Source organism: Pseudorasbora parva, chromosome 7 (genome assembly GCF_024679245.1).
Source record: "Pseudorasbora parva isolate DD20220531a chromosome 7, ASM2467924v1, whole genome shotgun sequence".
Taxonomy (NCBI): Eukaryota; Metazoa; Chordata; class Actinopteri; order Cypriniformes; family Gobionidae; genus Pseudorasbora; species Pseudorasbora parva.
The window spans coordinates 14,869,610-14,941,698 of NC_090178.1; the positions used below are offsets into that span (position 1 = coordinate 14,869,610).

Genomic DNA, 72,089 nt, shown 5'->3' on the forward strand with positions numbered 1-72,089 from the left:
GTGTGTGTGTGTGTGTGTGTGTGTGTGTGTGTGTGTGTGTGTGTGTGTGTGTGTGTGTGTGTGTGTGTGTGTGTGTGTGTGTGTGTGTGTGTGTGTGGTTTAATTTGCGGGCAAAGCTCAGCAACTCTTTTTATGTACAAGGCTTTTAATGTTCAAACGCAGCTCAAATTGAGTTTCTTTTCCTGCCGGCAACCAGTGTTACGAACAGGGTGGTGTTCAATAGAGACAAAAGCACCCAAAAACGTCCTTCTTGAGGGACTAAAAACACTTCATTAACTTGTATTTGCATGACTAACTCCTTTCATGTGTCGTCTGATTGTCACAAGGCCAACAGACTGTAGACCGTTCATTCCTCACAATTACTTCTCATATTGCCGCTGAGACATCAGAATGGAAGTTTTCTCAAGAAATGGCCTTTAAATTGGCAAGATTGCTTAAAATAACAGAAAATTATTTATGTAAAAACTGTCAAAAGCTTTTCAATTTAAAGAATATATGAAAAGTATGGCTCTTAGGAGATTAAAAGTGATCAAATAATAAATATCAATAATTGCATGACATAGCTTATTGATTATTCATATTAATCGCATACATCCCTTTGTACCTTTTATTGTTCAGAGACTTAATATTATTGTGGCATATGACTTATGAAAGTGATGAGTCGTGTCACCATGGGGACCTAAATATAAATCGATAGCTTATAAATCATACAGAATTTTTTTTTTTTTTTATGGAAATGTAAAAATGCATAACGTTTTCTGTGATGGGGTAGTGTGTGTGTGTGTGTGTGTGTGTGTGTGTGTGTGTGTGTGTGTGTGTGTGTGTGTGTGTGTGTGTGTGTGTGTGTGTGTGTGTGTGTGTGTGTGTGTGTGTGAGCCTGTTTATGTGGTTTATGAGGACACAAATTTGTGTAACTACATGGGTATTACACTGGTATTACTCTAAAAATGTGGTTTATGAGGACATATCAAATGTCCTCATAATTCAAATGGCCTTAAAAACATACTAAATGATGTTTTTTTGAGAAAGTAAAAATGCAGAATGTTTCCTGTGATGGGTAGGTTTAGGGGCAGGGGCAGTGTAAGGGGATAGAGAATACGGTTTGTACAGTATAAAGACCATTACGCCTATGGAGAGTCCCTGTAAACCACATAGACCAACGTGTGTGTGTGTGTGTGTGTGTGTGTGTGTGTGTGTGTGTGTGTGTGTGTGTGTGTGTGTGTGTGTGTGTGTGTGTGTGTGTGTGTGTGTGTGTGTGTGTGTGTGTGTGTGTGTGTGTGTGTGTGTGTGTGTGTGTGTGTGTGTTAAATATTCTGTGTTGGATTTATTTGCATATTGTTTTTTATATAACTGAAATTTTAATTTATTTTGCTAGAGGTTTTTTTTGGAAGCATTCGTTTTTCTTACATTTTGAGTTAAAAACTTAATTTGACCTAATTTGACTTAACAATAAGTGTTTTTATTTACACAAGACCCCCATGCGGACGACGCATTAAACACGACCTCTATGGAAGTTCTGCAACTAGTCAGTTCTTGCGTTTTGTAAACACGCCCACCTTTGGGACAGCCAATCAAGCCCCGCGGCTGGGGGCGGAGTTACCGGGTGAGCCATTTCTTCTGCAATCAGAGTCCTGTTTTCTCTTCCTCCACCAGCACCCCCATTCTGTTCATGTGTGAAATGAGCAAGGGTCTTATCTCTTAGAAACACACCACTGAGCCAGAGGAGACACAAGCGAGAGAGAGACAGCACGGGAGGGGTGAGGGCAGAGAGCGAGGGAAGGGAGCGTTTGAGAGTGTAGTTGCTCACGTGGGCTGCACACTAATAGGCCGCGTTTGGTATGCCACAGGCCACACGTTTATTTCCAACAGTGCTAATCCAGCCGAGTATGAGCTGAGCTCCATACCGCAGACGTGAGCCGAACGTACTGACACATTCGAGTGAAGTCCCAAGACACTGTTTTTTCACCCCAGTGCTGTTTTTGTGATCATTTTCATCCACTAGGTGGTAATTTTGATAGTTCAAGGGCTGGAAGTAATCGAAGAGGGCATTCTTTTGTACTTTCAGAGTGAAATACGTTCAATGGCAGAGTCTGCTGAGTGAAACGCAGAGAAGTAGAGGAGGGGGGAGGCAATAGGACATCTGTGTGAAAGAGAAAATCGAGTGAACTGTAAGGGTCTCTGAGTGGGACACGGTTTTTATTACCACAAATCTTTTCCGCCTCAACCACTGCTGTCCAGTGATGTCTGTCTGCAGTGTCTGGGCTAAGAAAATTGCTTCCTTTTTCATGACAAACTTGATTGCTCCTCAGGAAAAGGGCTTTCAGAAGTGTTACTACAGAAACAAAATGTAGGCCTACAAGTACTAAGAGCTTAAAAGTTGCACTGCAAAAAAAAATGCTTTTCTTACTTAGTATGTTTGTCTTGTTTCTGGCCCAAACATCTAAAAATTCTTAAAACAAGAAGTAAAAACTAGACATGCAAAAGTAATTGTCTTCTTTTGGGGGAAAAATACTCAAAATTAAGAGTTTTTATTTAAAATAAGCAAAATAATCTGCCAGCGGAGTAAACTAAATAATCTTAAAACAAGATTATTTTGCTTAATTTTGAGGTATTTTCCCCCAAAACAAGACAATCATTTTTACTTGTCTAGTAAATGTTACTTAATGTAAGAATTTTTAGAAATTTTGTCTAGAAACAAGACAAAAATACTAAGTAAGAAAAGCATTTTTTTTGCAGTGTGAAAACATTTAGTTACAGAACAACTGTAGTGATTATTAAATTTAACATAACTTTTGGAGAAATAAAGGGGCAAAATACAAGATCAGACTTTATTTATAACTGACGTGAATCTTCCAGGTTAGATTGTTTGCCGTTGTAAATGCCATGAAAACCAGTGCCAAACTGTGCTTCAGAAATCACAAAGTAAATGTCAACATACAGTGTGGTATTGATGCAAGACTTACCAATGTGCCTGAAAATAGAAATCTAACGTTTCAAAAGGCTAAATATAAAGCATACAGTATAGGCCTATGGCATTTCTGCCAAAAGCGAGTTAGGTTCTATTATTCCGGCACACTGTATTTAAGATATTTCATTTGAGTTTTTCAAGATACCAATTATCTTTTCCTCCGGGGTATTCTTAATGCAGGTGTTAGCGTTCAGCCAGCAGACGTCAGAGCTAACCTGGTTCTGCGTGGGAGAGGCAAACTTCTTCTAGTATCGTCATTATATGTGAGCATGGCATCAGAGCAGAACGCCCACACTGAAGTGAATTATGGAAACAGATAACTCATCCACAGATGGCCCATAAAATGACAAAAGGCTAAAATGATCTCTATAGAAAAACAAAGGAACTTTTCACTTTTAAGGGGTCTTTTGGCTCGTCGTTGATTCAATAGGCTACGCAGTCAGGTGTTGTAATGTGTCAAACATGCCAAGGTTTACTGTTTAATAAAGAAAATCAGTGATTCATTCAGTTTGTAATTGTATTGAAATGCTGTTGGATTTAAAGTCCTTCAAAGGTAAATACACTTAGTGAATAGAGGAAACCTCACTGCAGTCACGTATTCTCAGTATAAAGAATGCGTGATGCCACGCTTTTTGCTTACTTTATAAAGTGAGTCATAATGTTAACACAAAAGCCTTTATGGAGAGTTATTTTGGGCTAACACCGTGGGCAGTCTGGTCATTTTGATAATTGAGTCTGTCTCCAGTATAGCGTGGTAAAATGTGGAACGTGTTTGTTTCTTAAATGAAGATGTGCTGCCATCTGGTGGCCCAATTTTTTTTTTTTTTTTTTTTTTTTTTTATTGTGGGGGCATTCCGTAATGGATTATACACTGTACAAACTGTACATTTTATCCCCTTACTCTGCCTCTTCCCCTAAACCTAAACCATTCAATTGGTCCCTACAATGTAGGCCTAAGTAATACGCATAAGCCAGCTGCAAGACAACAACATATTTTCTGTACTCAGACGAGAAGTAATTGCATTTATGGCATAATAATCTGCAACCTAATGTTCACTTCAGTACTATTTTTTTATTGTTTTTAAATATTCCCACAACATATCATCAAAATCAGATTTTTTATTTGTTACTTTGTGTTTTATATATATATATATATATATATATATATATATATATATATATATATATATATATATATATATATATATATATATATATGAGAGAGAGAGAGAGAGAGAGAGAGAGAGAGAGAGAGAGAGAGAGAGAGAGAGAGAGAGGTTTAACAAGCACTTTATTACTCTATGAACCTTACATCATACTACAATCACTGACCATTATTTAAAAAAAGTTTAATAAATAACATAAAAACTTTACAAATTCACAATAAGCATATCATTTTGTACTATACATAGTACCTCATTAAAACACCATTCATCACAAAAGAAAACCACATTATTTGTAAGTCTATAATAAGCAAATTCAATTTTCAGTCTTCCCTCTACCAACCGTCTAAACATCATTTCAGGATCTATTGTAGCAAGTTGTAGGCCTTTGTTTTTTCTTGTTTTCCAAATTGCCAGTTTAGCCACTCCAATAAGATAATAAGTAAACATATTTTCCTCCTCATTGAAAAATTGTATTTCATTCCCCCAATAAAAACTTTATCAGAAAATTCCTCATTAAATCTTATGAACAAGGTCTCAAGTAAACTAAACAGATCTCGTAATCTACTACACCTTAAAAATAAATGTTCTAGGTCTTCCTCCAACCCACAAAATCGACATTCCCCTACTACTGCTGGGTCCAGGTGTGCCACATGTCGGTCTGTAGCTAGGCCCCGTGAATAATCCTCCACTGTAGATCCGCAGTGCGCTTCTCTACAGGGGGTTTATACAGGGTCCGCCACCTGTCCCGCACCAGAAAGTCTGGTTGTAAGAGTTCTGGCCATCTAGAGGCTTTTTGCTTCTTCAAAGAAACTCGGTGTGTGGTCTTAACTGTAGATAGTGCAGTAGATTGCTTTCTTAGATACATCTTTAAAAAAGTCCAGCTGAGGGGTCCTGAAAGGTAAAATCGAGTCTGCAACTTCACCTTCTTCATCTTCATTTATTACAGGTGAAATTTTTATTTCTGGAAAAAACTGCCCAGTTCTCATGTCCTCCGTTTGTCTCATTCCTATCCAAGTCCTGAAGCTGCTCGGTAGTGCATCACAGATTTCGTCTTTCAACTTTGAAACAAGACGCAAAGACTTTAACCCCGTCATCTCTTGAAGTGTCTCAATGGATTTCCAACCCCTCTCATCCAGAAGATGTCCAAGTTTCTGAACACCATTCCTCAGCAAACATCTCCTCACACTTATGGAGGACAGCAGTCTAGTCTGAATCATTGGGTTGTAAAACAAAGGTTCCTCTGGAGTCCACTGTCCTTGATCAGCCATGTCCCGCTCCACTCTAAAAACAGTTCTCCATGTCTGTATCATACACTTATGAAAGGGTGGAAGCTCTGACAGGCTTACTTCCCCAAGATTCATTAAAAACAAGTGTCTATCAAAACCAAGTCCTCCTGTCTTCTTCAAGAATGCACATGCAGTTTTGGCCCATACCACATCTTTGTTGTAAAGAAGTCTCTGCACAGCTTGTATCCTAAACGTCCGGATCCGACTCCTCACATCCACCAGGCCTTGACCGCCCTCTTGGACTGGTAAATAAAGTGCAGCTGCACGGATCCAGTGCTGACAATTCCAGAAAAAATTAACAAATGTCCTTTGAATCATAGAGATAAATTCCTCAGGAGGCTCCATAGTTATAGTCCTATGCCACAACATCGACGCAGCGAGATTATTGATAACCAGAGATCTCCCCCTATAGGACAATTGTGGCAATAGCCATTTCCATTTCGTATACAATACGTTTGATCATTGTGAACCAACAAGTCTAAAAAGTGTTTAAGTCTATTTGATAAACATTTGGAAAAAAAAATTGTAATCTGAGCATAACAAAGATACTGGTCTCCAGTTTTTGAGGAATCCCAAGTCCCCTTTCTTTGGAAGCAGCGATAAAACTGCTCTATGAAGGCTTATGGGAAGAGTTTCATTTCTTATACTGTCCAATAACACTTCATAAAAATCGTGTCCTATTATTTCCCAGAACTGTTGATAAAAATCTATATGTAGTCCATCAATTCCTGGGGAACGGCCAATATTCAACTGACGCATTGCTTCTGTAAGTTCTTTAAAAGTAATTAGATTGTCCATTGCCTTTTTCTGTTCATCTCCAAGCTGAGGTAAGTCCTTAAGCAAGTCATTAACACTTTCAGCATCACAGCTCTCAGCACTGTATAACTTCTTATAAAAGTCTCTTGATAAATTCCTCATTTCAACTGGGGTTACCAACCCATCCTGACGACGAAGGTGAGATTATTGATAACCAGAGCTCTCCCCCTATAGGACAATTGTGGCAATAGCCATTTCCATTTCGACAATTTAGCACACACCTTCTCCAGCAGACCCTCCCAATTTTTCTTTTGAAACTGATCATTCCCTAAAAAAACTCCTAGTGCTTTCAAGCCATCCTGTCTCCACAGCCTGCACAACAAAGGTTCAATAACCAAACTGTATAATTGACCGGAAAGTGGAAATCCTTGTCTAATGCCTCTCGACACAGTTATTAGTTCACTTAATCCACCGCCTGCTTTGACCAGAACAGAAACATTACAATATAATAACCAGATATAGGATATAAATCTGTCACCAAACCCAAAATATTTTAACACATTAAAAAGATACGCATGATCAACCCGATCAAAAGCCTTCTCTTGATCCAGAGATAAAACTTCCAGATCAACATGATAAAACTGATTAATATTAGTTATATCCCTTAATAGAAAAAGATTATCCATTATAGATCTTTCCAATACAATACGTATACGTTTGATCATTGTGAACCAACAAGTCTAAAAAGTGTTTAAGTCTATTTGATAAACATTTGGAAAAAAAAAATTGTAATCTGAGCATAACAAAGATACTGGTCTCCAGTTTTTGAGGAATCCCAAGTCCCCTTTCTTTGGAAGCAGCGATAAAACTGCTCTACGAAGGCTTATGGGAAGAGTTTCATTTCTTATACTGTCCAATAACACTTCATAAAAATCGTGTCCTATTATTTCCCAGAACTGTTGATAAAAATCTATATGTAGTCCATCAATTCCTGGGGAACGGCCAATATTCAACTGACGCATTGCTTCTGTAAGTTCTTTAAAAGTAATTAGATTGTCCATTGCCTTTTTCTGTTCATCTCCAAGCTGAGGTAAGTCCTTAAGCAAGTCATTAACACTTTCAGCATCACAGCTCTCAGCACTGTATAACTTCTTATAAAAGTCTCTTGATAAATTCCTCATTTCAACTGGGGTTACCAACCCATCCTGACGACGAGGGTGACACATTTGTTTTTGATTAACAGTTTTTCTTTCAAGATTAAAAAAGAAAGCACTTGGAGCATCCATATCTTTGATAGTGCAAAACTTTGCCCTTATCATTACTTCCTTGGCCTGCTCTTGTAAAAAAGAATTCAGTTCTTGTTTTTTTCCTTTCAACACATCACAATGTACACCATTATTATTTACAAGAGTATTTTCCAACAACTCAATATCCTTTTGTAAAGTTTTTTCTGTTGTTTTGATCATATTTGATGTATTAAAAGAATAGTTCTGACAAAATAATCTTATATTCGCCTTTCCCACATCCCACCATTGACAAAGAGTCTCAAACAAAGACTTTTTCAACTTCCAGTTACTCTAAAACACTTTAAAACTTTCACAGAAATAAACATCATGCAATAATTTAACATTTAAATGCCAATAATAATTAGCCCTCAGTGTCTTCTTTACATTTAAATCCAAAGTAACCATATGATGGTCTGAAAAACCATTAGGATAAATACAGGCATCCATTACTCTATTGTTCCTTATTTCTTTCACATAAAACCTATCCAATCTTGCACCACACATTCTGTTGAGAGAGAGAGAGAGAGAGAGAGAGAGAGAGAGAGAGAGAGCCATTCTCAAGCTCTTTAACATCATCCTGAGTTTAGGTATATTCCCCAACATTTGGAACAAAGGTCTTATAACCCCAATCCATAAAAACGGAGACAGATTTGACCCTAATAACTACCGTGGTATATGTGTAAACAGCAACCTAGGCAAACTTTTCTGCAACATCCTAAACGGCAGACTAGGCCATTTTCTCAGAGACAAAAATGTTCTGAGCAAATGTCAAATTGGCTTCCAACCAAAATATCGCACATCAGACCATATATACACCCTCCATACCTTAATTGACAAGCAAATCAACCAGAACAAAGGTAAAATTTTCTCATGTTTTGTTGATTTCAAAAAAGCTTTTGACTCCATTTGGCATGAAGGTCTTTTTCTTCAGTTAATCCAGTGCGGCATCGGAGGAAAAACCTATGACATCATCAAATCAATGTACACCAACAACAAATTTGCAGTTAAAATTGGAAACAAACACACAGAATTCCTCCCTCAGAGTCGTGGAGTGAGACAGGGCTGCAGCTTAAGTCCTGCGCTGTTCAATATCTACATAAATGGACTAGCACAGGCCCTGGATCAGTCTGCGGCACCTGGCCTTACTCTACTGGACACTGAAGTCAAATGCCTTCTGTTTGCTGATGATCTGGTGCTGCTGTCTCCCACTAAAGAGGGTCTACAGCAGCATCTAGACCTCCTAAACAACTTCTGTCAGTCATGGGCTCTATCAGTTAACCCCAAAAAGACTAAAATAATGATTTTCCAAAAGAGACCCAACCGCCAAGACCAACATCATAGTTTCAAATTAAACCACATGCCCCTCGAACACACACAGGATTACACTTACCTCGGCATAAATATTAGCAACACAGGGAATTTTAAAAAAGCTGTTAAGGACTTGAGAGAAAAGGCACGGAGAGCTTTTTATGCTATTAGGAGAAATATACAAATTGACATCCCAATCAGAATCTGGCTAAAAATAATGAAGACCGTAATAGAGCCCATCGCGCTGTACGGGAGTGAAGTCTGGGGTCCGCTCTCAGACCAAGAGTTCTCAACATGGGACAAACACCCAATAGAGACTCTGCAGACCGAGCTGTGCAAAATTTTGCTACGAGTTCAGCGCAAAACCCCAAATAATGCCTGTAGAGCAGAATTAGGACTATACCCCCTGGTAATAACCATTCAAAAAAGAGCCATTAAATTCCATGCCCACTTAAAAAGTAGCGATGAACAGACCCTCCATCACAAAGCCCTGACCTACCGAGAGCTGAAGCCAGAGAACAACGCCCTCGGCCGACTGGTCTTAGAGCTGACGTCACAAACTGACAATAAAAACATAGCCAGACCAAACCAAATCATTAAAACACAAAAAGAAAAATACCTCAAACATTGGACAGTTGCAACAGAGAAACAGAGTAAATTGGAATGCTATTTGGCCCTAAACAGAAAATATGAATTGGCAGGATACCTGAGTAAAGTGAGCGACCCTAAGCTGAGGAAAGTCCTGAGCATGTACAGACTCAGTGAACACAGTCTGAGCATAGAGACAGGCAGACACAGACAGACCTGGCTGCCGAAGGAAGAGCGACTGTGTCCTCACTGCACAGAGAAGCAGCTGGAAACAGAGCTACATTTCCTGACATTCTGCCCCAATTATAAAAACATTAGAGACACATTCTATCCCCTTTTCACAACCCATCAGAAAGACTTCCTTCAATTATCAAATATGGACAAACTCCCACTCCTGCTCGGAGAAAGCCCAGCGAACCCAAACCAGGCTGCCAGATACGTGAAGTCCTGTCACGACAAAAGAGCCTCCAGCAGGACAGAGCTAACCACTTTGTAAATATTAGAAGATTGGACATTTTTATTGCTATGTTTATTTTCATGTAATTTTATTTTATTTGTATTATTATTTATTTCGTATAGTGTTATGAATGCTTTGGCAATGTAAAGATTTCCTTCACCATGCCAATAAAGCTATTTGAATCTGAATCTGAATCTGAGAGAGAGAGAGAGAGAGAGAGAGAGAGAGAGAGAGAGAGAGAGAGAGAGAGAGAGAGAGAGAGAGAGAGAGAGAGAGAGAGAGATGATGCCATCATCATCAACAACATCACAAATACATTGATTTACTCCCCATTTGTATTTGAACATATCCATGCCATTAACCAATCTATAGTAAGTAAATTCTATTTTGATCCGTGATTTTAGTAAACCCTTAAAAATGGCCACTACATCAGTTGATCCATCACCTCTCAAAAGATTTTTCCGTGAAAGCCATGGCCAGTTTTGCTTGCCCAAATAGAAAATTAATTAAAACATGAACATCCCTCCCTTTTCTACTATATTTTGGGCCATAGATGAATAAAACTGGTGTAAACACTTCCCTCAGAGTGTTACACCACTCTTCCAAATTCTGAAAAAGTGGCTGAAGCCTTTCACACTCTAAAAACAGATGCAAAACGGTTTCCTGCTCTCCACATAAAGGTCTGGAAACACACATTTGTCCAGCTCTTCATCAAAAGATTCCAGTGCCCGTGTATAGTCTTGTGGCAGAGACTCTATAATCTGATTTAACACTTTCTGTGCCATTCAGATTGATTTTATTCCGAGAGAGAGAGAGAGAGAGATAGAGATTATATCTTAGGAGAAAAAGAGAAATGTATCCACTTGGCAGCACAGTATGTGTCCTCCTGCCATATCATGAGGGACAAAGGCTGAACCCTCTTTAGTCTCTTCACTGCTCTCTGTAACCATTTACCCTGTATCTTACAACCGATTGAGTTATGTCATAATATATTTACAATATAGCATGTATGTTTTTTTTTTTTTTTTTTTTTTTTTTTTTTCTTTAATTATATTTTGTATTTAGATATCTATACCTGTATAACTTGTTACATTTTTAATGCTTTGGCAACATTGTACTATCCGACAGTCATGCCAATAAAGCTGAATTGAATTGAATTGAATTGAATTGAATTGAATTGAATTGAGAGAGAGAGAGAGAGAGAGAGAGAGAGAGAGAGAGAGAGAGAGAGAGAGAGAGAGAGAGAGAGAGAGAGAGAGAGAGAGAGAGAGAGAGAGGGAGAGAGAGAGAGAGAGAGAGAGAGAGAGAGAGAGAGAGAGAGAGAGAGAGAGAGAAATATAGACATTTTTTTTTTTTTTTAGAAATATAGACATTTCCCACCCAACAGTCAATCACATTCAGTCAATGTCTTCGAAATATTTTTTTGCATGCAACGCGCAGGTTATTCCCCCACGGTTGTGGCAACCACAGTTCGAGGCTACGTCATGCATACGTCATCTTCAAGTGCCAAGTCGCCAACGAACACGCACGTAGTCAACAATCGCATAGCAAGAGGGTTTTTTTTCGAGCATTTCTAATGTGAAATGTGTGAAACAACTTTTTCGTTGGGTCTCCAGGAGCGCATGCAGCGTTTGCAGGAGCTCACAGACTTCACGGAGAGCTGTCAAGCCGAACTCAGGGATTTGTTTGACTCGCTGGGATGGAGTCAGGAATTAGATACACATGCAATTCAGGTAACGTTAGAGAAACAACAGCCAAACACAAAACTATAAAATGATAGACTTATTCATTAGTGAATGGATTGGTAGCCCGTGTGTTGAACCAGGATCGAGTATACCCGCCAAAAATACCACACACTATTGTCTTTTGTATTCCTGTAAATTATTAACTATTAGGAAATCACGTTTAATACTTAATACATTAACTTACTTCATATATATCTACAGGAGAGTATATTTAATATGGTAACTATGTAAGGGTAAATCTGTAATATGTTAAGCTTTACCTCTCTTGTGCTTTGAATGTTATTGTCTTTTTATTTGTCAGATGGAAGTGTGTCCATTTGATCCAAAGCACACTGTGCCGCAGGACAGGATGGAGAAACACAAAGCCGCCTGTCAGCTCAGTCAGCTGGGATACTCTAAAGAAGAGCAGGTGAATAATAAACCACATTAAGGACCGTCTGTGACAGCAAAAAGTCTTGTGATTTACTTAATCTCTTATCGGATTATATTTACAAGGTATTTTTTCTTTCTGTCATTTGTTTTTAGGCTGAAATGTTTGATCCTTCAGTGTACTATGAGAAAGCGAATGTTCCGTCCATTACCATGGGTAATTTTGTTTGACTTTGTGAAAGACCTTTCTCACATCCATTCAATTTTAAAAGCTCTGCAAGTCTGTGTGAAGTTGTGATGTTGACTGATATCACTTTCAGACATAGACACATTTCACCAAGTCATTCTGCAGACCCGGGAAAATGCTCCTCACTTGAGTTCAACAGGACTCCACACGCAAAGTAAGCATTTAGATAGCTAGTTCCTCTTTCTAGACTGGGATTGGGTTATATCACCACTTATCAGGATAACAAGCAATATGGCACATTTAAAATTGTGTGTGCCAGAATGTGTATCAAAGATATCCATGTCTTTATTTATTTATTTTCCAAATATTTTCATCATTTATCTGTGTTCTTTTTTTCTCTCCCAGTATCAGGGGTGAGTATTAAAGGATGTCTGGTCTAGACAATTTTCCACTCATACTTGCTGTATCCTTTGGCTCAATATCCTTTTAAAGGCTTGGTCCTTAATATTGCTTGATAGAATTTATTTCGCATGGCACACATTACACATTATTTCACATCTGGTACACATTAGTTAAATATTCATAAATTACACCAAGACCGAAACAATGCAGAAATCTGTTGGTCTATTTGTCCCATTACATAATGGGAGTGTGTATCTTACTTACTATTCTCCAATGGATTTACTTTTTGTAGACTGGTCATTTATAATGTAATTTGGAAAAACATTCCTGAGTCCCTGAGACTTCAGACTTCATTGTGTAAAATTTGATTTATTTTTGTAGGTGACGCATCTACAGATCTCCCTTACATACCTCAGAATCATAAGCGGACCTTATGTGACCTCACTGTGGCAGAACGAATGGCTGTCTATGAACATGTGATACAACAAGCCAATCAGCAGAGAGCAAAGAGAGAATCCAACAATGAGGATCTTTATGTAGATCTTGTTGCAAAGCTTAAAAAAGGTACTTAAATTCACACTCACAGACCCATTATATCACCACTGTTCATGGGGCAAATTATGGGATTTCTGTCCTCTCTTTAAAAAAGTCTGTTCACCCAAATCTTGTGAATAGATGCTTCAAGTGTAAAGCCCGTTCACTCCAAGGACGATAACAATAAAGATATAATTCAAAAAATGCTGCTATAACACCAGTGATGCCGGTAACGCGTTACTTAGTAATGCGTTACTCTAATATGACCACTTTTTCCAGTAACGAGTAATCTAACGTGTTACTATTTCCAAACCAGTAATCAGATTAAAGTAATTTATCCAAGTCACTGTGCGTTACTATTGTTTTTATTTTCATTAGTTAAAATATATATTTTTGCTTTCTTATTGTGTCTATACACTTGTTTTGTTTGGTAAAACCACTCCTTGCTGCTCTAATACTGTGGTTTAATATTCATAAAACACAAATAATTTAATAGTTACATTTATAAACAATGTAGATTACAAATGCAAATTTTGAACATGTCAGGTCAAGAAAGACTTTTTTTTATATATATATAAAAACAGGAAATAGTTTTTTATATATATATAAAAACAGGAAATAGTTTTTAAGTTCAACTTAAAAGTAACTTGTAACCTAAATTAGTTACTTTTAAAATCAAGTAATCTGTAAAGTAACTAAGTTACTTTTTAAAGGAGTAATTAGTAATCAAATTACTTTTTTAAAGTAACTGTGGCAACACTGTATAGTGCGAATCACTTTCAGAACGATTTTATCCAGCTGATGAATGATAAAAACTAGGGCTGTCAAAATAAACACGTTAATAACGCATTAACGCAAATTTATTTTAATGGCACTGATTTTATTAACGCAGCACACGTTTTCTGTTTGATCCATGGCCCGTAGTTGGAGAAATTTGAGATCAGCCATAGATGTAAAGGATGCAGCAGCAAACATTAATAGGGAAAGAAAAGGGTTAACAATAACATTCCTCTGAAACAAATGCAGTTATAGCCTACATAAGCTTCCATATTTTCTGCTTAACCTTTATTAGACTCTAGGTCGAAAAAAAAAAAAGTTAGTTTTTTAACTGAGCAGGTAAATCATTAACACCATCACTGCTTACAGTACGTGTGTTTTATTGGACTAAATACATTACAATCAGCTAAAATGAATACGCAGGTCACTTTTCTGAACAAGAGCGCTCCCGAGTCCGCGTTCTTCACACTATTCATTTAAATCAGTTCGGCACACACACAAAATACAGGTAGTTCAACAAGGAACGCGCATCTCTTAAAGGGGCCACACTATATTCCTACTCGTGGAATATGGACCTCCAACAGGTATGGTGTGGAACTGGTTCGCTCTTAGGTCCGCATGACAGCTTTCATATTACAAATTTTTCATACGAACTGCCGTATTCTGAATTAAACTCCCAGTGTAAAAACTCCCTTTATTAATATTCTTAAAATGAGAGAAATCACTGCTTATTCTGAATTTTTAAGCTTAGGCTTAAGAGACATGGTTCTTTGAAAAACATCTGTAACCTCTGAGTATGGTTTCACTAATAATGAAAGTTGATTAGAGTATTAAAAACGTAAAAAACATAAATTTAAGGTACATTAACAACTGATAAAAATGTGCAATTAAATTGTGATTAATCGCAAGTTAACTCATGACAATATGTGATTAATAGCGATGAAATGTTTTAGTTGGTTGACAGACCTCATAAAAACGTTGACAGACAATCAGAATCCATCTTGCTATAATGAGCTAGAGCATTTAAAGCAACAGACAAGTATGCACTTAGAATAAACAAAGTCATATTGTCTGCTGGTGTTGATGCTAATATAGTTATCCTTATTGTTATTATTCTTGGTTTGAACAGCTGTGAACACAAGAGTGTAAGCAAGTCATTTCTCAGTCTGAGTAATTATGACAGTTACCTATAAAAGGTCATGGAGTAATCTTGAGCTGGAAAAGGTTTTAAATACTTGGCTGGGGCTCACTAAACCCAGTGGCGGAGCTGCACCACAAGACCTACTCAGTCTTGAGTCAGAGCTACACGTGGAGCTACATCACAGGGCCCAACTATAGCTGATACACATCCAATACAGATTTGATACTCCAAACTGAGAAAATCTCACAAATGCCTCCACTTTTAAGTGCGTCAGTTCCAAGCCCATTTTTCACTTCCATTTTTTTTACCTCACATATATATATACTGAGTACCTATTACTTGATAATATTCGGTTGATATACTGTAAGTAAAGAAAAATGTTTTGTTTGTCCTATTCTATAGGAGAGCAACAGAGTGGGCCAAAGTCTCATCTGGAGGTCTTGGCTGAGATGAGGGACTACAGGAGGCGTAGACAGTCTTACAGAGCAAAAAACGTTCACATCACCAAGAAGTCTTACACGGAGGTCTGTGTTTTGTTTGTTTTTGCTCTTGTAGGATGTACTTACCCACAAAACACTATTTATATCTCATGTCACTATGCATGTTCTCACTTGCTATGTTTCCACCCACCTATTTTTATTTGCCTTTGCATAAAATATGAATAAATATGAAAAGGCCAAGATGTGCATACAATTTAAAAATGCACAAAAAAAGTATGCACTCATTTGAGCAGGATAAACTTTTTATCTGTTGAAACATGCGCATAAACTAGGGTTGCACGATTAATCATATTTTAATTGTGATGATAATAACTGCTCTTGTCGATTGATTTAAAATAATCGTCACAATACTGTCCTGCTCTTTATTTATCCTTAAAACTTGTTTTTTCTTTGGGGTTTGCCTAACTAGCCTCCACTAGCAGTCTTGCTTGTGGTTGCCAGATGCGAAGAGCTTAAATCCCCCAAATAGAGTTTTCTCCTTAAAAGGATATACTTTCTTGCCTGTGTTTTACTTAATCTCTGCAATCTGGTCACCCTGTCCATGCGCTTCCTCTAAATGTGGAAGGAGCACTTATCTGAAAACAAAGTTTAGCGATCTCCATAGCGAAATCCTGTCCCAATGAAAGTGTCATACGGCCAGTCTTTGTTTCTTCACAAGACACTTGTTCTATTTATATGACTAAATCTGCCATGATTAAACCTTCAGCGATGAATTTCAACAAATGCACGTACGGATCTCCAGCTTACTGTTTGCAGAATAAACGCACCTTTGCAAACGATGTGACAATTCAATCAGCAAAATAAACCTAATTTAGAATTATTGGAAATAATATTACGAGTTTTGCTGTTTTTTCTTTTAAAGTTCCTAAAGGTTTTCATAATGTGAATCAGTTTAAAATGATATCGCCACTGGGACGTTCTCCAACGCTTAACATGAAAATGTGAAAAAAGCTTAATGTGGCTTAATTAATGAAGACAGTGTTATTAACAAACCACACGTAGTGAACATCATACTAATAAAGCATATCATGTACAGAAAAGCAGATGAGCCCTTAATATTAACGCAACGCGTTTAGTTAAGCATAAAGAAATATTTAACCATAAAGAAAATGCTTAATGTAGGCTACAGTGACATTAAAAGACCAAACTTAGTAAACGTTACATACTAATAAAGCATACTATACAGAAAAATTGGTTTGTGCAGAATTTTCTCTTTTAATATCACTAGTAGGCTACATTAAGTGACGTTGAGCTTTTTCTAAATAACAGTTTTCTGTGGGAGGAAAACACAACATGTAATTAAACTGTGTTGTGTTCATATTCTAGGCTCAACTGTTTTGCTGTACAGTAGCCATGGGCTGCCAGTGCATTAAGCCACATTAAGCATTTTTCATGTTAAGTGTTTAGACTGTCCCTAGTCACGGATATAGATATATATATATATATATATATATATACCATTGTTCTTTGCTTTAAAAATCGAATGTGAATACAGATTACAAAGTGTTCACCAAAACCATGTGTTTTTTATTGATTTACCATCTAACGAAGTTATCATAGGTAAACAATGTGTAAAATAACTAAAACTACATTACACTTTTTTGACAGATTTATCGTGATTAATAATCATGATTATGATTTTGAGCAAAATAATCATGATTATCATTTTAACGCAGCCCTAGCATAAACTACAATGGAAACACATTTACTGAATAAATTCCTTAATGCGCATAAAATAAATTGTTACTTTGCAATGGAATGGCATAACTGAACTAACTAGTGGACCGAACTTTTTGCACAGCACCAGAATTGCGGTTTTGGTTGTTCTGAAATGACACTTGGTATTATTACCTTTCAGAACTGTTTTTTGCAGCTGCATTCCCAAACAGCAGGCATCTGCCTCCGAAAGCAAGATAATGCATTTATTGCGTTTCATTAGCGTGCTCTAAATCGCAAGTAGTTTATTATACAGTAGGGCAAAAAAAGTATTTAGTCAGCCACCGATTGTGCAAGATCTCCCACTTAAAAAGATGAGAGAGGCCTGTAATTTTCATCATAGGTACACTTCAACTACGAGAGACAGAATGAGAAAAATCCAGAAAATCATGTTTTACGAAACATGTTTTGTAAAGAATATATTTGCAAATTATGGTGGAAAATAAGTATTTGGTCAATAACAAAAGTTAATCTCAATACTTTGTTATATACCCTTTGTTGGCAATGACAGAGGTCAAATGTTTTCTGTAAGTCGCCATAAGGTTTTTACACACTGTTGCTGTTATTTTGGCCCATTCCTCCATGCAGATCTCCTCTAGAGCACTGATGTTTTGGGGCTGTCGCTGGGCTACACAGATTTTCAAGATTTTCTATGGGGTTGAGTTCTGGCCCCATTCATACTATCCTTTACACTGATCAGTCTTCCTGGTCCCTTTGCAGAAAAACAGACCCAAAGCATGATGTTTCCATCCCCATGCATCACAGTAGGTATGGTGCAACTCTTGGAGCATTCTTTCTCCTTGAATTTTTTCATCTCACCATACATTCTCCCAGTCCTCTTCTGGATCATCCAAATGCTCTCTAGCAAACTTCAGGCTGGCCCAACATGTACTAGCTTAAGCAGGGGGACACGTCTGGCACTGTAGGATTTGCGTAGTGTTTTACTGATGGTAGCCTTTGTTACTTTGGTCCCAGCTCTCTGCAGGCCATTCACAAGGTCCCCCGGTGTGGTTCTGGGGTTTTTGCTTACCGTTCTTGTGATCATTTTGACCCCATGAGGTGAGATCTTGCGTGGAGCCCCAGCTCGAGGGAGATTATCAGTGGTCTTGTATGTCTTCCATTTTCTAATTGTCTCCCACAGTTGATTTCTTCACACCAAGCTGCTTGCCTATTGCAGATTCAGTCTTCCCAGCCTGGTGCAGGTCTACAATTTTGTTTCTGGTGTCCTTTGACTGCTCTTTGGTCTTGGCCATAGTGGAGTTTGGAGTCTGAATGTTTGAGGTTGTGGACAGGTGTCTTTTATACTGATAACGAGTTCAAACAGGTGTCATTAATATAGGTAATGAGTGGAAAACAGAGGAGCCTCTTTAAGAAGTTGTTACAGGACTGTGAGAGCCATAAATCTTGCTTTTTTTGTAGGTGACCAAATACTTATTTTTCACCATAATTTGCAACAAATTCATTAAAATCAGACAACGTTATTTTCTGTATTATTTTTTCTCATTCCTTATCTCATAGTTGAAGTGTACCTATGATGAAATTTCCAGGCCTCACTCATCTTTTTAAGTGGGAGAACTTGCACAATTGGTGGCTGACTAGATACTTTTTGCCCCACTGTATATGAAAATTATTATATACAGTCAGTTTCTTCTGGTTTTGGTGATATCTAGTCCCAGTTTATTAAGAAGGGACGATTTTTTTTCTCTTTGACTCACACAGCTTTATTCACAAATGTTTTATGCAATATTAAAATTTTCCGATTCCGTTTTTGAACTGAATTGACATTTATTCACATGGTGGATCATTTGAGAGCCATAGAGAATGTTCTGCATAATTGTATTCCTTTTCATGCCTTTTTTAGGTGATTCGCGAGGTTATTGACATCCACTCTGGAGAACTAGGCAGGATGTGGCAGGAAGTGAAGGATGAGGAGTCCAAAGTATCTCAGGAGTCATGCCACAGGTCACATGTTTGATTTCAGTATAGCGTATCTCTTTCCTCCCTGACAGAAATAGCACAGATTGACTGATATTGATTTTATGTTGGTTTTTAGTTACAGAGGGGAATCTGAGAAAGGCCGCTCCGCATCCGTTGAGTCACGTGAGTCTCGAATCAGCTCCCGAGATGATCATGGGCATAAACGGCACCGCAAACGCAGCCGCAGTCGCAAGCGCAGCCGAGAGAGAAAACACAAGAGTAAGAGGTAAGGCCTACAGTATGTAACTAATAAGAACTTAATTTATCCATCCGTCCATCCATCATTCTTAAAGTCACCATGAAATCAAAATATATGAATATGTAAGCCTTATTGTTATCTATGAGCTAGTGTGCTCCAAAACAATAACAAAATGTAGAAGATATAAGCATTCAAATCTTATAGTCTCTCACTTCCGCCAATATGGATCAATGATTTTGATGACATCACGCTGCACTTCAGCTTCTCATCAGATTTTCTGTCCAGTCAAATGCTCTCTAGAATCTAAAGCATTCCTGCCCCTTACATTATACAAACCTGCTGAAGCTGCAGCTAAAATCGGCCACTTGTTCACACATTTACAATTTTCTACATGGTCAATTGCACATTGTACACTATATAGGGAATAGGGAACGATTCAGACTTCTATTGGGGCAAATTAAAACTGGTTTCATGTCAGTGTCACAGGAACAGCTGTAACAGAGAGCAGTCCAGACACGATAGCACAGAGAACTATAGCGCAAACCTGAAAACGTATGACCCATTTGAATTCTGCGCATAAGGCTATTTTCAAGTGATAATTGAGGATGTTAGGCGGAGAAACGGTTTGAGATTAGAAGTAAATTGTGGCTTTACCGAGCTTAATGGCTCTGGCCGAGCTATGGTTATAAACTAAATGCTATTGGCGTTTTTTTTTAAAGGGGAGGAGCTGTTCGATATGTCCCGCCCTGTTTTATTTCAAGGGAAATTGCGTTGAATAATGTTGTGTGTTTCTTTGTCATTTTGCTATTTTACACCCAAATGTTGTGATAGACTGAATATATTATTCTCTCCTTTTGTTTTGTCCTTAGAGATTCCCACTCTCCAGATGTGGAGAGACATCACAAGAAAAAGAAGAAGAAAAATAAGTCTTGAAATTTGAGATTTAACATATCACAAATGAATTGATTTTGAGCATGAGTTTTCTTTAGGTTTTTAAATTTTATTTATTTTTTAGTTTTGTTTTCTTAATTTTTTAGTTCGATGATATGCTACAATAATATGTGAATAAAAATGATTCAAATATTTGTTTGTACATTTCTTGTGTTTTCAACATCCATGCCATGATAGATATTAAAGGGGTGATGAATTGAGAAATTAAATTTCCCTTGACCCTGTAATATATAAGAGCTCATCATGATATACGAATATCTTGTAAGTTTCACGGCTGAAAACGTACTTGTTAGTCAAAGAAAAGCATTTATTGACACCAGGCGCAGAAAATGAGAGCTCAAATATATATTGATCAATGATGTAATAGAACAGGGAAACGCAGGCTCAACAGATAAATGATCTACGCCTGGTTCTGTAGCAAAGCGGTTTGCATTAAACAAGCCAAAGATAGTAATATATATTTATATTATAAAAATATATATATATTTTTTTTAAAATAATTTATTATACCTTTGATGACGACAGCCATTAATCTAGTCTTCAATGTTACCTCATCCTTCAGAAATTATTCTAATGTGCTGATTTGCGCAATAATATTTACTTAAAGGTGTCATGAACTGGCTTTTTTTTATTGTACTGTTTTTTAAATTATACTGTCTGAGGTCAACTAATGACATTCGTGTGGTTTTTACATTCTAAAACATCATAACTAATAAGTAATAGGTTATTTTCTACACTGGTTTTGAGGCTCTCCAATATGCTAGGTTTGATTGGTTTGCCGCATTGGAGATTATAGGATTGGATAAGATTTGCATATTTAATGAGCTTCAGCCCCCGTCATATCCATTTCCCTGTCAGGTCAGTTTACATGAGGGAGGGATTGTTTTGAAAGCGGCAACCAGAATGATTCAAGTACGTATTTATCAAACAAACACAATGATTTATTTCTCAACCCCCCACGATTGATTGGACTATTATTTTTGTATTACATAGCCCGCACGATCGTTTGATATAATCGCGAATCACGCACACACATACACGTGCATGAGTGCGTCCTTCAAATGTCAAGTTAAGAGAGAGAGAATAGCAGAACAAGAAAGGAATATTACGAGATTCATAGGCCTGCTGACGGGCTTCCGTTTTGGTAGCCCGTCTGGAAAACACATATGTTGGGCTTTGCGAGCCCTGGCCCATACATGTCTGAGTCCAGTGTGCTAAAGCTATGTTCTGTTAGACACAAACTAATAAGAAAAACTATCTATAACAATGCAATATTACATATAAAAACAATTTTACTCACATAAGTGTGTTGCACCATTCATCCTGTCAGATCCATTATAGAAGAATTGTATTGTAAGACTTGTTTACAAATGATCCTAATGTGAAATTAAGTGAACAGCATGTCTTCCCACGTGAGCTGGAACTTCATTAAAAATTAAGTCGAACCACACATTCCTAATATTATGATCTGAAGGAAGCTTATGCAGCGACTGTGTTCTTCCACAACCAGGAATAGCACAATATCTTGCTATATTCTTCGGCATGTTTATTGCTGCTGGCTAACGTGATCTGATGAATCGGTGAGCGGGGCTACTAAATTACACGTGCTTATTATTCTGTAGAGACGTGTTTCGTCAGTTGATGATTTCAAGATGCGAACACGGTCGTTTTCTGGGCCTGGTGTCTATGAAAGCTTTTCTGCTCTCTAAGAAAAATAAACAAACTCGCAAATAGCTATATGTTTGCATATTCCAGAGAATATTCACCCTTTAGTCTATTAAACACGTAAACCTTTTAAAACTGTAGTTTAAAAATAAATGCTTATATGTATGCTGCTTATAGTTATGGGGAGTTGATAGACTCAACTCTCAGTTATAGGAGAGCTCTTCTTTTTTATTAAGTTGGTGCACATAATCTTGCTTATTTTTTTTTCCGCCTGATTTCTATTCAGGCTTTAGCTGTTCATTGGATATTTCTTTCTGTTGCTAAGAGGTATGGATAGCCACCTGGTATGGATTTTGAGAAATCTGTTACATCAATGGCACATTTTTCCAAGGAGGTCAAAAAAGGTCATTGAAAATCGCAGCTTGCAATTCAGGTTTACACATTATAGCAGTAAACCATGTGTACTACATCAAAAAAGAAATGTAATAAATTCTAATTCATTAATGTCATACAGTAAAGAATAGTGATGCCTCTCTAATGGGAGTATTATTTTAACAGTGCCTTTACTCCTCACTACTCTCTGTGTAATGGAGTATGTTTGTTTGGGGAAGGCTCAGGTATTTCTCACCCAGATGAGGAGAGTTGGGAGCCTGGGAGATTCTGGTGAAGGACCAGGACGTCTGTTCGTCTGTCTCAGAACGGAGGGGACCAGCATCGCATGCAAGGAGGGAGAATGCTTTGAGGACCACTGCAGCTTCTCATTGAAACAGTGCTCTCTGTGTTCTCTAAAAGCCCCTTGACTGAGCTAATCCGAGGGGTCGGAGCTCTGTGTCTGTAAAGCACCTGAAAACCTGGGCAGGAGGCTGCTGGCCATGGAAGCCTCCAGGGTGAAGGTAAGATGCAGGATGGGTAACTAAAATGTAGGGGGAATTCAGAGTGGAATCACCTATGCTTTATTTATCCTTATTCAGTTGTTCAGATCATATGTTTGGTAATATACGGTAGTTTTGTTGTCTGGTTCATATTGGTTTGGTTTCAAGGACAGTCTTATAAAAAGCAAACAAAGTGTGGGTCGCTGAGGAGAATTCATTTTGGCGATGCTTTCCACCAATGGACTGTTAATTAGTCCATTTTAAGTTGTTTTGTATTAATCTGACTTTCAGGCATAGTGTGCTTATTTTTACAACTATCAAATGCATGGAGATATCACAGGCTACAGAAATAGTTTGACATGCTTTTATGGGTCTTTACAGAAGTATAGTTTTACATTCCTTAATGTATGCTATCAATAACCTATTATTTTGACCAGATATTAGACGAATAATGTTACATAATTTTTCTGATTTCAGTATTATTTACTAACTATATGAGGGACTAGTGAAAATGTGTGTGTCACTCATATAAAACACCTCAGTGTCCCAGAGGGCCTGTGGGTTGGTGGGGAACCCAATTCTTTGGCCCTATGAGTTAAGCTCTGCTGTTACTCATTCAGGTTGTGGCGAATTAGAAGAAATGCAAGCTGTATAAGTTATGACTTTCTTAGTGTTTCCTTGGTCTTTGCCTTCTTTCTATGTTTCAAGTGTTAAAAAAAATGTATTTAATGTCTTTTTCTTACATTTACAATTAACATCTTTCAATGTCAATGTATATATATCTTTTAAATTATGAGCCTTTTTCCCTCCTTTGCATTTCACTAAAATAGTTATGAAGTGTAATATTCATTCTCAAAATAATATTTAATTTAGTCCCTGGATTAATGTGAGGTCATTTGAACTGAATTTACACCATCAATATTTTAAATTGGAGCTCAATACATATATTTTATTATCAATGTTGAATACATGTGCTGTTCAATAATATGTTTTTTTTTTCTCTTCAGTATTCTTTGACATGGAAGGTTCAAATAAACAGCATTTATTAAAAAATGGAAATTGTAATATTATAAATATTTACTATCAATTTTGTCATTGCTGCATAAAAAATTAAAAATTATTTTTTTTAATAAAATAAAAACTAAAATACTTACTAAAATGATTAATTTCTGCTTAAAAAAAAGGCATTGCTTAATCCTGTTGGCTATCTGCCATTTAACAAGTGACCTGAAAAAAATGTCAGTTGACTACATAAGCATTTGGTATTTGTTGGAAAGGTCAGAGGTCACGTGATGTGTACTGTATGCCCTGAGATGGGCATGCAGTACTGCTTTGTAAGTGAATTGCTAAGAAGAAGAAAGGGCAAATCATTTTAAAAAGGTGCATTGACATTAAAAAAAATATAACCATGTTAAAAATGAAAGTACCAGAAACATATACAAAGACCAAGGAAACACTAAGAAAGTCATATACAGTATATGAGAGAGAGAGAGAGAGAGAGAGAGAGAGAGAGAGAGAGAGAGAGAGAGAGAGAGAGAGAGAGAGAGAGAGAGAGAGAGAGAGAGAGAGAGAGAGAGAGAGAGAGAGAGAGAGAGATTCTACAGACTGTATTAAGAATGAAAAGAAAACAGCCTTTCAACAGTCTAGTCTGGAATGTGAGAGCAGCATGAGAACTGTAATGCAGTCGGCATTCAGAGGACCTGATTGAAATCACCCCTAGACCGTCAATTTTACATTTACATAAACTGTTTATGTTCTTGGCTGAATTTTTGTAAGGTGATTTTTTTATAGGGAGTTTTGGATAGTTGTGTGCCTGTTTAACAATGACCACTAGAGGGGGTTATACAACAACGTGCTTTGAGCTTAGCCTCTCATGCAGCCTCTTACCAAAATATATATCATAAATATCACTACATGTTTATTTGGGAAATCACACATCTATCTTTATCACACTTTTTGAAAAAGATTCCGTCAGCACGGTTTAATTACTGTCTATAATTGTAATTTTATTATATTTTTTAATACTGTGTTCCATGACATCATTAGTGACATTTGATCAAATCACATGAGGAAGTGCAAAACAGGAAGAGAGTTAATTTAAGCACAGACAGAAGCCTGACAGAAAGAGAAAAAAAATCAGCTTCAGTTACTGTTCCAGCAAAACAATGCTTGGACAAGGAACTGGAGTAACGTATAACAAAATGTCTTTTAGCAAAGTGGAAACATGACTTAAGGTTATAATGACAAGGGAAAACCCCAGTTTAAGGAATAAATATTTTGTGGAACCACATCACATCATAAGGGGAGTCGTTCCAATGGCCCAGTTAAAAGGACAGATCACTGTTCTATATGTAAATAGATCATCCGTATCTCTAATGAAGTTTGAAATCCATTTGTAACACTATGTATTAGGGAATAATTGACGATGGGCCGTTGAATTATTACAAAAATGCACACATAAGTTCAGCTAATGGGTAACACTTTAGAATAGGCTAATGGTCTTTAATATTAGATAACATGAACTAATAATGAACTGCACATATAAAGCATTTATGTATCTTTGTTAATGTTAATTTCAACGTTTAATAATACATTATTAAAATCTTGTCAACATTAGTTAATGCACCATGAACTAACATTAACAATCCACGAACAGCTGTGTTATTATTAACTAATGTAAAAAAAATATTAACAAATACATAAACACATGGACTGCTCATGGTTAGTTCATGTTAGTTAATATATTAACCTAATGTTAACTAATGACCATTATTTTAAAGGTTTACTGTGGCCTTATACACCTCTGGTGTGTATTATGTTTTCAGGCCTGGAGTCAATTATTCCGCTACAGTTACACCTCAAAACATTGCACAGAATATGAATTTCAAGACATTTCCCAGATTGTGTCCTTAAAACGCTGTTGTGTGCAGGACTAACTTCTTACACATCTAAACCAAAGCCTCTATTATTCTTCAGTCACTGATAGCACTGAAATCATTTGGCGTAGTGATATGGAACTGTAATGCGGTCAAGACCTACTTTTGCTGTGCGTTTCCCATAGGTATTTCCCTAAAACACGCACTCCTTAGAATGTCAGCCAATCAGATTTAAGCATTAAACAGCCCATTAAATTAAATTTATTAAATTAAAGCTGCTGTCCGTAACTTTTTTTGTGTTCAAGATTTATTGTATCAACTCTGCAGAGGTTCCTACCAAATTAGTCTGAAATAGTCCCAATTAAATTGGGACTATTTCAGACTGGTCTGGTAGGAACCGCTGCAGAGGAGCACAGTCCCTGCGAGACTCACCATACACTGTAAACAAATTAATAAATAAAAAATAAGTTAACTGGTTGCCTTATAGTTTTGAGTTCATTGAAATTAAAAATTTGAGAGCAATGATTTTTTTTTAGAATTGACAACCTTTTACTCAAATATTATTTTGTGAGCATATTACAAAAAGTATTTTGTAAGCATTATTGGGTAATTGTTTGTGTTTTACTTGTAATGACGCAGTGAAATATGCCAACTTGTGCTATTTTCATGATTTATAAATTTTTTTATGTGGACAGATACAATAATATTTTGAGTTTCTATTTATGAAACCAATTTTCTTTATTGTATCAACTCAATTTTTTATTTTATTTCAATAAACTCAAAATTTGAAGGCAACCATGTTACTTACATTTTTTTTTACAGTGTAGACATTAACAGACAGAAGTAGCTCCAGCTAAAGTCTTCTTCTGCAAGACGGACGCAGTCCATTAACCGCAGAGCCCAAAAAGTCACAGACTGCAGCTTTGAATCATTATTTTATCTACACTTTGACTTGTGTAGAGTTGCTACATTATGTTACTGTAACAAATTCCTATGCATTTGTTTGATTTGTTGATGTCAGGTTTTGGCTGTATCCCTCAGCTCGGTGTTCCTGTTGTGTGTCCTGCATGCTCAGGCACAGCAAGATTACTCTGGTTCACAATCAGGTAAGACAACATCCCCACCAACATGCTTGCATGTATAAATAGCCAATAAAACATTAAAATGGCAGAGAATTGTTTCTCCATTTTTACAATCACAGGAGAAGAACACATGTATGAAGGCTCCTTAGTCGATCGACATGAGGAACATTCTGGACACTCTGACAGTGGTAAATAAGATGTTACTCTTCATACTACAAAAAACCCCCAAAAAACATAAAGAATCCCCCCAAATGACACTTAGTCGTGCTGTATTACCTATTTTTATTTTGATATTCACGTTTCAACAATGTTAAACCCTCTTCTGCAAGTTGAACATGATTTTTCGGTGTTGCATTAAAAATGCTCATTTATTCAAAAACATTAAAAGTTGAAAATTCATAAATCTCATATCACTGGTACATTGTTATTTAATGCAAAAACGGCATTGTTTACTTTGTGCAATATAAATATAATTTAAATTAAAAATGCAATCCATTTTGAAAACCTATATTTTGTATACTTTCTTTTTTATTTGAGTATGTACTTTTTTTTATAAATGTTATATATATTAATACTTGTTATATATATAAATGCAAAAATACTTGGACATTTACACAATAGATTCTCACATTTTTCTCTTTAATTAGCTTATACATTTTTCAAGTTAATCTGCAATTACAACACTGAAATATTTTGTATTCTGAAATATTATATTCTATTCTATTATATTAACACTTTACAACAAGGTCCAATTAATTAACATTAGTTGTAAATATCATCACTGACATGAGCAATTTGTTAAATTAACTTTAACTAAGATTAATTCATGCTTAGAAGTATTTTTTGCATTAATAGTTTATGGTAACTAATGTAGTTTACTAATGTTAGCAAAAGAAAGGTTACACTTCATTTTAAGGTGTCATTGTTACATTGTAATTATATATTTAGGTACTGAGTAATATTAATTAATAATGCACTTACTATAGGGTTAGGATTAGGGTTTGGTTTAGGATTAGTTTCATATAATTATGCATAATTTACTGTTATTACTATGGTAAGTACATGTAACAAAGACGCTGTAAAATAAAATGTTACCAAAGAAACCTTAAATTACATTAAAAGAAGGTCCATTTTTAAACCTTTTAGATTATGTCACCATAATGTGTTTTATACCAATATATCCAGCAGATTGCAGTCAGGAGCAGTGGGTGCCTCAGTGTCTTTTTTCTGCTTCCTCAGTGAAGTATCCTGCAGAGTCCAAACGCACCAATGAAGATGAGCACTCAGCATCTGGCTTCGACCCCTATGCACCTGCAGCCACCATGGTCACCATGATCACTGAGGAAACATACCCGTATGCCACAGTCGTGGAATCGTTTGATTACGCCAAAGAGGATAAAACCTTAATAGCACAGGTGCCATATGGAGGAGACGCTGAGCTGGGGCAGGAGGGACCCACTGAATGTGACTGTGAAGCAGGAGAGCCGGGTTTTGGAGGCTTCGCTGGACCCAAGGTTGATTATTGCCATGCCTTCAAATGCTAAACATTGCTTTCTTTTAAAGTAAAATGCGTTCTTCAATATGATTATATTTTCTTGTAGGGTTCTAGGGGTCTTCAAGGCAAACAGGGGTTCCCTGGGGTCCAAGGAAGGGAGGTAAGATTTGAATGTTTATGGTGTTATGCAACATTAAATAATTAAGTGCAAGAAAACTGGATGTCATTTTATTAGGGTTACAAAGGAACCAAAGGAGTTAGAGGAAGAGGAGGAGACACTGGTCCTGAGGTGAGAGACACCAGGAAACACTTGTTCAATCTGCATCCTGTTCATAATATCAGGAGTTGTTCAAAGCATGCATCTGGCAAATAACTGGCTCAATGTTATTTGTCTTCTGTTTAGGGCGACTCTGGGCCTGATGGAGAGGATGGTGCATCTGGTTTCTTTGGTGCAATTGTGAGGCTAGACTTTTGAAAAACTTTTCTATTGCCTACATTATGTTGTGTTAATTCGATAACTCCGGATGAGTCTCTAATATGTAGCTTGCTTGCTCTTCTTCATAGGGCCTTCCCGGGTTACCAGGGGACCCAGGTGAAACTGGCTTATCTGGATTAAAGGTAATACACTGTAGCTAAGTTGAGTTTACTTAGAAAATCTGTGGAACTGTATTGCTTCATTTTTACAAGCAAATTAGTTCATCATTTTTGAGTTGATGAAGCTTACTACAACTTTAGGTACCTTGTGTACTTGTATACGTTACCATAAAACTTTAAAGGGTTAGTTCACCCAAAAATGAAATATATGTCATTAATGACTCACCTTCATGTCGTTCCACACCCGTAAGACCTCCTTTCATCTTCGGAACACAGTTTAAGATATTTTATATTTAGTCCGAGAGTGTATGCAAGTGTATGCGCACTGTACTGTCCATGTCCAGAAAGAGAATAAAAACATCATCAAAGTAGTCCATATGTGACATCAGTTGGTTGATTAGAATCTCTTGAAGCATCGAAAATACATTTTGGTCCAAAAATAACAAAAACTACGACTTTATTCAGTATTGTCTTCTCTTCCTTGTTTGTGTTCAATCCTCAAATAAAGATTCAAACGGTTATGAATCAGTGAATCGATCAATGATTCGGATCTCCAGTGTCAAGTGATTTCAGCAGTTTGGCACGTGATCCGAATCATGAATCAATACACTGATTCATAACCATTTGAATCTTTATTTGAGGATTAAACTCAAACAAGGAAGAGAAGACAATGCTGAATAAAGTCGTAGTTTTTGTTATTTATGGACCAAAATTGTATTTTCGATGCTTCAAGAGATTCTAATTAACCAACTTATGTCACATATGGACTACTTTGATGATGTTTTTATTATACCTTTCTGGACATGGACAGTATAGTGTGCATGCACTTGGATACGCTCTTGGACTAAATATAAAATATCTTAAGCTGTGTTCCGAAGATGAACGGAGGTCTTACGGGTGTGGAACGGCATTTGGTTGAGTCATTAATGACATCAATTTCATTTTTGGGTGAACTAACCCTTTAAGTATACTTGACTTATTCTCAGCCACGAGTATTATTACGCCAATGCTGACTCCCAGAGTGCATTCCCGCATGAATAAATAAAAAAAATGCCCTGTTTTACTATTTTCTGGCTTTATTTGACTATTTAATTTGCACTTAAATCTGTTTTGTAATAGTATTGATAAGAAAAAAATATTTAAATTAAAAGTGCCCCAAAAAAACAGAAAACTAATGGTCATAATGGTGACTTCAAAACATTTTTTTTTAAGGAATCAACATCAATGAAGTCACCTTCAGTGATGTTCGTTCTCTCAACGTTTTCAGTTGTCTTGAGGTTGAATGACTTTCAAGATGACTTTGGTAAATGTAACTAAAGAGATAACTGCACTCTGATAACTGTACTTGTTCAAATGAATGTATCTTAACGTATCTTACTAACAAAGGCAACAAATTGGGGATTTTCCCAATTAAGTTACAATTAAGACATTAATTAAAGTAAACTAGATAGTGTTAGATCATTTGTTAGCTTGCTCTTAAAAAACGTCAGTAATAGTTCATGATGAGTGGAAAAGATTCTTGGTTATAGTAGTTGTATGTAGGCTAAGGATTATCCACAATGAAATTCAATGCAATTTAATATTATACATTTTCAAATTAGACAATATTGTTTTTTATTTGTATTATTTTATTTAGTTATTATAGATCTTATTATATAATTTAGCTATTTTGACTTGCATTCATAAATGTGATTGAAATTGAGTTTATTTGTTCCACGCAGGGTAATGTCGGAATAGAGGGTCCTCGTGGAGGAGTGGGTCTCTCTGGAAAGACTGTGAGAAAAATAGCATCTTCAGTAACACATCATAACCAGGGTTTCCTCTCCACATTACTATGAATGTTTTTCATTTCAGTCAGGAATGCAGATCACATAGCTGTGATAGGCCTCCATATTATAAGTCAAAGACGCATCTTTGTAGTCTAGCTAATGCATCTTGTTATATCATATAATAGATTTCTAACAAAGTCCCAGATGAAATTAATCTGAGACAATATTTTTCTCACTCACTACAGGGTCCTGTTGGCCCAAAAGGTAAATCTGGAAAACCAGGAGGTAAAGGTGTTAAGGTAGGTCACTCCTCATCTTTTACAAATGTTATGTGGTGTTTTTGCTGAAATTTAGTGACCAGATGGTTGCTGGTTCAAATCAGGTCAATAGGTCCACAGAAACTCTGCTGAAAGATTAGCTCATTTAATAATTTTAATACCCATTTATCAATTTTTTAATTAATGTATCACCAGCAGCCATATCACCCTGTAGCCCAAGACTGGTTTCCCACTGAAGCTAAGCAGAGCTGAGCCTGGTCAGTACCTGGATGGAAGACCAAATGGGAAAACCAGGTAGCTGCTGGTAGAGGTGTTAGTGAGGCCAGCAGGGGGCGCTCACCCTGTGGTCTGTGTGGGTCCTAACACCCCAGTATAGTGATGGGGACACTATACTGACAAAGAGCACTGTCCTTCAGATGAGACGTTAAACCGAGGTCCTGACTCTCTGTGGTCGTTAAAAATCCCAGGATGTCCTTCGGAAAAAGAGTAGGGGTGTAACCCCGGCATCCTGGCCAAATTTGCCCATTGGCCCCTGTCCATCACGGCCTCCTAATAATCCCCCTCTCCTGATTCGCTTTATCACTCTGTCTCCTCTCCACCAATCAGCTGGTGTGTGGTGAGCGTTCTGGCGCAAAATGGCTGCCGTTGCATCATCCAGGTGGATGCTGCACATTGGTGGTGGTTGAGGAGATTCCCCCCTTTAATGTAAAGCGCTTTGAGTACCTTGAAAAGCGCTATATTAATCGAACGCATTATTATTTATTATTATCATGACCATAAGCAATAAGAGTAAATGAAAGAAAAATGAAAATTAAATTAAATGTCAATGACATGACATCCAATCAAATTACCTCCTCTTTTGCAGTCAACTTATTGCATCCACATAAGCAATGTGCATATTTTGTGAGCAGAGTCTGTTGCCTTAGCGAATCAAATAGCGTATTAGGAGAGTCAATGGCCCATTCATGAATATTGCCACTTACTTAATTTTTGAATGAATGACTTGATAACTAATTAAGACAGTGGCTTTGTCCGAAATCACCCCCTTTACTCTCATTCACGATTCCCTATTTATTCAACATAGTTCCCTTGAGGGAGTGAATGAAAATGAGGCTGTCACCTTTGCATAGTTTGTACTTGCTGTAAATTATTATTTTAAAGGAACTGTATGTAAGAAATGTATTTCAATTAATCATAAAATGGTCCTGATATGTCTCTAGACATTTAGAAATAATGTTCATTTTAAATACTTATTATCACTGACAACAGTAGTCCGGCCAGAATATTGTCTTTTAAAAGTTGTTGTTGCAGCCCTCAACTGATGTTGATGTTGACATGATGTTGTGTTTTGCCTGAAGCTCCACCCTCCCCCTATTGACCAATCAACGAAGTCAGCAGTGTTTCTGCATCCGGGTTGCCAGCTCTGCTCTAGTTACCACAGCTGCACGCTTATGGGTTTTAATGGGTGCTCCATAACAGTCACTATGGATGAATCCAAAATGGCACAATTCTTAGTTGTAGCTAGCAGCCATATCACCCTGTAGCCCAAGACTGGTTTCCCGCTGAAGCTAAGCAGGGTTGAGCCTGGTCAGTACCTGGATCGGAGACCAACTGCAAAACCAGGTTGCTGCTAGAAGAGGTGTTGATGAGGCCAGCAGGGTGCGCTCACGCTGTGGTCTGTGTGGTTCCTAACGCACCAGTATAGTGATGGGGACACTGTACTGTTAAAGAGCACCATCCTTCGGATGAGACGTTAAACCGAGGTCCTGACTCTCTGGACATAAAAAATCCCAAGATGTCCTACGGAAAAAGAGTAGGGGTGTAACCCCGGCATCCTGGCCAAATTTGCCCATTGGCCTCTATCCATCCATCGCGTGTTTTCGAAGCTTTGATTATGTTTACAGTGTGCAATATAACATGAGTTCATGTTTTGCATGTAAAAACACAGTATTTTTCCCACAATTTACTTATCTGCACACCGCTGTTTCCTCTGTCCTAAAAACGGCCTGATGATTTCCTTGTTCTATGAAGTCCCTCCTTCAGAAATACATAACGAGTTCTGATTGGGCCAGTGCTTCCCGTGTTGTGATTGGACAGCAGCTTAGCGCACTTTGCCCGGAAAGGTCCCGCCTCTTACCATAATGGGGAGATGCAAGCGCTGAATGCGCACTCTTCTCCACGTGGGAGAGCAACAAGACCACGCCCCCTATTTTGCGTGTTCTTGTTAGTCAACAAACGGTTCTAGTGACGTCATTACATCCCTGCACTTCCTGCTGTAGTCCAAACCGGCCAACGCTGTAGGCTTTGAAAGGGAACTTCTGTTAAATAAAATATCTCGCTTGGCATTGAACTTTGAGCTTTATAATTTTACAGGTATTATTTATGCTCTAACAGCAACATTACACACTAACTAAAGTTTGAAAGATGGAATCGCGAAGAACAGGACCTTTAAGGTCTTGTGGACTTAAAATGTCTGCCGTGTGTGTGCATTTCCGCTAAGTCCATGAGACCATATGGGTGTACCATTCATCATTTTAGGTTTCAGAAGGGTGCTCGTGAGCGCCCCCTTTGCGGCCGTTATGCGCCCTCAATGCACACTTCAGCTGAGCCTGCAAGTTTGCGAGCTACAGAGGTCCTTACCCAGCAGTAAAAGTGGCTTCACTTCACAAAAGTGCAGACTCGGAGAAAGACCATGAAGGTTTAGGGTGCCATTTGGGATCCAGATAAAGGTTTCAGAAACCACTACAAATGGCTGTCCCTTAAAATAGTGCGATTTCAGAAACAGGCAGTGACTTGCCGCCACCTACTGGCAGTTTTGGTTTAATATTTTAAAAGTTTCGCTTAGTTTTTAACCATCATGTCATATTTCTCAATTTAACATTTTGTATTGGAAACGTTATCTCGTAACATTATTTATGCCATTGTAATAGCATTCCTGCCACCTCTGAGCTGTACATTAATACTTAAATTAGAATTAGAATCAGAATATGACACATTTAATAGAGTTAGAGAAGCTTTTCCTTAGGCTTTATGAAGATTTTAAAAAATGCACCCGAAAATCAATATCTATTCCTTAATGGAATAGTTGTGACAGTGAAGTGGAAGATAGGGGGTACACAGAAACCGCTGCTCTATTGGGACAGTCCCTTCAAAAAGGGGATGATAAATGACTTAAAAAATTTAAATGCTGTTAATAGTCAGAATTCATGAGAAGTGCTTCCCTATTCTGATTAATGTTAATATCACAAGTTTCATTTCCCATTTTGTGCCGCGTGTGTGGTTTTTTGTTGTTGTTGTTGTTGCAAGTGATATATCAACTGTGGAACTATATGTGGCATGACTTTTCAAGCAAACAAAGCAGTGGCTTGCAGTCTGTCAAGCAATACTGGGGTACAAAACTCTACACTGATTAAATGCGCTTGATCCAGCTGAATCAAGTCCTTCATGATTATTTAAAAACTACAGCTATGTGTTTTGGAGCAGGGTTGGGACAACTTTGAAGGACGGTGGCTCTCCAGGAACTGAGTTTGGCACCTCTGATTTAAAACATTGATATTTAATGTAAAAAGCCTAAAATTGTCAGCTTCTCATGTAACAGACCTAATACATTTCCAGTTGAGTCTTGATCTGTCCAGACTTGTCTTGAGTCTCCCCATCTCTCAACAGGGTTCCGTTGGTAAAACAGGAAAACAGGGTCCTGAGGGACGAGAGGGACAGAAGGTTGGCACCAAGACTCATGGGCATATCTAATTCACAGACTAGTCATTATTATTATGACACACTTTATTACTCCTGTAGTTACTGCTGCTGGCTAAACCTTCATTTCCTGATTTGTATCATTAGGGTCAGATGGGAGCACCTGGATTCTCAGGAGACCGTGGAGAGCAGGGTTACTTGGTGGAAAAACACTCACAGCCTTTCTCTTTATCACATTTAGGGAAAAATCCTGATAGTAATCTAAATTTACCACTATTTTTCATCATGTTATTAGGGTTATACAGGAGTTCCAGGAGAGCGTGGCGTTACAGGACCAAAGGTCTGTTTTCATAAAATGAGATGATGGTTATCAGACCTTAACTAAGATAGAGATTAGCACATTGGAATATCCCTTTGTCTTATCTAGAATAATATACTAACAATGTTCTATAAGCAAACACTTCACATTTGACAATTCCAACTAAAAGCTTTTCCTTGAATCAGCACTCTGTGACTAACTTTTGGTATTACAGTAGGCAAATTTCTCTTTCCATCTGCTATCATCTTCAGGGTGCTAAAGGTACAGGTGGCTTGCCAGGAAGTGATGGGGAGCCGGGAGAGGATGTAAGTAGCAAACGGTCTCTGATACAAAATCCATTGTCAATATGGGGGAAAAAATCCTGAAGTTTTTTTCTGAACTAATAATAGTAATATATTTTCCAGGGTCCCCTGGGTGTTCCAGGAGTTGAGGGGGTGCCTGGGCTTTTTGGACCTAAGGTAAGAGAAAATACAGGAGTATAAATGTGTCTGAGTGTGTGTATATATAAAATTGCTTTTTCAAAGTTGTTAAAACAGAGATTATGGAGGTGGAAAATACTATTTCATTTAATTCACTTGCCATTTCTTCGTAATTATTTGGGAAATTTACTATGGAAATTTCTAAAATAGTTTCAAAGGAATTCAGAAAGTTTGTACATTTCCATCTTCCTCTTTTCCTCAGGGTTTGAAAGGTGATCGTGGTCTGAGGGGGCCATCTGGAAGAGTAGGAAGTGTGGTAAGCTATAGGATTTTGGCCCTTTGGGCCGATATTACACCTCTTGAATATTTCAAATTCTTGTGACAAACAGAAACCATGTGAAGCCAAACAAGGTTTATCTGTCGACATGACATCTGATCTCTTCTAGATCAAAACAAAATCCATGTTATTATTCAGTGGGAAGACACCATGTTGTTTGTTGGAAATCACCAGAAATCTGATAGATTATCTGTTTAAATTGGTTTAACATTGATCCAGAGGGGAATTTTCCCTGAATGGTGGGGGAATCACCTGACTGTGTGACAGTCCCGAGACTGAAAGGGAAACTACTCTGTCTGCACTAGCTTCTATTTTTATCTTTAACAGTTTCATTACACTGAACCCGTTTCCTTAAACATCTTGCAGTGTAGGCGTGTTTACTTCTCAGATTAGACAGATTTTCCCTTCAATTATTCCCCCTAAAGGAAATGAGACAGTACTAAACTATGCATAGCACAGTCTAAACATGATAATAACATGTAATTTTGTCTACATTACAAAAGATTATATAATTATATAAATATATAATTAAATATTACTAATTTATATGTGACCAATGAAAATATATTTAAAGCGGTACTAAACAATGTTCAATACTGTATGTTTTGCCATATCAAAAACATCAACTTGGATTTCTTTTCTTTTTTCCATATTAAAAAGATCAAGCTTGAGATTGTATTTGACTTTTTCTTTATTTACCCTCCATAGGGTCCACAAGGAGACAGTGGGGATGCAGGAGTTCCGGGGAAACCCGGGCCAAAAGGCTTGCCTGGGCCCACTGTATGCAACTAATTTTACTTTCTGAATGATTAAAATGCTTAGTTTCACTTTTTGTTGCTTCTTACAACTGACACAATTACAATGACTATTATTAGTACATGGTAGTTATAAAAATCCAAAATTATTATCAAATGTTCTGATTTACAGGGTGCCAAAGGGGAAACAGGAACAGATGGTGAGAAGGTAATATAAAAAGCATATAATATCAGTATAATATTAGCCACACACTTTTTTTATAAGCATTAGATAAAAGGATAATCTCACCATTAAAATAATTTATTTGGAATTAATTATTGATTGAATTCATGACTCCTTTAGGGGACACAAGGACGAAAAGGGGGGAAGGGTGTGAAAGGAGATAAGGTACCAGCCATCAAGTTTCTCTTCCTGTTTCCATTACACTAGTCACAGTTTTTATCCTAACCACAATTCCGTCATTGTTTTACTTCCCAGGGAGATGCTGGATCTCGTGGTGACAAAGGCCAGGTTTGTCATCACTCTTGAGTGAAGCTATTTTACGTCACAGTGGAACAGTGGTAGTCCGCAAGCTCATGACATACAAGGATGCAGGTTTGAATCCGGACTACGCAATTTAAGGTGGACAGTAACTAAGTACATTTACTTGAGTACTGTACTTAAAGGGGTACTACAGCGCTGGGAAGATGAATCTGTATTTAAACTGGGTCATCAATGTAGTAGAAATGTGAAATTATTTTTGAATTTGGTGCCTTCTAGACTGAGAAAGGACAGAAAATGTATTTTTGCCTCATGGGGATGAAAGACTACAATTCCCAGAATGCTTCACTGCCCTGTGAGGCCATTCCCAAAGCCACCTACTAGATTACTGTGACTGAGTTGGAGAAGACACTACAATTAAAAACTGAACGTGTCTGTTCAATATAATGAGTGAGTCACCGCGCGAGTATCACAGCACTGAGCACTTACTACAGGAGTCAGATAAATGAGCTGAATAAGCTGAATGAGCTCTTATGATGAGAGCTGAGGTAATCGGGACTACACTCGCGGCATACATTCACAACGCGAGTTCAGTCTGGCGCGTTTCAGTTCATGCCTTTGCAAGCTTAACTTTCATAGAAATTTATTTGAGAAGTTAAAAGACTTACATTGCTCACCATAGCTCCGTTTAAATGAGTGCCTGCAGCTGCCAGCTGAACTCTGAGTGTAATCTCCCATCCCCCACGCGCGTGTTCAAAACATGCGGAAATGGCTCCCTGGTGGCTGTAGTCTTTTTCCTTTAGCCAAACATTCCTCCTATGATGCAAATATCATCAATTTGCATCATAGGAGGAATTTTTTCAGAAATAAAATGCATAAATATCTTGTCTCAGGGGGATATGAGGGGGGAAAGCACAATCATTTGAATATACTCCAGGGTTTCTACTGATACAATGCCATATGCTAATCACTGAAGTAACCCTTTAAGTACACTTTTTGAGTATCTGTACTTTACTTGAGTATAATTTTTTTTCTGGAAACTTATGACTAACTTCACTACATCTGAAAGACAAATATCGTTTTTACTCCACTACATTTCTATCAAGGTCCTCAAAGTCAAAAGTCGTTTCTGTAGCAGCTCTGAAAGTCAGTGGCTGATTTTTTTTCTTCTGTGTATCGCTGTATATGATGCATGCCTTTGGCCTTAAAGTGACAGCAGCTTTGTAAAGAGCTTTGTAACTTTTATACAAGTATTTAAACTAGTTTAAGTTAGCTATATGGTAGTATGTCAGATGGAGCATCACTGACTGGCCTTAACCATGATGGCATAGTGTGCATTTATACAACAATAATAAAATAATGAGTTGACAAAAAAAGAAATTTACTTTTGATACTTAAGTACTTTTGAAATAATACTTCTGTACTTTTACTTAAGTAAAAATCTTTTTGTACAACTTTCACTTGTAATGGAGTAATATTTGACCAGTAGTACTTTTACTTTTACTCAAGTAATGAAGTTGTGTACTTTGTCCACCTCTTCAGTGTGACATGATCCTTCAGAAATCACTTCAAATTAGATTTGTTTTATGCGTAGCGTGGGGTGAAAGGTCGTTTGGGCCGCGATGGGCTTGTTGGTCCTATTGGATCTCCAGGTCTTCCAGGTCCCAGAGGAGATGAAGGACCTAAAGGAGACCTGGGAGGAAAAGGACAGAGTGGGCCGAAAGGAGAGCCAGGTGAAGCTGTGCGTATCATCATGATTATTATGAGAAATAAATTAATTTTGGGTATATGAAAGTGTTTTAGGCCTGAACGCAAAAAAAAAAAATATTTCTACAACTCGCTCTGTGCAGGGTCCAGGACTGACAGATGAGCAGGTATTGCAGCTGTGTCAAGGTGTGGTCACTGCTCAGATCTCCCAGTATGCTGCATCCATACGTGCCAAATGCGTACAAGGCTGTCCGATCAACAACCGTACCCTCATCGGACCCCCAGGTGTCACAGGACCCCCAGGAAGTCCAGGCAAACCAGTGAGCTGATATATGTCACCTGTCATATAAAAGCACTCTTACATTTTGAAAAAAATAAAATAAAATTAACCCACTGCATTTCATTTAGGGTAAAGCAGGAAAGTTAGGTGCTAAAGGAGAAAGAGGACTCCAAGGCATGAAAGGTTTGGAGGGCCAGAAAGGAGCTCCAGGGGATAGAGGTACATCACCATTAAAAGTGTTTTACCTTAACAAAAAGCAGTCTATGCATACACATGAGCTATCTGTGTTTTTCTAAAGGTTCTAAAGGTCAGAAAGGACAGAGAGGTGATGCTGGAAAAGGTCTTCCAGGGCACGATGGTCACCAAGGCCTTAGAGGTAAGGTTTTCACACCTGGTTTACTTAGAAGGTTATTTTGGATAGTTCAGTCCTTATATAAACACAGCAATCATGCTCGGAACTGCACCAAATCAGTCAGGTTGATACTACCTTGTTCAGGAGGTCTCAGAACTATTGGTGTAGATACGAGTGTGATTGCCATGCCCATAAAAGACTTAACAAGGGGAATAAGGAAGAAAACGCACCCGTTTCCGAAACAAATACGCAAAGTGGTTTTGTTGAATATTAACTCTGGAGAAGTTTGGTTTTGCTGAGAAAGCAATCAGACCCGAAGGACCAATTTTTTTATAAACTGATAAGTCAAAACATTTTGACCAGTCACACAAGTGAAGCATCTGTTGAGCATCTCCTAACAAGGTCACATGTCAAGATCTGGGTTGATTAGATGGCAAACAATCGGTTCTCATAGTCAATGTGTTTGATGCAGTAGAAATATGCAAGAGGAGTAAAGACCTGAGAGACTTGTTATGACCAGACGACTGGGTCAGAGCATCTCTATAATGGCAAGGCTTGTAGGTTGCTCCCGGTCAGCAGTGGTGAGTGGTGAAAAGATCAGTGATCCAAGGAGGGACAAACCATAAAAAAGGGTGGTGGGGGCCCAAGGCTCTTTGATGCGTGAGGACAACAAAGGCTACACCATCTGGACCAAACTGACTGAAGGTCTATTGTGACACAAGTCACAGAAATGTTTAATGATGGCCACAACACAGTGCATCGCACCCTGCTGCATATGGGGCTGCATACCCGCAGACAGGTTAGAGTGATGACCCCTGTCCACTGTCGAAAGCACCTACAATGGGCAATGTCGGAACTGGACAATATTTGGAAAGATGACAGCTGGTGGGGGAAATGTGATGCTCTGGCCAATTTTCTGCTAGGACACACTGGGTCCCGGCCATTAACATGGACATCAATTTTACACTTGCCACCTACCTAAACGTTGTGCACTCCTTCATGGTAATGGTATTCTTTGATGACAGTAGCCTCTTTCAGCAGTCCAATGCACTCTGCCACATTGCATGCATTTTTCAGGAAAGGCTTGAGGAACATGAGTTCAAGGTGTTGCCCTGCCCTCCAAATTCCCCAGATATCAATATAGTTGAGCATGTGTAGGATGCGCTGAAGCAACAAGTCCGATCCACAGCAGCTCCACCTTGCAAGTTGGAATTTACAGGACTCAAACGATATGGTGTTAATGTCTTGGTGCCAGATACCACAGGAGACCTTCAGAGGTCTTGTAAATCCATGGTTCAGCGAGTCTTCTATGTTTTTCATATCATATTAGACAGGTAGTCATAATGGTTTTGGCTCATCAGTGTACACTGATGAAATGTCACCTTGTAAAAGTGAACCGAAACATTGTTCCTTAAAAGATCTACAGGTCTAAAATAGCCCTCAACAACTGTGAATTGGATGTAGTTAAAGTAACTTGTGATATATTTCTCCTAACAGGACTGCCAGGCCATCCAGCAGAACCTAAAGATGGCATTGAGGGGCCACAAGGACCTCGTGGGTTTCCTGGGCCTGTGGGTCAGCCTGGCATGGCTGGCGATGCTGGCATACCTGGAGTGTGTGAGGCACGAGACTGCAGCATTCATGCACCTGTAGTGCGCAAAGAGATGGGATTGGTCAAAGGCCCCCTCAGCCAGGCCTGAGAACAGGGAGGATTATGACTGACCTGGGACAGAAAGGCCTTTCCATCAGAAACCATGAAAATAGTGCTGTTGCGTGTAGACTGGAGTCGTCACAGACTGTAGTCAAGTCCTGGAGATCAAGTCTCTACGGGTTTTATTTTACTAGTTTGATTGTTTGAAGGCCTCAATTGAAACTACACAAATGATTACTTCCAGCACTTTTGCTTTCATTCATCAACCATGTTTTGGTTTTGGTCAGTACAGACATGTAAATACTTTTGTAAAGCATCTTAAATATACATCTACTGTTCCCTGAAATATCATGTTTTATTTCTCTAAAAACAAGCCTTAAATTATTTAGAGACAATTCAGTTATTTTGCTTTGTAGTTTCAGGGAAATATTTATTTCCCTTTTGATTAATCAAACTGAATTAAAGATACATTTTTGTAAACTGTGTATGATTGTGTGATATGACTTTAGTGTAACCACAAACATTTCTAATCAGTGTCCAAGACGTTAGCAAACATTTTTGAATGACTAAAATACATTAAGGAATTCATTCTCTTATGTTGATGTTTTGCAGTCATATTGGTTTCCATATGAAAAAGATTAAATGCTTAAGTTTATAACAAGGAAATAAAGTTTATTCACATCACTAAACATTTAATAATCTGTGAATTCTATAATGTTCAATGTAAAAACAGGATTTTAAATTCGTAAACACATACATTAAAGTAAAATCGGTACATGTAATTTGGTGTTGGATTTGGTTCTCATGGTCTTGTTTTATATATTTTCCCTAAACAATACTTGAAGACTTATCTACAATTAAAAACATCTAAATAATTGTTTTGTATAAATCAGGTTGTCAAAACAAGCATATATATATATATATATATATATATATATATATATATATATATATATATAGATATATAGATAGAGAGAGAGAGAGAGAGAGAGAGAGAGAGAGAGAGAGAGAGAGAGAGAGAGAGAGAGAGAGACATTTTACAAAATTACAAAAATGTATTACAAAATGTAAAATACATTGATCAAAAATGAAGACAGAGTCTTTGAAACTTTCGGAATAGCGGTTTATTGTTGACAATGAACAACAATGATTATTCTGCCAGCACACTTGTGTGAAATGACTTCATACAATCATGATTTTAAAACCAACTTGGTTAAGGGACTCTGAAAAGCTCTAGTATAATTTGTTTGCCAATGACACTCGGTTTGATATTTTGTATATAATGCAAGGAACTGTATATCATTTTAAGTTTTATATTAAAATTTAAAATAAATATCTAAAAAAATGTATTTAAAAAAAATCAATAAAAAAAAAAAACATTAAAACATTCTGTACAAATACTTAAACGAAATGTCTTGAACTTTATGTACCAGTCCAGTCACCCCTAACACGACTAGCACTGAAACATACAATCATCAGAGGTAGATATGAAACAAAACAAAAAAAAGTAAATTAATACAGAACTATGCTATGTATGTTTTTTTTTTATTATGTTTTTTATGGGCAGCATAATTATATATTGCACAATGGTAAAAGCGTGAGACATCAAACCCAACTGAAGTGTTTTCATAGTTCTCAATTACACTTAGCATATAAATTTGTTACATATTGCTTTAGTTATATTAATACTATAATGCATGTCTTTTTCATGGGCAGCATAACTATAATAGGTTAGAGGTTGAGACATCCAATCCAAAAGTGTTTTAATGCGTCTCCATGTACACTTAGCTATGTGTACATAAACTTTTTAAGTATTATTTTAGTTAAAGCATTAATATGCAGTGTCATTTTTGGGGCAGCATAAAAATCAACTGCACCTTTCAAAAAAGGGTCAGAGGGTGAGACATCAAACCCCAAAGTGTTTTCCTGCGTCTCCATTAACACTTGAGAATAAATGTGGACATAAAAGTATTAGCATCACTTAAATACTATTAAAGGCTTGAGTGTAATTAATTATTATATCTGAAAATATATATAGCAGCTGATTAATGTTCCAAATGAGAGGGGTTCCTGTACAGTTGCAGCATTAGTTCTGAATCATTCTGAATAATCGGCTATCGGTAGAACATTTTTTATTTTCTCCAATTCCTATGCTATATACAAATGAGTCCCTGCCGTGATGAAGCTAATAAACGAAAAAAATAAATAACTTTAAAAGGTATAGATAATCTACTGAAGGCTCTCTTCATCCCTTATCTTAGTGGGTAGCTACTAGATTGTTTCTGTTGGCACATTCAGCAACTAGCAGGCAGGCAATGGCCACGACCAGCAAGGCGATGGCCGGGAAAATACCTAAAAAAAAAAAAAAAGACATAAACAGGGAAATCCTTTGAAATTACACCAACACCAACCACTTAACAGTGTTTTTAATGGTTGATCCCCTACAACCACCTACAACACAACACACACACACACACACAGAGTGATTGATTTTTATTACCAATGCGTTCTCTCTTCACAGGGTTGTGCAGTGTTTGAGGGACCATTTTGGGTAAACCTAAATAACAAAAAAAAAAAATGAGTAAAAGCATCAACTTGTTACCCGCCAACAAACAATATGTTCTTGGTAGAAAATGGTAAACTTACCATGAAATTGCACACGATATTCAGTCAATTGATCCTTTACAATTTAAAAAGATGTACATTCTGGTTAGTGCTATTTAAATGCAGATTCATAAAAGATGTGATGCACAGAAAATTACTCACTTGTTTTGAGCATATTACAGCCAGGGTGATATTGAGACATTTCCACAGTACAATTCTCCCAGGGAACAACTCTTTGCATGGACTGTGACACTCCGGGATGGATCTCAAAAACGTTCCAATGGACTGAAGAAACAGCATGAAAGTCAGTAAGCAAAGATATACAGCTCTGTAAAAAAATAAAGAGACCACTTAACATTAAAAAAAATCAATGTTATGTGGTCTTGTCATTTTTTCCAGAGCTACAGCTTTTGTTTATATACAGAATCTAAATTTACATTCTACTCACAAGGTCCTTTGCTGACCAATACTGCTCACAGTCTGGGTTCTGGATCGCATATTCAGATTCTACATGATGTAATTCTTCCGTGCAGTTGTAGTTCTGTGTCGTCTCTGTGACTATAGTGCACACTGAGGGACAAGAGGAATAAAATCTCTTTAAAATCAAAACTGACCCTATTTACTTTGTTAGCGCACATTATAGTCTGGATTAGTAAATCGGTTGCAATCTAGAATAATCACAACCTGATATTTAAAGGCACAATATGTATTTTTTGCTGCTAGATGTCACATTCAAAACAAAGGTGTAGTTTGATGATGCCTTGCTTTTACAAAATCATGGGAGTTGTTGTCTTCACCTTCACAGCCAGTGGAAAATAATTTGACAGGACTCAGGTAGAAATCCTATTCGTGGTTGAGCTACAATTTATTAACGGTACTGTAGCATAGAACGTAAAAAATTATGGACAATGTGACTTTATTGGCTTCCACTGATGACAGTTGAAGCCTCCAGAGGCCAGCACACGGGGCTGAAATCTTGCGCAGATTTGGGACAGAGTCTCAGTAGTGATTTAGGGACCGGAGTTGGGCAGTAGAGAGCAGGAAGTAGAGGCACCATATTAAAAGCCACCCACACTCTCACAGATGCAGAGCCATTCATTATGCCGGTGTGAAATAAACAGTTATGGAACTGTTGAAGTTAAAGCTGAAGCTCCTCTCCCCTCCCTCAAATCCTGAGAAAAGTCTGTTAGTGCCTCGATGACAATTTCACTTAGAGAAGCCGTCAATCTCAGCTGTCAATCATGATAGTGATGACATTGTCACTGTATGATAAATTTAAATGAGCTGATAACATCACTGTTTTTCTCCGGAGCACCTGCACAGCCAAATCAAATTTTGTTGCAATATTGTCCTGTTTAAAGGTCCCGTTCTTCGCGTGTTTTCGAAGCTTTGATTATGTTTACAGTGTGCAGTATAACATGAGTTCATGTTCCGCATGTAAAAACACAGTATTTTTCACACAATTTACTTATCTGCACACCGCTGTTTCCTCTGTCCTAAAAACGGCCTGATGATTTCCTTGTTCTATGAAGTCCCTCCTTCAGAAATACGTAACGAGTTCTGATTGGGCCAGCGCTTCCCGTGTTGTGATTGGACAGCAGCTTAGCGCACTTTGCCTGGAAAGGTCCTGCCTCTTACCATAACGGGGAGATGCAAGCGCTGAATGCGCGCGTGGGAGAGCAACAAAACCACGCCCCCTATTTTGCGTGTTCTTGTTAGTCAACAAACGGTTCTAGTGACGTCATTGCATCCCTGCACTTCCTGCTGTAGTCCAAACCGGCCGTTCGCTGTAGGCTTTGAAAGGGAACTTCTGTTAAATATCTCGCTTGGCATTGAACTTTAAGCTTTATAATTTTACAGGTATTATTTATGCTCTAACAGCAACATTACACACTAACTAAAGTTTGAAAGATGGAATCGCGAAAACGGGACCTTTAACACTGAAGCTGCTTTGAAACAATTATAATTAAAAGCGCTATATAAATAAAGTTGATTGGGTGAGTGAGTGAGTGAGTGAGTGAGTGAGTGAGTGAGTGAGTGAGTGAGTGAGTGAGTGAGTGAGTGCATGGGCGTAGATTACGCGGGGGACATGTCTCCCTCACTTTTAATAAAATGTATTTTCGTCCCCCGCACTTTTACTGGTTCTCACTGATCCTAGTCGACCCGCTCCGAGCAGGATTCGAACCGGCGTTACCTGCGTGACTGCGGGCAAGTTAACAGGGACGCTAAAAACAGCTTTCTTTAATCTCGGTTGATAGCGCGCTTCTTGAGGTCACAGGCAAGTGAATTTACATAGAAACCAATGTGAATACATCAAGATTTAAATTCAGAGACAAAAAATAATCAATGCATGACCTGTCATTTTATTCGAATCTAAATATGAGGAGGGCACTCTCTCACAGAAAGTCCAAAAGTGGATTTGTAGGTAATATCCAGTCACGCTGGAGCTGCAGCTGAAGGAAAACAATCGTTATGAGTTATGAAACGTGACGACGGCAATCAGACGATTGTGACAATATATGCTTTGTCTGTGTTTTTCAAGCCATCTCAATGAAGGCTATTTATAGACAATAAAGTAGGCTATCATATGAATAATGCAGCTTTTAAAGGGGGAGTGAAACACTCAGTTATGGAGTCTTAATGCACAAGTCTTTGTAGAATATAAACCAATCATAAATTTGGCATAACAAATAGGAGAATAATATTATAGATATTAATTAGTGGTTATTGTTCAGCAGTGTATTTGATATCTTGCCCAATTAAAAGCAAGAGATGCCATAAATTATATTGGTCCAAAAAAAAAAAAAAAAATGGTATTACGACATTTCTGTCCCCCTCACTTCTGAAAAGATGGCTGCGCCCTTGAGAGAGTGCTTTTCTGAAACTACCGCACATTCCAACAACATTATGTAATGGGGGAATCCCCAAAAGGGGATTTTCCAGCCAGGTGAATCGATTATTTATTGAAGCCTATTTTACTTTCTCTGCCAAACATATTTCAAAAATTAACTGCATATAACTTCACAAGATTAAGGTGCATTGTTGAAATTAAAACATTTCGAAGAACAGCGTTCCTCACAATAAGACAGAATTAACTTTACAATCTAGAAAAAGCCAAACTGATGGAAAAAACATTAACGTTACATGTGCATGTAAAAATGTTATAAATAAATGATTCAGAATAGCACAAATTAGCCCGTGTCCGGTCTCGTGCCTCTTACACTGAAAATAAGCGTTGCGTCATTTATCATCGCACTAATGCCATTCTATGTTTTGAATGCGACAAGCCACAGAGATTAAAGTCGAGACAACATGTGAAGCGATGGAACTTTGTATGAATTAAATCTTACCAGGCCAAACAAAGAACGATAGCGATATTAAACGCACGAAGAGTTGTTTAATCCTCATCGCTTGGTTGAGCTCTTAGCAGCAGGTGCCTGCCTAACGTAAACTGTTTTCACACATCTGATAACCCACTTCTTCCGGTTTATCAGATGCCCTACAGACCTCTTACACTAACGTTAACACTTTCTCTTCAGTCAGTCACTCGCGTGGGAATTTCCCCCACTTCCCTAAAAGCCATGTATAAAGAGCAAGCTTGTAGGCTCATATCGTCAGGGTGTCGACACCAAATTGCCAGAACCATGCATCACTTCTCAGAATTCATCGTTTGTCTTGTAACTTTAGGTAAGAGTCCACCCGTTACCGTATTTCCTGAGGGTATTTTCAAGAATCCAGGATCCAGGTTGACATGAGGTCTTTTATTTACAGCTGTGGCGGAGGGTGAACGGCATGTTAAGATTAGCGCTCTCATTGGTGAAGACGCTGTGTTGCCATGTGCGGCGAAATCTATGGCTGGTGTCCAGTACCGCTCGGTGACATGGTACAAGGTAAAGTTCTAAGTTTTTATATTTTATTGTCAGCCTATGTTTTTTGTGTGTTTTTTTTCCCCCTTTTTTCTGTAACGTCCTTTTGTTTACTAGATGTTCGTTTTAGCTCCAATAACCACTATTGATATTACAAATATTACACATGAAATTACTAAGTAAATTGAATTTTACATTTTTAAAAAGCATTAAGCAACGAAACGTATTATTATTATTATTATTATTATTATTATTATTGATATTTGAAAAACTTTATTCTGTCAAATAAAGGTCAATGTGATATGTGAGGTTTAATCATAGACTGTAAAAAAAATATGGACGTAGTGTCCGTCAACAATAGGATTCCGATCATAGACAGTAAAAGAAATGGACACAGCGACCCCATAGATTTCAACGGTGAAATGTGAAGTCAATTAGACACTCACTTCCTGATGGCTGAGCGTACTGCGCAGGCTCAGACTGAGCTTGACGAAGTAGATGTGACGTAAGCAACCTGTCTGACAGTTGTAAGTCTTCTAGTAGTTGTGCGAAGTGAAATCTGAATCACGTTATTTAAATGTTTTGTCCCATTGCTTTTTGGCTCACTATGGGCTTCTCCCCAGTCTTCTTCCTTGACTTTGTCTCCACGTCCCCCCGACTGCCTAACAGACAGTAAAAGATTGCCTGTGAGCATCTCCTCCTGTCTATACGGTAATTTCTCTACTGTGCGACAGTCGCGTTGGTTATGACGCAGTCGTTAACCTATTTTTACAAAAACAGCTTCTATGGGGCGATAGAGTAAGATACAAGGTAATGGAGCCTTTTATACATTTTCATGTTTCTTTAGAAATAAACAATGGACAAATGGAGTCTAAGCGCCCCAGATGTAAAGTTATTCACTGTCAAAGTGGTGCAAAAATGAATGTTACATTATATAAATCCTTAAAGTTCTGCATAATTAAGGGCATGGATATCTGACGTCATGTGACTCATTTTGTTTTTTATTAAAAATATTCACAAATTTGCTTACCATGTCATAAACTATAAGATATTCCGATTCTCAAATATGTGTAAGTGTATGTGTTTTGTCGTTTAAAAACCTTTATAAATGATCTTGATTTATAACGCGAGATGAACGCCGCCATGTTTGTTCGCGCATTCCTGTTAATCGGATACATCACGTGAAGAAACAATCCAACCCTCTCCACTGACTTTGTATTGTGTGAAGCTGCCTCTGTGTCATTTCTGACTTATAACAAAAACAGTGTACAAACAAGCTAAAATACCCAGATCTAAATTTTGATAAGCTCTCAACCCCGAAAACGCTTAAGGACAGAGAGCAGTGGATAAAGTCAATTGAGATGCATTATTACTCTGAGAACTACGCCCTCTGGAGGTAAACGTAATTGGCGACAGGATATGCTAAAAATTAAATTCAAAGGGCTATTGAAGGTGCATTTGAAAGTATTTCAGTAGCCTACTTTTTTGCATTGACATTTTTGTAAGGTTACTCTACAAACAGTCCATATATGATGTAGTTGTGTGAGAGTTGTTTAAATGATGTCATTTAACTTAATTAAAACCTCTGTTTTACAGGTTGCTGAAGGGTCTTCCCAAAGGTTAACTGGTCTTGTCATGAAGAAACTAATGTTAACTGAAAACAATGGCAAAGTGGAAAAATACAAAGGTGTCGAAAGAGAGGTTGAGCTGATTGAGAGCACAGAGAGTCTCCTTCTGTCTAATGTAACCTTGCTAGACAGTGGAATATACAACTGCTTTCTGTCTGCTCCGCTTGGCCATCAGAACCAGGAAGGTGAAATCGTTCTGAACGTTTATGGTAAGTGTGGGAATTTATAATGGGCACACAACCTATTTATACACTTAAGCTTAAAAACGTAAGTTCACTGGGGTGATCAGGCACATTAATTAAAGCATCTAAATGTAATGGACCCTTTTCACAGACTGTGATGACACATTTTTAACGTTCATCAATATCATAAATCCTGCAGTGTTTTTTGTATTTTCATAAAAAAAAATATTTACATTTATAACACTAATAGTTTGTATTATATTATATATTATATATTACTTTCGCATTAAATTACATAAAATCAAGTTACCGCTGCTGTGAGGGTGTTTCTAATACAGCGTTTATGGGAGTGATGGTAAAAATACATTTCTCTCTTTTCACTGCCATTATCAATCTCACTCTATTTTTTTCCCTTTTTTGAAAGTTGTGAAATGACTATTGTTGCTTTTTTCTGCTATTTGAGCAGATGGGACACAAAAAATATATTTAATGTATTCTCTTATTCACCGCTATAAAAGTTAACCCAACTATGACGACTTCCGCTCTGAGAAACCCGGAAATGTGAAAAGGGTCTATAACATTCACACATTATTAATCTTCCTAAGGCAGATGTTAAGGCAATTTTGTCTACTTCAACAGCCAATGAATGATGAAAGTGGACAAACTAACAATCTGATATTGATGTGCTTTGTATTTTTAGAGAATCTTACAACTGAGCAAATGGAATTGAAAGAAAGTGATACAATTTATGTAGTAGTGGCTGTCACAGTCCTCTGTGTGGCACTCCTGATGTTTTGCATAAGCTATGTAAGTAATTCATTTAATATATACAGCATTTATAAACTTTGAGTCAAGATAATGTGCGTGTATTTTTAAGCTATTCACCAAATACATGTTTACCACAGGTTTGTTTAAGGAATGTATACCAAAGCAACAAGAAGCTCATGAAAGACTCTTTGCTGAAAATGCCACATCAAGGCAAGAACTTGATCGTCACCAATCGTTTGGATTGCAAGACATTACCTGAAGTGTTTGTGTGATTGTGAACGCATGACCACATAAAAGCCAAATAAAGCTTTGTGCTCAGGACAAGGACACTCGACAGAGGGAAGATGAAGTCACCTGACAGAAGCACATTATGTAGCATAGAAGCTCAGTAGAAGTTAAACAAAGCTTTGTGCACAGGACACAGACAGTCAAGAGAGTGAGCAAGACCTCTGACAGAAGCACTGGAAGTGGTATGTTGGTTTTATACAAACCTGCTTGCTAAGCTAAATTAAGTCACAATCTCGAACTTGGAATCTCAGACGAAAAAATGGAATCGTCGATGCTGCCACGCCCCAATGTCACGTCCGGTTGCTTGCTAAGCAAGCGTGCTGAAGTGCTGCGAGTAAACCTCCTCTAACCCTATGCTTAACTCTAACTAAGCTACACTCACTCAAAAGATAGCATGGCAACTGCAGATGCAGGAGACCCATCGACAGAACTGGAACCCTGTCCTCTTTCACTGAAACAGTGTTCATTTTTCAAAGAAGAAAACGAGACGATAACTAAAAAAAACTAGTGTTGGACGACAAAAACTATGTTGAATAATGACAATGTTTCCTTAAGATGTTTATGTCTTAGACGGTTGTAACAATGCATATTTTATCTCCCTGATCTGAACTCAAATGAGCATCCTGCAACTGCAACGGTAAGGCGCAGGCATTTCAAAATAAGAGTCAATGTGAATTTAGGCATTTAATTAGCGTACTAGAACCATGCTAAAGCTAAGGTGATTCCCTTCATGTACAATAATGTAGAAGAAGGTTATTGGCTTTTCCTTGACTACAGATTGCTGGACCTCCAGAGTAACACAGAGCTTAATGACTGTCAAAGCACATGTCCATCCTATCAGCATGAGATGAAGACAATATTAGTTGACTCACAAACATTCATTGACAGTTTTCAGAATTCCTCCACCACCCCAACTCCAAACTCTTGGCTTGTTCCTATCAAAGTCAGGAATACAGGGGGAGTACTCTGGGTTCGGACAAATACAGAGCTAGGAGCCCTCTCCTCGGACAGTACATAAGCATATAATTTATTCTATCTGACTTATTTGTAAGTGTGAATTCTGCATTCGATTTGTGGTTGCTTGTTTGTGAGTGTGAACACCATGGACGTGAAGGACTGATCTAAATACAGAGCATTTTTGAATGCTGTGCTTGATGGTCAGTGTTATTGCCAGGCACGCTTACGGATTTTCTAAGTCCTCAGAATACAGATTTCAAAATGCTGTCAAATTGTTTTTGTAAATCATGTTTTTTAATGCTATCATTCTTATAGAAAAAAGAAAGAAAAACTACCTCCAACTGGATGTTTTTTATGTTTATGATATGGAGTTATTGTATGTTAATGGGTATTGAGTATAGAATAAAGTGCATGACTTATTCTAAAAGTTATTCCTCCTTTTTTTTTTTTTTTTTTTAAAGTTCTGAAGACTCACATCTATACCGTCAAAATCTAAATACAGTACTTTGTCAGATGATGACTTGAGAGCTGAGCTTTTAATGGGCTTTTCATTACTAATAAAATAAAAACAAACGAAAACAACCAAAAAGACTAAGGAAGGGCAAGACAGTACACAGCAATGTCTAACAGGAAAAAACATCAGTTGGGGCATATAAACCAATAATCCAGTAACAAAGGCCAAGACTAGAGACTGACAGAAGTGGCACACAGAAAAACAAAAGGCACATGGCAAACAAACCTGACAGAAGCCATTTGCTCATTGCTTACACAAATGTCCTGTCCAAATACCCAGAATTGCAGTCAGACTTAAGAGGGTGTGCATGCGACAGGAAGTAAGTGTGCAAGACCGACCCATGTCTTAAAAATTTGTTTCTATATGCACTCTAACATCTCAAATACCGCTTTGGATAGCCTAGAAATCTAGACGCACCCTAGCGGCAGCAAATCTAATCTGCCGCAAATGTCGTCTAGCAACTCTCAATACACTTCTGAGCTGTAAAAGCCAAACTCTGGTCGGGCCAATCACATCGTGTATAGAGTCGGTGGGCGTGGCTTAACATAATGACGGCAGAGTTGCGCTTGCGTGCTACTAGTAAACACAGAAACTGGCGAACGGCGGCCTTTTGAATCAGCTTTGACCGTGACTCTGGAAGACTTGGAGTTAAGATTTTCTCTGAGAAAAGAACAAAGAACGGCACTGAAGTCATTCTTAAGAAGGGAAGATGTGTTCAGAGTTTTGCCGACCGGAAGTTTAATCTGTCAGCTAGCTCCGCTTCACCTTTGTTGCTCTGGTTGGTTGTAGCGCTATCCAATTGCGTGCAGAGGGAGTTTGAAAGACAACCGTTTATCCCGCCTCTCGGATTGAGCCCTGTCAATGGTGAGTTTCCAGATCAAACATCTTGATGTGGGTCTGGCTTGTCAGGCTACGCTTTGGACTCATGTGCCCCACGATTGCGAGATGTGGAAAACCTTCCACTATAAATTAAATTAATTAGATAATGCATATATTTTGGTAGTAAAATAATATGTTGCATGTTATTGACGCAAAGATGAGTAAACTACATGTTTTTATACAATTTATATTATCACTTAATTAGAAGTGCCACAATTTTAAAATGGTGTCTTCTATTAGTTATATAGCGTCTACTGATCATACATTTAGAAGTTTCAAATGCAAAGGATTGAAAATTTAAAATGCTCTGTAAACACTATAAGTGTTGGTATCCTATCGGGTAATCAAAAGTTATACAAACATTTGCAGTCTTCACGTCTACTTCAACATTTGGGCCAAGTACAGGAAATACGTCATGTAGGAATGTGGTCAAGTCAAGAGTTATTTTGGGTCAAGCCACAAGAGCACATGACAAGCAACAGCATTAAACTGCTGCAACTGAAAACAACACACAGGACAGATAAGCATATGACAAACCGTTAGCATTAACGTCATGTGCTCCAACAGAAAACAAGTACAGTACAAGACAGACAGAAATGCATGGAGCATGGATGTCAGGACCACAAAACTGAACCAAGACTAGACCGAAGTCTTAGGACCCAGACAACATTCCCCGAACATTCAAAACACAGACATAAAAGTGCACTACCCAGAGAACAACAGAAAAGTTGTACGCACACACAAAGACAAGACAAAGGGTGCGTCTCAATCAGCTCCCTAGTTTAGTGGTCAGGGCATTGGTCAGGGAGTCAGCCCATTGTCTTATGTCCAGACCAGTGCTCTGACTAGGGAACTAGGGAGCTGATTGAGACGCAGGGAAACACAATGTTAGGATCCTGTCACCAAACTAATGCACCAACAAACTGCCCTCACTTCCTATCAGAATTATTAAAAAGCTATCGCCTTGACATTAAAGTAGTTAATACAGCACAAATGTGTATTTGACCAAAATTCCAGAAATGACAGCAAGCTTACTTTCTAGATAGCGTGGCGAATGTTTATATGGTTGTCAACGAATGGGAGCTAAATAGCTTTAAAGGGATAGTTCACCCACAAATTAAAATTTGAAGGGCTTTTAACGCCAACCATTGCTCGTATAATGCATGTCAATGGGGTCTAATTCTAATTATATGAGCAAAAATGGTTGGAGTAAAAAAAAAAAAAGAAACAAACACACCTATGGCCTGGGGGTAAGCAGATAAACATATATACTATCCCTTTAAATAAAATTTTCCCAATGAATAGGCAAGAATAAACCTGGTGATTCCTGTTCTTTCTGACAACAAACAAAGCACAATTGACAGCGACAAGCTCATAATCTTTAATTCAGGGAAGTAGGACATTTCAGTGAAGGCAGCAACAAGACCAAAGAACAAGACCAATCAAGGTGACAGGACCCTGACATTAATAAAGTAACCTCCTTTATTCTCATTGAAACACCGACTCTTCAATATTTTTTGTCAGTCTACTACATTGAAATATGCAGTGAAGTTAATGTTCAGCATTGGTTTGAGTTTTACTTCTTTACTTTTAGTGTCCGGTTTTTTCCATGTAGGTGAGTTGCAATTTTCATTCTTAAAGATATTTATTTATTTTTTATCTGTCTATGATCATGAGTATCAATTATTTGTATAATAGGCCTAATTATAATCTTTTAAATCATCTTTTGGGTTTCACGTCGGCACCTGAGGAATCAAGTTTTTGTGTTAAATTTTGTTACTAACTATTTAGAAGGATCACGTCAGGTTAGTGTTAAAAAGCAGAATTTAAAAAGGCAAGAAATTACGAAATAACTGCAGGGAGTAAAATGCTCTGCTAACAATAAATAAAATAAAGGATATGGCGCTCTCTAGTGGCTGCTCAAAAAGCACCACTATAGGACAAATTGTGCACTACTAAAGGACATTTTAAAAACAACTCTCCATTATTTGAATATAATCACCATATTTTTCTTTCCCTAGGAGAATGGTCCTTTGTGAGATGCTTTTATTATCTTTTTATTATTATTGATATTTATCATTTATTTTCCTGATTAATCATAACTCAATCGTTCTTATACCACTGGGAGTAATTAATTATATTATAGTATACTTTACATCACTGTATTATAACTTCAATGGAGCTGTAAATTCAATCATAAAATTGTCTTGAGCATGACCAGACCTTTATCAAGCTCGCAAACCTGTCTGACATTCGTTATTATAAATTATACAAAGGCAAAACTTGTGGATGTTATTGATGGTGATGATGGGGTTCCTCAACCATCTGACTGTAATAGTCAGCATGTTTGAATATGAAAAATAGACCACTGACCCGCAACATAAGAAAAGACTTTCAGCTCAAACACTCGAGATCTTTTTCTTTTTTCAAGCTCAAATGGGGTGTTTCATTTTTGAACTCATGTTGGGTCTGTCGTACTTTTATGGAACAGTAACACGAACCAAACCGCATTTTACATAATGCTCCAATGGAAACCTGGCAGTACGAGAAATGCTAAATGAAGTCCTCCTGATTTACATTAACCTTGATTTATAACCATCAACGACTTACTGGATTTGATAATATGACTGGCGCTCAATCAATTATTCACCACACAAGTCATAGTTATGATATCAAATGGCTTGCTTATATTATTAAGTATGTGCTAAGAAAAAAAAAAAAAAAAAGATTTTTCAGTCAAGCACAGATGTGCAGGAGTGGGTAAACACAAGCTGATAAATGATTTTTTTTTTTCTTTTTTTTTCTTTTTTCCTTTTTTATCATTTTATATTACTTTAGGTGCATCCAAATGTATGCTATTATGCTATTTACGTAGTGGCCTATAAATAGTGTGAGTAGTGTTCAAAATTACACTTAAAATACCCGGATGATGCACTTAATTAACCGAAAAAACTAAGTGTGGAATGTTGGACACTTCATTCACTCTACTGTTGGCGCCTTAATTAGTAGAGTGGGGTGTCCATTTGTCATTTTAGGTTTCACAAGGGTGCTTGCGAGCGTCCCGTTTGGGGTCGATATGTGCCCATGATGCACACTTTTGCGAGCTCCACAGCAGACTCCACCCCCGGGTAACACGGGTCAGTTTTAACAACTCCAATCTGCCCAATCAGGAACTAGTTACAAATCAACTAATTTACTTCGCACATGCTCAGTTTAGTCCTTATTCCACACGTGGTAAAACAATTTTGACTTAAGAAATTAACTTCATTTTTTTACTTTGTTTATTTTTGTTACAGGAATTTCGGTTTTGTAGTTAAAGGCCCACTGAAGTGCCTTGAAACGCGCCGCATTATTCAGTGTGTTGGCGTAATTTCCCTTGAAACGGCTGATTTGTGACTGTAAATTTTGACTGCTTATAACTCCTAAACGCAAATTTTGTCATAGTTTTGGAACATACCAGCTTATTCATAACTTTAAGGCTAACACAGTCATACTAAAAGCTAAAAAACGTACATTTTAATCCATGTATCCATAATCCTTATTTCCTCATGTTATCACCCCGGTGGTTGTCATAATATTACATCTCACCCCAGGGTATGTTACAACTAACCCAGACTATGGGGTGAATTGTAACTTTTCACTCCTCTTGTTTGAAACTAAACATTTTCTGCTTGTGTTGCAAAGATAATAGTTATCTCACTTAATAGCAGACACTTGTAACTAGTTTGAATCACATTTTGAACACACTGGCTTAAAAGTACTCTAATATATAGACAGAAAGGTAAAAAATGTTACAACCATCTCCGGTCTCCCCCTACTTAATTCACATTCCACTCCGTTTCGAACACAGTTGAGCACACAAGCCTTTCAGAGTCTGCTGCTTTGGCCATGAGCATGGAAAGACGGTCAAGTTTGTTACCACACATACCGTAGACGCGGTTTACAAAAATTGGGCTGTGTGCGGACGGGGTGTGTGAACGTCTGAAGTATACTTGGCTTTAGGGTTCTATTTGGGACAAAGCAGTGGAATGACAAAATAATTCATACAGTACACTAGGCTAAATAGTGTATTAGTGCATAGTGTGTCATTTGGTACACAACTTTTGACTTATAGAATCGCCTAATAAAAATGGTTGTTCAGAAGTGCTTCAGTAAGTGCATACAATTAAATTTTGGCTCATAACAAGTCAAATATAACAACTAAGCTTTGCTGTATTGAACGGACATTTAAATACATACACAAAAATTTAATGTTTTGAAAGAATATTTCTGCCTGTTTGAAAAAATAAAATAATATTTTTTGTTGTTGATTATGCTTCCAATATGTCACCTAAACAATATTTCCCTTACAAATGGATCTAAACAATAATTTATCTAATCAGTAATATTTTGTAAAATATTTGCACGTTTTAACAAAAAACATTGCTAATTTATAATAAGTATAAAATGTATAACAAACTATGCTATTTCTTTATAATAAACTATATGCATCATTACAATATGCATATTTAATTTAATATGAACAACAAGTGAATCAGTAGATATTAGACATTAAAGAGAAACGTTTCATTGTTCAGAGCGATTCTGATTCAGAGAGTCTGATTCAAACTGCTAACTCATGAATGTTGAGTTATGTATATATTTGCTCTCAGAAGGAGGGAAACGAGGTACAACACATGTCTAAGGGCAACCCAGTCTCATATAAAAATGTACCCTGACTACGTTGATCCAAAGTGCAAAACGTAGAGGGGTTACAATAATGGCCTTTGAATTGTATGACTGTTACGTTTTTTTTTGCCTATTCTTTTCCTAAGGGATATCACACTCATGTGGCATTTGTTGAAGACACCTTTATTCATGCCTGAAAGGCCAACCCCATCATTCCCTTTGTTCAGTCTAGCCCTTCCCTGAGCCTCAGACTGTAGGCCAACCTGGTTTCCCTTCTTCAGGGAACAGTATTATGCATAACTCAAGGTTCCCATTCAGTCGGTTCATTACAACAAATGACTGTTGGACATATATTTACAGCCCAGTACATCCTTTTTCTCCTTTTTTACATATCCTTTTTCAAGGGAGCGACAGTCAGTTTAGCTACCATTGCCGCAGTGACATCTAGTCAGTAAACCGGACAAACGGGCGCTGCGATGCCCAACTGGCAGCCGCACAAAAATGGTAAACCATGCCCATGATGTTTCCATGACCCTCATAGAGTGTGCCCGTACCCCTACAGGAAAAAACAACTCCTTAAATGCTATAGACATAGCTTTTTACAACCCAATGCAAAAAACATCGCTTAGATAGAGGCTTCCAATTGGCCAAGTTGGAAAAGATGACAAAAATAAAACTGAACAGAAGATGCATTTGCTTAATGTAGGCCTACCGTGTACAAGGTCACGAAACAAGTCTCCTGACTATTTCTGAGAGATTTTACAGGGCAGGCAGCTCAAACAAGCCCATGAAATGTAATATATGTACATATATGTCCTTATATCCGAGTAGTGATGTTATGTTTCATGCAAGGCAATACATTATTAGCACACATCCTCATGATATAGGTTTATGCCATGTATATTCTTAGAAATATTCTTAGAAAATATTATATATATATATATATATATATATATATATATATATATATATATATATATATATATATATATATATATACACATATATTAAAATTATTTATATGATGACTTTATACACTCACCTAAAGGATTTTTAGGAACTGTTCAATTTCTCATTAATGCAATTATCTAATTAACCAATCCCATGGCAGTTGCTTCAATGCATTTAGGGGTGTGGTCCTGGTCAAGACAATCTCCTGAACTCCAAACGGAATGTCAGAATGGGAAAGAAAGGTGATTTAAGCAATTTTGAGCGTGGCATGGTTTTTGGTGCCAGACGGGTCGGTCTGAGTATTTCACATTCTGCTCAGTTACTGGGATTTTACGTACAAACATTTCGGGTTTACAAAGAATGGTGTGAAAAGGGAAAAACATCCAGTATGCGGCAGTCCGTGGGCGAAAATGCCTTGTTGATGCCAGAGGTCAGAGGAGAATAGGCCGACTGATTCAAGCTGATAGAAGAGCAACTTTGACTGAAATAACCACTCGTTACAACCGAAGTATGCAGCAAAGCATTTGTGAAGCAACAAAATGTACAACCTTGAGGCGGCAGAAGAACAGCAGAAGACCCCACCAAGTACCACTCATCTTCACTACAAATAGGAAGAAGAGGCTACAATTAGCACAAGCTCACTGGAAAAATGTCGCCTGGTCTGATGATTCTCGATTTCTGTTGAGACATTCAAAAGATACAGTCAGAATTTGGCATAAACAGAATGAGAGCATGGATCCATCATGCCTTGTTACCACTGTGCAGGCTGGTGGTGGTGGGGATGTTTTCTTGGCACACTTTAGGCCCCTTAGTGCCAACTGGGCATTGTTTAAATGCCCCAGCCTACCTGAGCATTGTTTCTGACCATGTACATCCCTTTATGACACCCATGTACTCATCCTCTGATGGCTACTTCCAGCAGGATAATGCTCCATGTCACAAAGCTCGAATCATTTCAAATTGGTTTCTTGAACATGACAATGAATGCACTGTAGTAAAATAGCCCCCCACAGTCACCAGATCTCAACCCAATAGAGCATCTTTGGGATGTGGTGAAATGGGAGTGTTCTGGATGTGCATCCCACAAATCTCCATCAACTGCAAGATGCTATCCTATCAATATGGGCAAACATTTCTAAAGAATGCTTTCACCACCTTGTTGAATCAATGCCAAATAGAAATTAAAGGACAATTCCGGCAAATTTTTAAGTTTATCTTGATCGTTATATCTTTGTGAGTCTATAGAAGAAAAAAACGAACTGGATTGTACGATCCTTGAAACACGGAGCTGTTACAGTCAATGCCCAGAGCCCCCACTCAGCTAAAACGGCAGTTATGGGAGCATAAACAGAAAATTTGATCCTCTTATTAGACATAAAATGCAATTACAATGTCTGACCAACAAGAACAGGTCCCTTACATGACAACAAGCTGCGTTTAGCCACCTAGCCGGAGTTGCCCTTTAAGGCACTTCTGAAGGCGAAAGGGGGTCGAACACGGTATTAGTATGGTGTTCCTAATAATCCTTTAGGTGAGTGTATATGGTACGGCATGCTAATGCCATATATGTAAACAATATAGACAATTAGCATATAGTTTAGAATTTGGATTGGCGGTATGGTTCTTTTCTGGGCAAGAACTCCCTACGCATCCATGCAGCCTAGCATGGATAAGAGCAGGGAGAGCACTGATAAGGCAAACAGAACAGAAGCAACATGCATTGCAGATAGCATTAATGCCAATATTAAAATGAATCAGGGGGAATCAGAATGCCAAATCCTAACTGGACGAGAGGAGGAACTGGGGATGGAGAAGGGTAATTAGCTCTGGAGAAACGCGATAGCTGCGAATAGTACTGAAGGAGCTTATTATATAATAACACCCTGCTATTTTGCAAGTTCTCCCACTTAGAAATCATGGAGGGGTCTGAAATTGTCATCGTAGGTGCATCTCCACTGTGAGAGACATAATCTAAAAATTTAAAAAAATCAAGAATTAAAATGTATGATTTTTTTAGCTATTTATTTGTATGATACAGCGGCAAATAAGTATTTAAACACCTGAGAAAATATTATTTGGTACAGTAGCCTTTGTTTGCAATTAGAGAGGTCAAACATTTCCTGTAGTTTTTCACCAGGTTTGCACATGCTGCAGGAGAGATTTTGGCCCACTCCCCCACAATGATCTTCTCTAGATCAGTCAGGTTTCTGGCCTGTTGCTGAGAAACACGGAGATTGAGTGCCCTTTAAAGATTATCTAAGGGATTTAGGCCTGGAGACTGGCTAGGCCATGGCAGAACCTTGATATGCTTCTTACAGAGTCACGGTTTATCCTTGGTTATCCTGGCTGTGTGCTTCAGGTCATTGTCATGTTGGAAGACCCATCCTCGACCCATCTTCAATGCTCTAACTGAGGGAAGGAGGTTGTTCCCCAAAATCTCGCAATACATGGCCCCGGTTATCCTCTCCTTAATACAGTGCAGTCGCCCTGTCCCATGTGCAGAAAAACACCCCCAAAGCATGATGCTACGTTTTTTAAACATATATGCAATCATTTTGTATGCACATAGAATTCCCGTATTAATTTTGGGCAGTCTACACTGTCAAATATTGTTTTTAATTGTGTTTGAAATTGGATCACATGAGTAACTGCAAAATATGGTTGGAGGAAAATGTTCATAACTTTATGTTACCCCGTCTACGTCATCATGCATCATTGGCCTTTCAGGCATGAATAAAGGTGTCTTCAGCAAATATCAACGCTATCCCATCTTGTGTCGTACTGAGTGAATTGACTAAATGGAAATGTTTTCTAGGCTGTTTCATGAAACCTTTTGATTGCCTTGTTCAAAAGAACCGACACATAGGAGTCGTTTGTTCACGATTCGGATATTACATCTCTAGCTCTGTTCGTTGTTCGAGGTTGTGTGTAGGAAAGATATAATTCTGTCGGAAATAAATGGCAACAAAAAAACAACAAAACAATAACATTTCAGAAATGTTATGTTGCACTCCGCAATAGCATGCATATTTCAACTTTATAATCTCATAATTATGATTTAATGTAGCTACTTATGATTTAGAATGTGGCAATTTCGATTTCTAAATCCCATATTCATGACTGTATAATTATAACTTAAGTCATAATAAAGTCATAATTATGACACTAAATAATGGGCCTAATTATGTCATAATTAGGCCCAGCCACAACTTAGTATGCATAATGACTTTTTATGTCATCAAAATTACTTGGTATGTCATAATTATGACTTGGTATGTCATAATTTCAACATATTATGTCATAATTATGACTTTTTTTGTTGGAATTAAGATTTACCAAAGCAGTTTTTTTTTTAATGTGGCGGAAATGGGCTTCCATATGTAAGAACTCTGTGATGAGACTTTCCACATCCACCTCCGGATTAAACATCATCTGCTTCATTAAGCCAGAAGAAGCCCACCATTGTGTGAGGAGCAGTCTGGGTGTAATCCCTGGACACTGCCGTCACTATGATTAGGCAGCTGTCTCTCCTTTAGGTTGGCAATGATAAAGGTCCAGTGTTTGACTGACCAGAGAGAGACAGCAATGTGGTTTTCTACTTACTGTGAAGGCATAATAACATTGAGACGTTATTGTGAGTCTGCTACTGTAGCTCTAATGTGGTGGACACTGTGGCTTTGGTTGAAGAGGTTTCATTAGACAGAGGATTTGCCAGGCTCCCACAGGACTCTAATTAACCACCACGAGTTTGAGCAGGACCACAGTCCAACAACGATGTTCTAGCTCAGACTGCGAGAGAATAAAGGTGTTCATCTGCTGAGCATTCAGGGCTTTCACTCACAGATATGTGAGATGTGTGGCAGTGGGCCTCGGTTACTTTTTCTAAACCATGAAATATCTCTGTTCACAGCAGCTCTGATACTCAGGTTTTTAGTGTTTTTTTTTTTGTTTTTTTTTGTAAAGCTATGTTTTTTAGATGCCAGTTAGGGTGTTATGTGGAAGTTAAGGTGTTTTGATTTTTATGATGCTATGTGTGTTCTAGGTGCAAAGAGCCCACAGCAGAGTTTCTCTATAGTCTCGATTGCTCTGACACAACATACTAAAATAACCGGCATAAAAAGCAGAAATGATGTTGAAATAAATTATGCCATACTAAATCAGAATTATGAGTTAAAAGTTTGAATTATGACATTCTAAATGATGAATAAAATCTAGTCAATTTCAAATTTTGTATCATTTTGACTTTTTGTTTAAGATCAGTTTAAGATTTACAAACGCATGATTTGTTTTTCTTATGTGGCAGAAATGAGCTTCGATACTAGTCTAAGTCTGGCTATAAATGAGATGGCTATAAATGAGAAGTCCAATCCCTATTCAGGGGAAAACACTTTTTTTTCCAGAAGTAGATTTACTGGAGTAAGCTCGTCAAAAATTTGATTAGTAGAACGGTTGACCACAAGATGGTGCTGTCTGTTTAGTTTGACAAGATAGATAACTACACTCCTTTATAGACTGGGAAAAATGAATGAAAGCCATTTGCTGTTAGTGTTGACACTAGTGCGACGTAAAACACCATCAGCCTTGATTCTGTCATGATCGAGAGGGCAATTTACAGTTGATTATCTTAAACCAAGACGAAGAAACAGACAGAAACGTCTGAAAGCAGCCTTACCCAAGAAGAAATATGAGTGTAGTAACAGCTTTCTGTTTGGATCTTTAAGGGGTAAAATATCAGCATCTCTGTTACTGAATATTAAGTTTTGATGTGATGTCTGTCTACATCATCGCAAAAGTATACAGTAGACATACACTTGCCTTTCTTCTTCCGGCACCCCTGAAGCCAACATATTAACATTACATTTTTAACATTAATTTGCAGACGCACGTGGCTGATAGAGTCTGTAGAACCTGAAGGAAAATATCTGCGCAACATTTCACATTGGTCACTTGGAAAGCCATCTTTTTAATTTTAAGAGTTCACCTATGCAAATGAGTTTTGAGAGGCAGGGGTCATGCAACATGAAGGTAAGTACATTTTTCGTTTTAAATACTGATTTCACATAATACTTATCCATTTTACAGTGCACATACACCTTCGGTAGCATATTCATAATAAGTGCTTTCCAACCATTCACTGACCAGAACTTTCTTCATATGGAAAGTTAGAGGTTCAGTATAGGGCTAAGAAAGACATACAGTAGCGCCGTGACTCTCAGGTTAAACCTGCACCATAATTTTTCAGATCAATGTTTGTTTTTCTTGGGTTTTCTTCTCCTCACGCATATATCCCCTCTGCACACTTCTCTGCCCACTTTTTTTCTTTTTGGAGGACGGCTGTGGCTGGTGCCGTGGCTGTCATCCGGTAAAGCTGCTTTATTGCATGTCGGGGGTCTGGGCTCTTCCTCAAGCCTTCAATCCCTCATTTCCACAAGCTGAAAGCAAGAAATATAGAGCTTCTGGAAGGAACAGCCACTGGAAGCTCATAACCATAAATACTCCCACAATATTTATGTTGTTGCTTTTCTCATCAATTTTTTTTTTTTTTTTTTTTTTAATCAAGAGACGTTTGAGGTTACAGTGTTCTGTCAAGGAAAGTACAGAATTTGGAACAATCTTTTACCTCCCAGATTGTTAGCAATGCCTACTACACCATGATGGTTTAAGTCAAACAGATGGTCCTAATATATGAATAAATAATTATTATAATAGCCGAAACGGAAGACTCTATAATGACATGATGATGATGATACAATTCTGCTCATGGTCCATGAAATCTCTGCTTTCTTTTGCAAGCCAGGTACCAAAAGTCATCCAAGATACGCATCAAAACTTTAAGCTGTCAAGTTTCTGAACACTTGCTTCAGAAGCTTTATCATCACTGGAAGTTTATAGAAACATTGCCTTTCGCACAATGCTTCTTTCAGTAAGCTATAGCAAGTCATGTAGATTTAAGCCTCCATTCTTTGGTCCAGGCTGTAACCAGAGCCTCGAACATGATTCACTGGGACTTGTCCATACAGCCCAACATAAGGAATGTTAATTTACTGTAAACCTTTGAAGCAAAGAACTGATGGAAGCCTGCTCATTCGACATGCTGTGTGACACGTTTGACTCTGGGAATGAAACAAGGAATGCAGGATACCAGGTATACACCAAAGAGAAGAACACGCATGGAAACATGGTCCAGCGTTAGGCAAAACTTCAATAAAATACCTTCTGCACATTTTTAAAAGCATCAGTCCGAGGCAAATTAAAAAGCAGAGTGCAATTAAAAGAAATCACTGTGTAAATGTTAGCATGTGGAAGTTTTCCTTTTCCTTTTGCTCATTTTTTTTAATGTAAGGAAAAGCCCTGAGGCAGAGTTATGCAGCTGCCTATTATTACTGCATACATCTGGTTTTGATAAGACCCAATTACAATCAAAATCATAAAAAAGGTAATGTGGTCCTCTTGAACATTTAAATATAAGAAACACTATACATACAAAGTTCATCTGTTCATGGCCCCTCTCAGTTCCATGAATGAAGAAAAGGAAGGGATCACTTTAAAGTCTATAACTTGGAGTAATTTGCACTTGGTGGAGCCTGACCATGTTACGACATACTCTCTAAATGAACAAGAACTGTGAATATGATTATGTGTCTGCTTATGTGTTAGGTTTTATCAAAAAGAGCCTTATGATGTTGAGTTATCTAATATGATTTACATGAACTTTCTTTCTTTCTCTTTCTTTCTTTCTTTCTTTCTTTCTTTCTTTCTTTCTTTCTTTCTTTCTTTCTTTCTTTCTTTCTTTCTTTCTTTCTTTCTTTCTTTGTCTTTAATATCATGAACTAGAAAAATAGATGATCTTGTGCAAGCCATTAGTCCAGGGGTTTTCAATGTTTTGAACATTTTTCAGTTTCAAAATTCTTGTGACCCACCCACCTAATAGAATTATTAGAAAAACTTTGGAATCTTACAGGTTGCAAATTACATTTTATAATTTAAATTAGTTTTTTGTAGTTCAACTGGCACTATAATCGACCGATAGTTCACTCAAGGCTGTTTACTTGCAACTCAAATACTCACAACACAACCAAATACAGAGGCATGCAGCAAACACTCACAACACAACCAAATACAGAAGCATGCAGCAAACACTCACAACACAACCAAATACAGAAACATGCAGCAAATACTCACAACACAACCAAATACAGAAGCATGCAGCAAACACTCACAACACAACCAAATACAGAAGCATGCAGCAAACACTCACAACACAACCAAATACAGAAACATGCAGCAAATACTCACAACACAACCAAATACAGAATCATGCAGCAAACACTCACAACATAACCAAATACAGAAACATGCTGCAAATACTCACAACACAACCAAATACAGAAACATGCTGCAAACACTCACAACACAACCAAATACAGAAACATGCTGCAAATACTCACAACACAACCAAATACAGAAACATGCAGCAAACACTCACAACACAACCAAATACAGAAACATGCAGCAAATACTCACAACACAACCAAATACAGAAACATGCTGCAAATACTCACAACATAACCAAATACAGAAAGATGCTGCAAATACTCACAACACAACCAAATACAGAAACATGCAACAAATACTCACAACACAACCAAATACAGAAACATGCTGCAAATACTAACAACACAACTAAATACAGAAACATGCTGCAAATACTCACAACACAACCAAATACAGAAACATGCTGCAAATACTCACAACACAACCAAATACAGAAACATGCAGCAAACACTCACAACACAACCAAATACAGAAACATGCTGCAAATACTCACAACACAACCAAATACAGAAACATGCTGCAAACACTCACAACACAACCAAATACAGAAACATGCTGCAAATACTCACAACACAACCAAATACAGAAACATGCTGCAAACACTCACAACACAACCAAATACAGAAACATGCAGCAAACACTCACAACACAACCAAATACAGAAACATGCAGCAAATACTCACAACACAACCAAATACAGAATCATGCAGCAAACACTCACAACATAACCAAATACAGAAACATGCAGCAAACACTCACAACACAACCAAATACAGAAACATGCAGCAAACACTCACAACACAACCAAATACAGAAACATGCAGCAAATACTCACAACACAACCAAATACAGAAACATGCTGCAAATACTCACAACATAACCAAATACAGAAACATGCTGCAAATACTCACAACACAACCAAATACAGAAACATGCAACAAATACTCACAACACAACCAAATACAGAAACATGCTGCAAACACTCACAACACAACTAAATACAGAAACATGCTGCAAATACTCACAACACAACCAAATACAGAAACATGCTGCAAATACTCACAACACAACCAAATACAGAAACATGCAGCAAACACTCACAACACAACCAAATACAGAAACATGCTGCAAATACTCACAACACAACCAAATACAGAAACATGCAGCAAACACTCACGACACAACCAAATACAGAAACATGCTGCAAATACTCACAACACAACCAAATACAGAAACATGCTGCAAACACTCACAACACAACCAAATACAGAAACATGCTGCAAACACTCACAACACAACCAAATACAGAAACATGCAGCAAACACTCACAACACAACCAAATACAGAAACATGCTGCAAACACTCACAACACAACCAAATACAGAAACATGCAGCAAACACTCACAACACAACCAAATACAGAAACATGCTGCAAACACTCACAACACAACCAAATACAGAAACATGCAGCAAATACTCACAACACAACCAAATACAGAAACATGCAGCAAATACTCACAACACAACCAAATACAGAATCATGCAGCAAACACTCACAACATAACCAAATACAGAAACATGCAGCAAACACTCACAACACAACCAAATACAGAAACATGCAGCAAACACTCACAACACAACCAAATACAGAAACATGCTGCAAATACTCACAACACAACCAAATACAGAAACATGCTGCAAACACTCACAACACAACCAAATACAGAAACATGCTGCAAATACTCACAACACAACCAAATACAGAAACATGCAGCAAACACTCACAACACAACCAAATACAGAAACATGCTGCAAACACTCACAACACAACCAAATACAGAAACATGCTGCAAACACTCACAACACAACCAAATACAGAAACATGCAGCAAATACTCACAACACAACCAAATACAGAAACATGCAGCAAATACTCACAACACAACCAAATACAGAATCATGCAGCAAACACTCACAACATAACCAAATACAGAAACATGCAGCAAACACTCACAACACAACCAAATACAGAAACATGCAGCAAACACTCACAACACAACCAAATACAGAAACATGCTGCAAACACTCACAACACAACCAAATACAGAAACATGCAGCAAATACTCACAACACAACCAAATACAGAAACATGCAGCAAATGCTCACAACACAACCAAATACAGAATCATGCAGCAAACACTCACAACATAACCAAATACAGAAACATGCAGCAAACACTCACAACACAACCAAATACAGAAACATGCAGCAAACACTCACAACACAACCAAATACAGAAACATGCTGCAAATACTCACAACATAACCAAATACAGAAACATGCTGCAAATACTCACAACACAACCAAATACAGAAACATGCAACAAATACTCACAACACAACCAAATACAGAAACATGCTGCAAATACTAACAACACAACTAAATACAGAAACATGCTGCAAATACTCACAACACAACCAAATACAGAAACATGCAGCAAATACTCACAACACAACCAAATACAGAAACATGCTGCAAATACTCACAACACAACCAAATACAGAAACATGCTGCAAATACTCACAACACAACCAAATACAGAATCATGCAGCAAATACTCACAACACAACCAAATACAGAAACATGCTGCAAATACTCACAACACAACCAAATACAGAAACATGCTGCAAATACTTTTGTCATATTAGGTTTGCGGTTGATATGCGCCCTCGATGTGCACTTCTGGCGAACCTGCACTGTTGCCGGTTCCGCAAGGACTTCTTCCTGACAGTCAAAACGGTGTTACGCCATGAAAGTGCAGACTTGTATGAAGACCACAAGGGTTTAGGCCAGGCATTCTCAAACCTGGTTCATGATTGAAAATTACACTGACGCATCGATTCACTTCAAAAGGCTAGCTAACAGACAATAGTAGTATTTTTAGGATGCTCAGTCAGACTTGTTGCATAAACTTCACATAATATCTTAAGCACAAGAGGAGTTTCATATTTAATTTATAGCTCTAACTTATTTTTAAAAGAGTATGCTAAACAGTTTTTTTTTTTTTTTTTTTTTTTTTAGTTTAGCCAACTAAGTTAAAGACACTATATTTTGATTGAGAAATATGAGGGTGTCTTTAAACTTAAAATTATGAGCTTAACTTTTATTTGAAAAGAGGAAAAGATCACCAATATACTGATTTGCAACATTAGTATTATTTTAAGACACAATTCGTGGAGAGACGTTTGCTCTGCATATTTTAATGCTGAAAGGTCCCTTCACCTATAAATGTGTTTGGATAGCAGGTTTCATCTGTATAACCTGGCAAATAGTTTCATCCCTGGCAATTACACAACATTTCCTGACAGGTTGATTTGACAGCTGTAGCACCGTTTTGGAGGGACCATGGACTGTCGAGTTTCCACTAACCAAGAGATGAAATCGTCTGTCCAGACCTACTTTCACCAGCATAAAAAATGAATATTTCTCCACTGTTAGAAGTGCAAAGTCTCGGTTTTGTGAATGTTTCATTGGCAGGACATGTCATTTCCTCTATAGATTCTTTATTCAGAGACCCCCCTCCTGTTCGTTGGATGTAGATTCTCTGCAACTCAACACTTCAACAAAGCTCATAATGATATTCCAGAGTTCCAGCTGAGAAAATATATTAGATGCTCAATGTGTAAAAAGTGCCATGTTAAATTATGAAAGCTGGTTGTCAAGCGGGATGGATAAAACATGCTAAATTACCAGTATGTCTATTTAAGCTTGCTAGAGGGGGGGTCTTGTAGAAAGATGAAGATGAAATACTGTTTTTGTTCTCTGAAAATCCTCAAGGGACTCTTGTTGCAAATTTTAATGTAAATGCATGTTAAAGGAGCACGCAGACTTTTTTGGGACTTTAGCTTATTCACCGTATCCCATGGTACGACAGCAAAGTTCCCTGATTATTACGCAGGAATGAGAGTGTAGTCCCTAGCCATATCAGCCTAGAAAAGCACAACTTTTCATTACTGTCAGTCTTAGTACACAATGTAACTATACACATCACAGCATTAATAGGAAAATGTTGGCATTATTTTGTCACCAGCAGTAGGCTAGATAGAGTAGTTTTCCTCCAGTCTTTGTGCTAAGATAGGCTAGCGGTGGGTGGTGCGTCAGACAGAGTTATGGCACACATGGAGATGAGAATGGTATGTATAGACTTAAAGGTGCACTATGCAACTTTCTGTCCACTAGAAAGCGCCTATTTAAAACAAAGGCGTAGTTTGATGATGCCAAGTTTGAGCTCAGCATCTTGGGACATGTGGTCTTCACCTCACAGCCGCTGGAAAATAATCTGAATAGAACTCGCGCAGAAATCATGTTTATGGACGTGGTTACTACCGTTACTGTGGTATGATGCAGAGCAGGACCGAGTGTTGTGAAGCTGAGCAAGGCCTCTGGAGCGATTGTTACACAAACACACAGCTCACAACCACCAGGACTTTCGGGGACTTTTACCCAAAAGACTCAGGAGGCGAGAATAACATTTGAATAAGATTTAATTACAGTTGTTTACAATGAGTATCATATATGAAATTATACAGTTCTTTGGCGTAGGCCCCGTCCATAGTCCGAATCCGGAGGGTACAGATGCTTGCAGTTCATGGCTGAAGATGAAGGCAGGAGCAGAGCCTACCCCCGATGTATGGACAGGGACCAACCTGGTGGGGGTGGGGAGGATGGGGGTGAACAGCAGCGGCAGTATCTGCGAATGTAGTAATGGGTGGAACAGAACATATATACTACAGATGATGAATAATGATTGGCTAGATAGATAATGAATGACATGACATAGGAGTCTTCCAGGTAGAACTGCGCTAGAGCTTCCATTTCTACATGCGTTCAAAAAGCTCAATTCACGTAATTCGCTCCACGCCATTCGCCGTCTGAATTGCACCAATTCGAGCCTATATGCCGATTCGCGTCTCTGCATTGACTTAACATGTAAGTCATTCGTGTCCAGTGTTAACGCAGCATTAGAGTCTGACACAGGCTAGAATAAATTGTTGAATATATAATAATGTCATTATTTTGTTTAGTTTTTTTGCACACAAAAAGCATTATTGATGCTTCATAATATTAAGATTAAACCACTGGATTTTAACAATGTTTACTACCTTTCTGGACCTGACAGACGGAGGGATCAGAGAGTTCTTGGATTTTAACAAATGTCTTAATTTGTGTTCCAAAGATGAAGGAAGGTCTTACGGGTTTGGGACAGTAAGAGGGTGAATAATTAATGACAGAATTCAAATTTTTGGGTGAACTAACCCTTTAGTGCACTACAGTGATGCTTGGCTTTGCAATCATGAAAAATCCTGAAAAATAAGTCTAAAAAAGTTACATATTTGGCTATCCATTTAACTTTTTAGTCTAGCTCACACAGGTCTTTAATAAGTGGAAATTGTCTAATTTATCTCTTATTATGGCTTCCGTCTAAGTGAAGAATTCTTTTGGGGGAGATATAAAACACCTCAAAGCCATTTTCGCTTGACAAACAGATATTTTTACAGCTCTGACAGGCAGCAACCCAGCAGGCCAAGGTTCAGAGTTACTTCCACAGCTACCACCTCAGAGTGGCACACTAGACAGCTAAATATAACCGTCCCAATCAAAATCACCAGGCAGTCATTTCTGGTTTGGTCTTTGAGATTAATGAACCAGCCCAGGACAAAGTCTGTGCAAATTACAGAGCAATGTAATCTACTGGAGGAGGTTGGATATACTGTACAATATACACATGGAGGCCATAATGCACTGCTAATGCAAACATCAGGTTACCTGTCTGGCTCTCCAATTTAATCTTATTTGCTCTTGCTGGGGCCTAACCCTTCAGCCCATACCTACCTGCAAGCATCATTTATGTGGCAATAATTTGGTCTGCCAGCAACCGGTGGTGTATGAATTCCTGACCCACTCTATGCCACTTTTTATTCCCCCAACACTCTTTGAATAACCACATCTTTAATAAAAATAAAAAAAGGTTGGAGGAATGTGATATGGTGGCCCCTGGGTCATTAAAGGGGGCCATTCGGGTCTAAACAGGTCATATTCTGTGGTGGAGGCCAAACCGGTCCTATACAATAATGAGCCAGACTCCTCAGCTCACATCAAACCAAAAACACACTACCTTACAGTCTATTCAGCAACAGCAGCAGGCGCGTTTTTAATGGACGTTACACAGAGTGTTTCACACATTATCATAACATTGTCAAATCGTCGTGCTTTACCAGTGACATTCACTCCGGGCCTCATTCATATGTATAATCAGGATTTATATGCTCATAAAATGGGTTTAAATTAAACAAAATCCTCATACAAATTACCAAACATCCGTCGATTAGAAAAGCAGTTCCACATTTCCTCCTTTCTTAGTAGCAAAAACGTTCTTTTTTTTTTTGGTTAAAGCTTGAGCTCCCGTTAAATTGTTTCATTGCTACACTAAGGACGCCCTTTGACTCGGA

At 37.7% G+C, this 72,089-nt stretch overlaps 3 protein-coding genes across 4 annotated transcripts; all 3 read left to right on the plus strand.

The window, feature by feature from the left end:
• The first annotated feature begins 11,299 nt into the window (after window positions 1-11,299).
• snrnp48 (small nuclear ribonucleoprotein 48 (U11/U12)) lies at window positions 11,300-20,445 on the plus strand. 2 transcript variants are annotated; one of them, XM_067448269.1, is made up of 9 exons: window positions 11,300-11,548; window positions 11,862-11,969; window positions 12,086-12,146; window positions 12,250-12,330; window positions 12,900-13,082; window positions 15,373-15,494; window positions 19,048-19,148; window positions 19,240-19,389; window positions 20,232-20,445. In XM_067448269.1, exons 1-9 carry the CDS (start codon window positions 11,399-11,401, stop codon window positions 20,293-20,295), a joined length of 1,020 nt encoding a protein of 339 aa, XP_067304370.1. In that variant the 5' UTR covers window positions 11,300-11,398; the 3' UTR covers window positions 20,296-20,445. The 2 variants fall into 2 exon arrangements, with proteins under 2 accessions (XP_067304370.1, XP_067304371.1); XM_067448270.1 differs by having other exon boundaries at window positions 19,246-19,389.
• Window positions 20,446-22,603: 2,158 nt separating this feature from the next.
• On the plus strand, window positions 22,604-41,483 carry zgc:113232 (uncharacterized protein LOC541546 homolog). The gene is made up of 25 exons (XM_067448268.1): window positions 22,604-22,871; window positions 26,748-26,832; window positions 26,928-26,996; window positions 28,048-28,322; window positions 28,410-28,463; window positions 28,539-28,592; window positions 28,707-28,760; window positions 28,868-28,921; window positions 30,619-30,672; window positions 30,912-30,965; window positions 34,611-34,664; window positions 34,788-34,841; window positions 34,936-34,980; window positions 35,211-35,264; window positions 35,364-35,417; window positions 35,641-35,694; window positions 36,424-36,495; window positions 36,643-36,678; window positions 36,814-36,858; window positions 36,949-36,981; window positions 38,546-38,692; window positions 38,802-38,978; window positions 39,067-39,157; window positions 39,237-39,314; window positions 40,788-41,483. The coding sequence occupies exons 1-25, from the start codon at window positions 22,851-22,853 to the stop codon at window positions 40,988-40,990; spliced, it is 1,971 nt and encodes a 656-aa protein (XP_067304369.1). The 5' UTR covers window positions 22,604-22,850; the 3' UTR covers window positions 40,991-41,483.
• Window positions 41,484-47,039: 5,556 nt separating this feature from the next.
• Window positions 47,040-51,650, plus strand: cd83 (CD83 molecule). Its single transcript, XM_067448271.1, has 5 exons — window positions 47,040-47,232; window positions 47,317-47,435; window positions 49,008-49,248; window positions 49,922-50,028; window positions 50,127-51,650. Exons 1-5 carry the CDS (start codon window positions 47,040-47,042, stop codon window positions 50,259-50,261), a joined length of 795 nt encoding a protein of 264 aa, XP_067304372.1. The 3' UTR covers window positions 50,262-51,650.
• Window positions 51,651-72,089: the final 20,439 nt, after the last annotated feature.

What these genes read in the sequence shown, in the direction of transcription:
- snrnp48 (XM_067448269.1), top strand. Translation starts at nt 11,399, where the DNA reads ATGTGTGAAACAACTTTTTCGTTGGGTCTCCAGGAGCGCATGCAGCGT. An exon ending in GATACTCTAAAGAAGAGCAG is followed by an intron (nt 11,970 to 12,085) that starts GTGAATAATAAA and finishes ATTTGTTTTTAG; the next exon opens with GCTGAAATGTTTGATCCTTC. An exon ending in AACAGGACTCCACACGCAAA is followed by an intron (nt 12,331 to 12,899) that starts GTAAGCATTTAG and finishes TTATTTTTGTAG; the next exon opens with GTGACGCATCTACAGATCTC.
- zgc:113232 (XM_067448268.1), top strand. Translation starts at nt 22,851, where the DNA reads ATGGAAGCCTCCAGGGTGAAG. An exon ending in TGGAAGCCTCCAGGGTGAAG is followed by an intron (nt 22,872 to 26,747) that starts GTAAGATGCAGG and finishes TGTTGATGTCAG; the next exon opens with GTTTTGGCTGTATCCCTCAG. An exon ending in GTGGCGTTACAGGACCAAAG is followed by an intron (nt 34,981 to 35,210) that starts GTCTGTTTTCAT and finishes TATCATCTTCAG; the next exon opens with GGTGCTAAAGGTACAGGTGG.
- cd83 (XM_067448271.1), top strand. Translation starts at nt 47,040, where the DNA reads ATGCCCTACAGACCTCTTACACTAACGTTAACACTTTCTCTTCAGTCA. An exon ending in CGTTTGTCTTGTAACTTTAG is followed by an intron (nt 47,233 to 47,316) that starts GTAAGAGTCCAC and finishes TTTTATTTACAG; the next exon opens with CTGTGGCGGAGGGTGAACGG. An exon ending in AATCGTTCTGAACGTTTATG is followed by an intron (nt 49,249 to 49,921) that starts GTAAGTGTGGGA and finishes TTGTATTTTTAG; the next exon opens with AGAATCTTACAACTGAGCAA.